Source organism: Trifolium pratense, linkage group LG5, assembly GCF_020283565.1.
Source record: "Trifolium pratense cultivar HEN17-A07 linkage group LG5, ARS_RC_1.1, whole genome shotgun sequence".
NCBI classification, from domain to species: domain Eukaryota; kingdom Viridiplantae; phylum Streptophyta; class Magnoliopsida; order Fabales; family Fabaceae; genus Trifolium; species Trifolium pratense.
The window spans coordinates 15,234,314-15,306,402 of NC_060063.1; the positions used below are offsets into that span (position 1 = coordinate 15,234,314).

General features: G+C 35.2%; 2 protein-coding genes across 2 annotated transcripts; both read left to right on the forward strand.

Annotated features, from left to right (window-relative positions):
• Window positions 1-27,612: 27,612 nt before the first annotated feature.
• Window positions 27,613-28,416, forward strand: LOC123885000 (auxin-binding protein ABP19b-like). The gene has a single exon (XM_045934234.1). The coding sequence runs from the start codon at window positions 27,659-27,661 to the stop codon at window positions 28,331-28,333; it is 675 nt and encodes a 224-aa protein (XP_045790190.1). The 5' UTR covers window positions 27,613-27,658; the 3' UTR covers window positions 28,334-28,416.
• A 29,633-nt stretch (window positions 28,417-58,049) lies between these two features.
• On the forward strand, window positions 58,050-58,680 carry LOC123886101 (secreted RxLR effector protein 161-like). Its single transcript, XM_045935441.1, has 2 exons — window positions 58,050-58,269; window positions 58,331-58,680. Exons 1-2 carry the CDS (start codon window positions 58,050-58,052, stop codon window positions 58,678-58,680), a joined length of 570 nt encoding a protein of 189 aa, XP_045791397.1.
• Window positions 58,681-72,089: the final 13,409 nt, after the last annotated feature.

Genomic DNA, 72,089 nt, shown 5'->3' on the forward strand with positions numbered 1-72,089 from the left:
AAACAATTACTAAGTTGCAAACTGAGAGAACTGACAATCTGTCAAGAATCTCTGAATTTAGTGCTAAATGGGAAGAAAGTTTAAAGATCATCGAGGAACAGAAGGAAACTATCATCAACTTAGAAGCAGACAAGATCAAACAACTGACAGAGATAGCCCATCTGAATGAAGAGGTAACTGAATTAAACTCTCATCTTGAGAATTTAAAGAAGCATGTTCTTAGGCTATTCAAAGGAAGTGATCTAGATGAAATCCTAGAAACATTACCTACTCCTAGTAGATCCAAAACAGGCATTGGTTATGAATACAAAAATGTTAATAGGATTATGGATTACAACAAAGAAGGGAAATATATGCCTGAGATAAGCAAACAACCTTCTCCAAAAATGCATGACAGGATGTCGCCACACCTGGCTCCTAGACAGCAGAGACAAGTGTTACCACATGTGGCACCACATCAGCAAAGATGGCAGAAACCTAGATTTATACCTAGACCCAGAAGCAGGTATCACTCATGGAGATGTCATCACTGTGGAAGAAAGGGGCACATAAGGCCCTACTACTACAAATTGTATGGGTATCCAAGTGAAATTCCTCAAGAGTCTGATCCATCCATTACTAAAACAAGGATGGAATGGAAGCAAAAGGATGATACAACCAATACCAAGGAGTATACAGCTGAAAGCAGTGGGAAAAGTTTGATTGCCCATACGTCTCTCAGAGCCTCATCAAAAGAAGATTGGTACTTTGATAGTGGTTGTTCCAGACACATGACTGGTGTTGAAAAGTATTTGAAGGAGGTAAAATCCTATGCCACAAGTTTTGTGACATTTGGAGATGGAGCAAAGGGGGAAATTAAAGGTATTGGAAGGCTGATTGACCATGGTCTGCCAAAACTTGAAAATGTTCTCCTTGTAAAAGGGCTAACTGCCAATCTAATCAGTATAAGCCAACTATGTGATCAAGGCATGAAAGTCAACTTTACAAAAAATGAATGTCTTGTCAGCAATAATGAAGGAGACATCCTTATGAGGGGTGTTAGATCAAAGGACAACTGCTACCTGTGGATCCCTCTTGAAGAAGCTAATGTATCTACATGTCTCTTAACTAAAAATGAAGAGGTTAAGCTGTGGCATCAAAAATTAGGACACCTTAACCTGAAGAGCATGAAGAGAGTCATATCTGAAGAAGCTATCAGAGGACTACCAAGTTTACAGATACAGGAAGGGAACATCTGTGGTGAATGTCAGATTGGGAAGCAAACCAAAGTGTCGCACCAGAAGTTGCAACACTTATCCACTTCTAGAGTTCTTGAGTTACTACATATGGATCTGATGGGGCCCATACAAGTTGAGAGTCTTGGAGGTAAGAAATATGTTCTTGTTGTTGTTGATGACTTCTCTAGATATACTTGGGTCAATTTCATTAGGGAAAAATCTGACACTTTTGAAGAATTCAAAAATCTTTGCTTACAACTTCAAAAAGAGAAAGATTGTGGTATTGTAAGAATCAGAAGTGACCATGGTAAGGAGTTTGAAAACTCTAAATTTGCTGATTTCAGTGCTGCTGAAGGAATAACTTATGAATTTTCTTCACCAATTACACCTCAACAAAATGGTGTGGTTGAAAGAAAGAACAGAACCTTACAAGAATCTGCTAGAGTGATGTTGCATGCCAAAAATGTTCCTTACAAGTTCTGGGCTGAAGCCATGAATACAGCATGTTACATTCACAATAGAGTAACATTAAGAAAAGGTACTGCTACAACACTGTATGAACTATGGAAGAATAGGAAGCCTACTGTGAAATATTTCCATGTGTTTGGGTCAAAATGTTACATTTTGGCAGATAGAGAACCTAGGAGAAAATTGGACCCCAAAAGTGATGAGGGGATATTTTTAGGCTACTCAACCAACAGCAAAGCCTACAGAGTTTTTAACTCCAGAACAAGAACTATGATGGAATCAATCAATGTTGTTGTTGATGATAGTGATACAACAAGTGCAGATCCAGCTGAAGAGACAGATGTCATCACACCTGTCCCAACACTAGATGATGATCAAACTGAACCTGAACCTGATCAACATTCTGAATCTACTACAGAGGCTCCTAGACCAAACAAGGGACCATCTACTAGAACACAGAAGAATCATCCTCTAGAACTTGTCATTGGAAATCCAAATCAAGGAATTGCAACAAGAAGATCAAAAGAAGCAGTCTCCAACTCATGCTTCATATCCAAGATTGAACCAAAGAATGTTAAAGAAGCTTTGACTGATGAATACTGGATCAATGCTATGCAGGAGGAACTAACTCAGTTCAAAAGAAGTGAGGTATGGGATATAGTACCTAGACCAGATGGTATAAATGTTATTGGTACAAAGTGGGTCTACAAGAACAAAACTGATGAAAATGGTGACATTACTAGAAATAAAGCCAGACTTGTAGCACAAGGATACACCCAAATAGAAGGAGTAGATTTTGATGAGACTTTTGCTCCAGTTGCTCGCTTGGAGTCCATAAGATTACTCTTAGATGTGGCATGCATCTTAAAATTCAAGTTATATCAAATGGATGTAAAGAGTGCATTCCTAAATGGCTATCTAAATGAAGAAGTATATGTTGAACAACCAAAAGGGTTTGTAGATCCAAGTTTTCCTAACCATGTCTACAAACTAAAGAAAGCTCTCTATGGATTGAAACAAGCCCCTAGAGCATGGTATGAAAGATTGACTGAATTCCTTGTCAGCCATGCATATAAGAAAGGTGGCAATGATAAAACCCTGTTTGTAAGAGAGGAGAAAGGGAAGCTATTGATAGCTCAGATATATGTGGATGATATTGTATTTGGAGGAATGTCGCGACAAATGGTGGAACATTTTGTGCATCAAATGCAATCTAAATTTGAAATGAGTCTTGTAGGTGAACTAACTTATTTTTTAGGTCTTCAAGTCAAACAAATGGAAGACACCATATTTATCTCTCAGGAAAAATATGCAAGAAACATTATGAAGAAATTTGGGATGGAAGGTGGTAGTCACAAAAGGACACCTGCACCTACACATTTGAAGCTTACCAAAGATGAGAAAGGGATTGATGTGGATCAAAGTCTCTACAGAAGTATGATTGGAAGCTTGCTATATCTCACAGCTAGCAGACCTGATATCATGTTTGCAGTAGGTGTTTGTGCTAGATATCAATCTGAGCCCAAGATGAGCCATCTGACTCAAGTAAAGAGAATCTTCAAATATGTCAATGGAACATGTGGGTATGGAATTTTATACTCTCATGGTAATGATTCTACACTAGTTGGCTATTGTGATGCAGATTGGGCAGGAAGTGCTGATGATAGAAAAAGCACCTCTGGTGCATGTTTCTTCTTGGGAAGCAATCTAGTATCTTGGTTTAGTAAGAAGCAGAATAGTGTGTCTCTATCCACAGCTGAGGCAGAGTATATAGCAGCTGGTAGTAGCTGCTCTCAATTGTTATGGATGAGACAAATGTTGAAGGAGTATTGTGTTGAGCAAGATGTCATGACACTCTACTGTGATAATCTGAGTGCTATAAATATCTCTAAAAATCCTATCCAGCATAGTAGGACCAAGCACATTGATATACGACATCATTTTATAAGAGAACTTGTGGAAGAAAAAATTGTTACACTTGAACACATTGCATCTGAAGAACAGTTGGCAGATATTTTTACAAAGGCTTTAGATGCGAATCAATTTGAAAATTTGAGAGGCAAACTTGGAATTTGCCTTTTTGAAGACAAATAGCAGTTACAGCATGTAATGCGTGTAACTACCTCCAATCCGCCTCTTCACTTAAAGTTCCACGCTAATCAAGGGAGTTTTCATTCAACTTCCCTCTATCAACCACAATCATTACTTTTCTTCCATTCTCTCTCTCACGCTCAAAATCTCTCCAACTTCCTCATCAACATTTCTCTAATCTTTACTTTTCTCAGAAAATTTTACTCAATAATCATGTCTGACTCTGCAAAATCTTCACCAACCAAGACCAATGATGTTCCATCGCTACAACAAATGGTGATAGATGCTATTCCTCTCAACACCATACCTCCCACAAGTCCAACGATGAGGAGAAAATCAACTGCAAAGAAGGATAAATCATCACGAACAAGTACAAATCCTTCATCTCCTGCTTCAATTAAAGGTTCAAAGCGTAAAAGCAAGAAAGCGAAAGATGAATCGAGTAAGGCGTTTACAATGTATGAGCTTCACATTGATCCACTTCCATCGAGTGGTGCTGCAACGCCTGTCGCTAATCCTACAGTTGAGAATGTTGATACATCTGGCAAGTTTTCGTTCGTGGGAGATGTGTTAAGTTCTCACCAACTGTGATCAACCAATATTTGCAAAGAAATTCTGATGAAGTGGCTGCTCTAAAAGTCACAGACAATGAGGTCTGCAAGGTCCTCACAGGTGGCAGGATTAAGGTATGGCCAAGCAAGGCAAAATTGGCTGCAACTTCTCTCTCTCCATTTTATGCTGTTTTGAATAGGATAGTTGCACACAATTGGGTCCCTACAACCCATTCAGGTGATGTAGCCAGAGGATTGGGAAAGTTCATTTATGCTGTGGGTACAAAAGCAAAATTTGATTATGGGTCATATTTCTTTCAAGAAACCTTAAGCCATGTCCTGACATATGCTGTTGAGAAGCCAGTTGCTCTTCCCACTCTGTTATGCAATATAATTCTTGAGCAACACCCAGATATTCTGAGAAGCACTGATGTTCCTTGTAAAAGGAAAGGGGTGTTGGTTATTGAGCAGAGGCTGCTGGATGGGACAAATGTTGCAGCAGGTGTTGGCACATCTGTCCAGGCTGGTGTACTCTCTAGGAAGCAGATGATTGCTGATTTGACTGAGGCTAGCAGAGCACTTCAGGCCAGAAAATCGAAAATAGATCGTGTGATTGACGCTCTCAAGGCCGAGGAAGCTGCTGATAACGCTGAGGGTGAGCTTGATGGACAAGGAGGTGTGGAAACCAGTGGCTCTGATGATAGCACTGAGGATTTGGTGGAGGACTCTGATGAAAGTTCTTCTATATGATCTCTGATGTTTTCTTATGTTTTTTTTCTGTTGTACTTTTGGTGTTTCTTTGATGTTACTTTTATGAGCAAGGCCCTGGATTTCTAGCACCTGTGTGTGCATTATGGTCTGTAATATGTGCACACTGATATTCTCTTGTCTGCTACCCTATGATTTCCTATGCATGGTGTTTGTCAAAATTATGGCTAAAAAGGGGGAGTAGTGTGTGTGTGTGACAAGTGTGTAGTGTGTGTGTGTGACAAGTGTGTGGACAGATGTTCTTACATCTGGTGACTGTTTCTGTGCTGATGATATATGCTCGTATTGAGGGGGAGTGTGAGTAATATGCATGTGTTGAGGGGGAGTAGTGAATATTCTTTCTCTATCTGATGTTTGTATGCATGAATATGCATGAATTCAGGGGGAGTGTGAGTGATAGTATCTCTTGATCGCCTGAATATATTTGATGACAAATGTTGTGCCAAGTGTTATGGCACCTGACTAATGAGTCCACTATCCACTATGACTGAGAATTTATTTTTCTCAGATGTTTATGGGAATTTATTTTTCCCAGTTGTTCTTATGATGAATGCGTGTTACACTATTAGGAGTTTATTTCTCCTGTGTTACACTATTAGGAGTTTATTTCTCCTACTTCTTAGCATCTACTATGGGAGTTTATTTCTCCCTTGTGTTGTTCCATGAGGCTAGTTGTGTTTTTATTCCGCTGTTGCATTACCTCTGATGCTACTTGACTATCTTGGAAGTAATTTTATTGTGTGTTACTTTCTTTCCTAGTTGTGTGATCATGTTGACTCGAAGGAAAGGTAATATTGTATCTCTCTATATACTGGTCTAATATTGTTTTAGCCAAAATTTGCCAAAGGGGGAGATTGTTGGGTTTTTGTATGTTGGCTACATTTTGCAAAAACATATTTGAGCCAAGTGTTGAGACATATGTGCTGACCCCAAGTGTTGTGACAAATGTTGGTACACTTTGGAACAACACCTGTCTCTGTATCTGTGCGCTCCAGCTAGCGGGTTTTTAATTTCTACTCAATCTTTTGAAGATCTGATTGAAGAATTGTTTCAAGGTTTCTTACAGAGGAAGGCGCACGTGTTTAATGTGTTTCAGGAGGCAGCCGAAACCCTAGTTATATTTTCTAAAGGAATTATATTTTTGGAAAATATATTTTTGTGTTTCAAAAATAGAACTATTATTTTCAAAAATATATCACTGCTGCCGCAATTCTAGAAGCCCTAATTTTGTCTTGAAGCCCAAGTCGTTCTACTACTATAAATACGAAGGCAAGCATATGGTTTCAAGCATCTAAAATCGTGTCTTACAAAGCGTGTGTTTTTAGGGATTTTAGAGTGTTAATTGTGAGCCTTTCTTGTGTCTCATCGATGCAAGCTTAGGACCTGAGTTTATTGAGTTGTAAGTGTGAACTTCTCCTAAGCTTTGAAGTACGGAGATTGTTCTATTGTGTTGTGTGGTTTGCTCGCAAGCTTTTAAGCAAGAGTGAATCCTAGTTTCTTAGGAGTGTGTCTCCACCGGTTGTAATCATTGAGGTTTATAACAACGCTGTCTGTGTTGTTAAGGTAGGAATTGGGACGGGGTCTCATATCTAGGAGTTCCTAGGTAGAAGTGTCATTGGGTAGTGATTAAGTGAGAAGTTATAAACGGGTGAGTTTAGCTTCGAAGTAATACTGCTGATAGTGGACTTCATTCCTGGATTGGTATCCCCCAGAGTAGGCTTTAGGCTGAACTGGGTTAACAACTCTTGTGTGTTATTTACTTTACTGTTTGTATTGTTTTATGTTATTTGCTCTGTTTATAGACAAGTGTTGGCGCACCGGTAACAACATCTGTCTACAACAGACAAGTGTTGATACACCTTGATCAACACCTGTCCACTGTGTGCCAGGAATTTCATGGACCGTTGGGGGTCCAGATTCACAGGTTTTGTGGTATCGATGTCGAGTCGTCGGTGAAGCTCCGCTCTGATTGTGACACGGGAAAAAGGGTGTACTTAGGGTATAGAGTCTTTATGACATTCTTGTATTTATTTGTAAAATTGTATCTTTCGATAAAGAGGATTATTTTGTATAAACAAGCATTTTTACTGATTAACTACATTAGTATTATTTTGGTTGAAGTGTGTAATGCTCGAACCATGACTTTTATAATAACAAACTTTGATTTTCTGCCGCGTATTTTGAAAAAGATTTATCATGGTGGAATTTTATTAAATAATGGGTTTGGGTGTTACAATTGGTAGAATTTTATTAAATAATGGGTTTATGTGTTAATCAGAGCAGGTCTGTGCAGTCAGACCAAGTGAGTATTGGGTGTCAGTCGCGTTTGTCTAACAATTTTGCTGTGTTTGTTTTGTGAAATCACTTATGCTGTTCATTTAGGAACTATAAGTGGTGCGAATTGGATTAATCGATCCATTCTTTTGTGAGTAATGGTGTGAGTGCTATACTTCTATGTTTATAATAGTTGTATATGCTTAGAGTTTAACCTTTGTGTAGTTTAAACTTGGTTGTTGATGTTTATTGCTGATTGTTGACGATCCGGCATGATATAAAAATGCATGTGACGATCCGGCATGATATAAAACTGCATGTGGTAATGATTTGAAATAATTTTAAAAGAAAAACTAATGTTATTTTCTTGATAATGAAGATTTTGGTGAAAATTAAATTTTCAAAATGGTGAGAAGATTAGGATATTAATGTGTCCTGGTATGTGTTTGTTATATGTTTGTTTATAACATGTGCTAGATGATTACTAGGAACTTGAATTGCTATGCGTTTTATGAGTAAAAACATGAAGATCTCATAATTCTATGTTGTGATTGTTGATGCATAATTCTAATTGTGCTTTCAAGTCTATAATGATGTTATATGCTTGAAGTTTTGGATTTTGTGGATCAGTGAGTCGAGAAAACGAGATTTTAGTGAGCGTAAATTCAGAACCGTAGCAGAGCACCCAGATTTTTGGATTTGCTCGCTAGGCGAAGGATGAACCTCGCTGAATCTCGCTAAGTCTTGCTAAATCCTGTGATAATTTCTGTCTTGTCTCGCCGGGAGCTCGCTAGCTTTTGCTAAACGAGGGAGCCATACAAGAATTTTATTTTGTTGGTGTCTTGTCCTAAGTTAATTGGATGTGAGATTCTTGTCTTCTTGTGTTTGTTAGGACTAGAATAAATGTGAATATGAATTAGTGCGTTGCAATGTTCATTTTTCTTGTGTTGTTTTGATTTCCTAACTTTGAGAGGTGAAGGAAGTATAGGTTACTTGGATGCTTGCATGATTTTGTGTAAGTGTTTAGGTATCGTGGGTTGGGTTTTGCCCCTGTATGCGACATGCGTGTAAACGATGTCGATACTAGTTTCTTCTTTTGGGAAGAATATGTTTAGAGACGATAGGACCGTTAGGTGTGAGCACCGGAAGTTCTAGTGGAAGAGTACGAGTGCGTTTGAGATAAGTGGGGGAGAAGGTTATATCCCTCCGAGATGTTTCGAACGTGAGAAGAATGTGATGAGTAGAGATGTTCTTGAAGTGGAATATTCAGGAATGGGTGACGTTGTTCGAAGTGGAATGAATGGGAGCAACAAGTTGTGAGAAACAACTAGAAGGGAAGTTGTCAGACCAAGTGTTTCGCCGTAGGGGCGTTAGTGAGATTGGTTAAGTGAGATGAAGAGTATTCGGAACGGTTGGAGATCGTGTGTTGAACTAAAAGTATGAAGGCGTCATTTTTGTGGACCAAAGTTGAAGTACCTGTTTGATCGGAAGGAGTCGAGTATGAGGAAGAGGAAGTGATTAAGATTCTTGAGAGGTGATAATTTTGAAGTAAGTTGTCATCCAAGTGGATCGGATGTTGTAGCGGATTCTTGAGTAAGAAGTTTTACGTGAGTCGTGCATATGATAAGAAGTTGAATTGGTTGAACAATTCGGAGTTCTAAGTCTAGTGTGTGAAGTGATTTCCAGAAGAGGTTTGAGAAGCTTGGAGAAAGAGATGTGAAGATTAGTGAACCGATGGTGTTAATTAATCGAGGAAAGGAAGTAGGTTTTAAAGTAGATGATAATGGAATTGAGAAATATCATAATAGGATTGGTATGCTTGTTGAATCGTTTGAAGTAAGGATTATATGAATAATCAAGTTTATTCGAAGATGGAAGTAGGATAACGATTCGAAGGATTTTGTGAGAGGCTTGTCGAAGAAACAGTAATTGGATTTGGATAATGACCGGACAATTGGTGTCACATGTTGAACGAGAACATAGAGTCTTAGAGGTTGAGATGAAGCTAAGTGAGTAGTAACGTCTTAGAATGATTAGAAATAAGAAAGTTAGCCGTTGAAGAACGTGCAGAGAATGAGTAATACGAGGTCATGTTGGAAGTGACTTGTGTTAGGTGAGAGTTTGCGAAAAGGATTACCGCACATGTGAGTAGATGTTGTGTTTGAGCACATATAGTAAGGAGTTGAAGGCGATGCCTAATGTAAGTGTCGGAGAACTTGTTGTATAATCCAAAAGATGAGAATGAGTAAGTATTTGCTAAGGAATTTGGATTTATGGAATAGGAAAGTCAGTGGAGACTAGTGTTGTTAGATGCATCGTGGATGTTGGTGTAGTATGGTCGTAATTGGTGATAATGAAGTAAAGGATTTTAAATTGTTTCGTCATGAATGATGGAACGGTAGTGATTTGGTGTATAACTTAAAATGTATTTTGGCGAGAATTTTGGAAATTTTCTAGAGATGTCATATTGGGAGTAGACAAGGAGTCATTAGTAAAAATACTAAGACAAAGGTAGATTAGAATTTAATGGATAGAATTAGATTGAATGACGAGTATTGGAGTTTTTAAGGATTAAATTCATGAGTTTGATTTTGGTATCGAATGTACTAAGGAAGAGTTTAAAGATAGCTATCCATAGAGAGATGATGATTGGTAGAGGTCGGAGGTGAATAAGAAACCGATGGGTGAATAAACAGAGAAGAGTACGCTTATTGCAATGCAAGATGATGGGGAACATGGATAGATGTCGTTTTGAAGATGTGGGCGAATTGAAGATGTCGTTTGGAATCAACGAGATGGAAGTTATCATTGTTTGGAGAACCAATTCTAGGCAGTGGCCTAATTTTGAAGTAGTGAATTACAAAAAGATTAAGGAGGAGTGATATTGGAAAATGTTGCGTTAAGGAATGCAAAGGTTGGCTAAGAGATTACTTGGGAAAAGAGTAGTCGTATTGGATTCGACTGAATGATTGGAGATATGTGAGAAAAGGAATTTGACGGTTAGAAACGATAATTTCTAGAATGTGTCGAGGAAGATTTGGAATAATGGTCATCAAGTGATTGTTGGAATTGCATTATCGAGTTATAAGTTGGAATAAGATCCGGATATTGTTGGAACAAAATTGATTTAAAAATGTTTGCCCCTAAATCTATAAAGGTTTTGATGATAACAAAGTATTAATAAACAATTGGAAGGACTAAAAATTTATTTTAAGTGCGCAGATATAAGCATCAGGTAAGCTCTGAGTGAACCTCAGAGGATGTGAATTCAGAAGTTCACAAGCGCTCAGAAGATGTTGGTCTTCAGAAGCTACAAACTTCAGATGATGAAGTCATCAGAAGTTCTTGTCTGATTAGAGCATCATCAACCTCTGAAGATCTTTTTGAAAGCTGTGAAGATTCCCTTTGCTAGTCAACTCTTCTACCAATGAAGAAAAGGACCTTTCAAGCCTGATCAGTTCAGCTACTCTCGTTTTGTCTGTCCTAACTTGAGAACGTGGGTCTTCAGTTTTGTTAGCTGAATAAGGAAAGTCCACTCTGCAGTAGTCAAAGTAACTGAAACTCTTTCTTAGTTTTGGATACAACCAAACTGCATCAAGACAGACTGCTTGAAGACAAAAGATTATCAACTCCAACGGTTCTTTTTGCAACGACTCTTTTCTGGTGGTATATATACTAGAAGAATCAGCTACAACATAAAAACAACATTATCAAGAATTGAACGTGCGCTGAACAAACTCTGAATTCTGTGTATACAAGCTCTGAACCTCTTATCAAGTGTTTTTGCACTTTAGTCAAATACTTTGGACTCTCTGTATTTGTTCTCTTTAGGTTCTTCTTAGAGCATCTGTATATTTTCATATACTTTACTATTACTTGAGGAAACTTAAGCTTGTGTGCTTAAGTGTGAAGTCTTAAGCTTGTGTGCTTGAGCATTGTTGAGAAGTCTCTTGCTTGTGTGCTTGAGCAGGTGTAATCTTGTGTGATTATAGTGAAATCCCTTGGAAGTGCAAGGGGACTGGACTACTCTCGTTTTGTGAGAGGAACCAGTATAAATTGCTTGTGTGATTTTTCTCTCTCTCTCTCTCGTGTTGTTATTTGTGTTATTTATCCGCTGCTAACTTAGTTGAGTTAAGAACTTGAAAAAGTTTTAACTTTGCTAAAACACAATTCAACCCCCCCCCCTTCTTGTGTTTTCACACCTTCAATTGGTATCAGAGCACCTGGTCTGTTACTTTCACTTAACCGTGAGAACACTATGTCTGGAGGAGATGATAGTAGTACTAGAACAACCGGTGAAGCCGGTGAGGCCAGTGGTGCTGGTGGTGGTCCTAGAAATGCTTTTGGTTTTGACTACTTAAGTAATGAATCACATGAACATAGTGGCAACAGAAAAGCCCCTATATTCAATGGTGATGCTTCATTATTTGAGTGGTGGAAAGAGAGATTGTATAGCAATATTACTGCTATTGATCATGAGTTGTGGGATTTGGTTGAGTTGGGAGTAACTTTTGAAAACTTAAATGAACATGGAAGGTTGTCCATTGAGCATAGAAAGTTACTCACACCAGCTAACTTAAAAACCTACACTAAGCATCATAGAGTAAAGGACATTGTTGTTGGTGCTATTAGACATGAGGATTATGTCAGAATAGAGAACAAGTCTACTGCTAAATCTATCTTTGATTCTATGTGTGCTACCTATGATGGTAATGAAAAGGTTCAAGAGGCTAAAGCTAGTCTTTTGATAAGGCAATATGAACTATTCACTATGCAACAAGATGAAAACATTGAGACTATGTTTACAAGGTTTCAAATCCTTGTATCTGGTCTTAAAGCTCTTAAGAGAAGTTATTCCACCTATGACCATGTTCAGAAGATTCTGAGAAGTCTTCCTATTGCTTGGAGACCCAAGGTCACTGCAATAGAGGAAGCTCAAAATCTCAAGACTCTGAGTCTTGAAGCTCTGATAAGCAATCTCAGAAGCCATGAGATGGTTCTGGATGCTGACTCAGAAACTAAGAAGAAGTCCAAGTCAGTGGCTTTACAGTCAACTAGGACTACTTCTAAGGCTCTTAAGACTCAGCTTCTTGATATTGAAGAAGAATCTTCTGCTGATGGTCAAGAGGATGAGATGAATGAGGATGAGTTTGCTTTATTCACCAAGTTTCAGCAATGGAACAGATTTAACAAAAGAAATTTCAGAGGTAACAGCTCCAGAAATTTTGTCAGCAAAAAGGATGATCAGAAGAACTGCTTCAACTGTAAGAAGCCAGGACACTTTATTGCTGATTGTCCAGAAATGTCTGCTAAAGACAAAAGCAAAAGATACAGCTCAAAGAAGCAACAATTCAAGAGTAAATTGAGAAAGAGTCTGATGGCTACCTTTGAAGAGCTATCATCTGAGGAAGAAGTTGAGGAAGAAGAAGAGGCAAATCTAGCCCTGATGGCTTCAACTGACTCAGATGCAGACTCAGACGATGAATCAGAATCAGATTCAGAAGTAACTGATGAGGTATTTTCTGACTGCTCTAAATCTCAACTTATAACTGCACTTAACAAGGTCATTGAGAAACATCTCAGAGTGTTAAGTAAACAAAAAGTTTTACAAGAAAAGCTCAACACTCTGACTGAACAAGCAGAACATTTTCAAGGTCTATATCAAGAAACTCTGAATAGAGTAAATGACTTTGAAAAGGGTTGTGCTGTTTGTCACAAACCTATTGATGAGCAGGAAATAGCTCTTCAACAGTTTGTGCATCTCAACCTTGGTAAGAGCAAAGCTGCTAATCTTGTTTATAATGTCATGAGACATAGAGGAGAGGGACTTGGCTATGAATATGGTAGAACATATTCAAAGCTGAAGACCTCTGCCAAAAAGGTTGGAAAATCTTGGGTTTATTATGTTGTTCCACAAAGTGAAGAGGGAAAGAATCCTGGTAGTGTTGAAAATGACAAAGATGATCTGAGTGACTTAGAAGCTGACAGCTCAGAGGAACCCAGTTCCTCAGGATCTGGAGAAAGATGTTCAGAAGATAGAAGTTGTTCAGAACCTGAGAACATCAGTTCAGAAGTTCTGAAAGCTTCAACATCTGAAACTTCAAATTCTGGATCCAAAGGAACTTCAGTACCTGAAGCTAGTCAATCTAAAAGATCAGAAGTTTTTAAAAGAAAAAATTCTAAATCTCAGATGGAGTACAGGACTCAGATTATTTATGATTCTAGAGTCAGTAGATATAATCAATCAGAACATGGGATTGGTGATAAATACAAACCCTGGAATCATAAACAATCCAAATCCTGGAATAATAACAGATTTCAAAAGAAAAGGTTTCAAAAAGGTCATTATTCCAAACCAAGATCTTTTTCTAACACTAGACAACATAATAAGCATGTATGGACTAACAAGCGTGGACCCAGAAGATGGGTACCAAAAGCTGAAATAATGTATCATTCAGATTTACCAACTAGGAAAGGATATGTCCTACCTAGAGTGTGGAAACAAGTCCTATGCAAAGGAAGAAGGGCTTATGTCCTAGACCAATGGCTGACAAGTTCTCAAGTTAACAATCAGAACTTGATAAATGAAGAGGAAGAATATTGGGATGACTTTATCATTAACCTTGATGAAGAGTTCTATCCCAATGATTAAAGTTGTTTCTCATACAGCCTGCCACTCAAAGAAATATCATGAAACACTCATGGTATCTGGATAGTGGATGTTCAAGGCATATGACTGGTGACAAACAACTATTTTCTAAGCTGATTATGAAAGAAGGAGGATCTGTTGGCTTTGGAGGAAATCAAAAAGGAAAGATAATAGGTACAGGTACAGTAGGTAATTCTTCCCTATCTATTAATGATGTTTGGTTAGTTGATGGACTCAAACATAACCTATTGAGCATAAGTCAATTTTACGACAATGGTTATGTAGTTGTCTTTAATAAGGAATCATGTACTGTGTCTAAACAATCTGATAACTCCATGGTATTCAAAGGTCTGAGAAAGAACAATGTTTATAAAGTTAATCTTTCTGATTTGAATGAACAAAAAGTGATGTGTCTTTTGACCTTGAGTGAGGAAAAATGGATCTGGCATAAGAGGTTAGGCCATGCTAACTGGAGGTTAATCTCCAAGCTTAGCAAGCTTGACCTTGTCAGAGGTTTACCTAAAATCAAATATCACTCAAACACACTTTGTGGTTCTTGTCAAAAAGGAAAAATTACAAAATCATCTTTTAAACCTAAGAACATTGTCTCTACCTCAAGACCATTGGAACTTCTTCACATTGATCTTTTTGGGCCAGTTCACACTGCCTCTATCAATGGAAAGAAGTATGGATTAGTAATTGTTGATGATTACAGTAGATGGACTTGGGTAAAATTCCTAAGAACAAAAGATGAAGCTTATGATGAGTTTAGCATCTTCTGCAAACAAATCCAAAATGAAAAAGGCTACACTATTTTAAAAGTTAAAAGTGATCATGGTGGAGAATTTGAAAATGAATCTTTTGAAAACTTTTGTGAAAAATATGGCATTCTGCATGAATTCTCTTCTCCTAGAACGCCTCAACAAAATGGGGTTGTAGAAAGGAAGAATAGAACTCTGCAAGAAATGGCCAGAACCATGATGCATGAAACAAATGTAGCAAAGTTTTTATGGGCAGAAGCTGTAAACACAGCATGTTATGTTCAAAATAGAATCTATATCAGATCTAAGTTGAACAAAACTGCTTATGAATTGTTCAAAGGAAGAAAACCTGACATTTCTTATTTTCATCAGTTTGGATGTACATGTTATATCTTAAACAACAAAGTCCATCTAAAGAAATTTGATGCTAGAGGTTATAAGGGTATCTTTATAGGATACTCTGAACGCTCAAAAGCATACAGACTGTATATTTCTGAAACACACACTGTGGAAGAAAGTATGCATGTCAAATTTGATGACAAAGAGCCTGACCAAGTGTCAGAGCTTGTGGAAGGTTTGTCTAGATTTCAGGTATCAGAGGATCAATATTCAGATATTCCAAACTACTCAGAACATCCATTCTCTGAAGAACCTCTGAATATAACAGTTCCTACAGACTCTAAACAACAAAGAACTGAAGCAACTGCTGAACCTGATGTTGATGAGTCTGAAGATGATGAGCCCCCAAGAAATACCTTCAAATACAAATCATCACATCCAGAGGAACTGATATTAGGCAACAAGGATAGTCCAAGGAAGACAAGATCTCAACTGAGAAATGAGGAATCATTAGTTGGTCTTATCTCAATGATGGAACCTTCAAAGATTGATGAAGCTCTGAAAGATGATGCTTGGATTGTAGCAATGCAAGAAGAGCTGAATCAATTTCAAAGGAATGATGTATGGACTCTAGTGCCTAAACCTTCACACAAGAACATTATTGGAACAAAATGGGTATTCAGAAACAAGCTGAATGAACAAGGTGAAGTGGTAAGAAACAAGGCTAGATTGGTTGCACAAGGTTATAGTCAACAAGAGGGGATTGACTATACTGAAACCTTTGCACCAGTTGCTAGACTTGAAGCAATCAGGTTACTTCTATCTTATGCTGTTAATCATGGAATAACCTTGTATCAGATGGATGTTAAAAGTGCCTTCTTAAATGGTTTTATTTCTGAAGAAGTGTATGTTAAGCAACCTCCTGGTTTTGAAGACGTCTCAAATCCAGAACATGTTTTTAAATTGAAGAAATCACTGTATGGTCTGAAACAAGCTCCAAGAGCTTGGTATGATAGACTCAGTAATTTTCTTCTTGAAAAGGGTTTTGAGAAAGGAAAGGTTGACTGCACACTCTTTAGAAAAACAACCAAAGAAGACATTTTAATCATTCAAATTTATGTTGATGATATTATTTTTGGTTCAACTAATGCTTCCTTGTGCAAGAATTTTTCTAAGATAATGCAGGATGAATTTGAAATGAGCATGATGGGAGAATTGAAATTCTTTCTTGGAATTCAAATAAATCAGAAGAAGGAAGGAACTTATGTTCATCAATCAAAGTACACCAAGGAACTTCTGAAGAAATTCAATCTAGATGACTGCAAGATAATGAACACTCCTATGCATTCAACTACCAACATGAGCAAGTCAGATGATGAAGGAAAAGTAGATCAAAAGGTCTACAGAGGTATGATTGGTTCCTTACTCTATCTGACAGCCTCTAGACCAGATATTTTATTCAGTGTATGCTTATGTGCAAGATTCCAGTCAGATCCTAGAGAATCTCATCTTACAGCTGTAAAGAGAATCTTTAGGTATCTGAAAGGAACAACTAATCTTGGACTTCTCTATAAGAAATCCAATGATTATGTGCTAAATGGATTCTGTGATGCTGACTATGCTGGAGATAAAATTGAAAGAAAATCCACAAGTGGCAATTGTCAATTTGTTGGTGAAAACCTTATCTCCTGGGCTAGTAAGAGACAAACTACTATAGCTTTGTCTACAGCAGAAGCAGAATACATTTCAGCAGCTAAGTGTTGCACACAACTACTCTGGCTAAAATATCAGTTAGAAGATTATCAGGTAAGCAGTAACAATATTCCTTTATATTGTGACAATACTGCAGCCATTCATTTATCTAAAAATCCTATCCTACACTCTAGAGCCAAACATATTGAAATTAAACACCATTTTATCAGAGATTATGTTCAGAGAGGCATTATAGATATTAAGTTTGTTGATACTGAAAATCAATGGGCTGACATATTTACTAAAGCCTTACCTGTTGAAAGATTTGATTTTATAAAGAAACATCTGAACATGTTTTCAATCTCTGAATGAAATTTTTTTTTTTTGGTTTTTAAAGTGTAAGAGGTTATGTATATCAGAACTTATGATTCAGATCATCTGAAACACAAGCTCTGAAGTACCTAACTCTGATAGAGAATTTTTAAATATCTCAGAGGCTCTGAACTATTTAAGTGGGAAACGTTTAGTATTCACTGCTGAACAGTTGTCCATTAAAATAGCAGTTACCGAGTAAATTTCTGCACGTGGTCTACGTGTGTCAGGTAGTGGGTGGTTAATGATGATTTTTGGTATTCAACTTTCTGTCAATTAGCGTAACTTCCCAAATTTGCTATTTTCGTGTTAACTGTGTGCATTTAAATAAAACTTACACAATACACTTGCACACTTCTCACTCTCACAACCTACACTTTCTTTTTCTCTCTAAACCTCCAACAAACTTTCTTTCTCTCTCGTTAGTTTTCAAACCCTACCCTAATCTCCAACAATGGCCGGACCTTCGTCATCTTCTTCAACAAAGATTCCACCGTTCATGTTCAAAAATCTTCAAATCGTTGGGAACGAGATGGAGTTTCCAGAATCTGAGCTCATATTTCTTTCTGAAAAGATGATCGACTTTGACAGTATTAAGGCAAATGGGTTTGATGTGAAACATTACTTCTCCGCTCAAGGTTGGGATAAGTACTTCAGCATGCTAAATGATCCTATTTACCCAGATCTCTTGAAGAAATTCTGGATGAAAGCTAAGGTCTTTGACAAGCATGAAGCTAAGGAAGAAGAACTTGCTGCTATTGAGAGAAATCCTAGTTTAAAAGGTAAATCTAGGAAAGAAATGGGTTTATTGGAATTCACTGGAAAACAAATTAGGTCTAACATCTGTGGTATGAACCTAGCTTTCTCACCTATTCATTTTATTGCGTTGCTTGGTCTAGATAACTCTGGGATAGAGTTGGATGTTTTTGAGAAGGACACAAGGTACAGAGATGATCTTCTGGCTCTGATGTGTACAGATTTGAAACTGAAGGGTAAAGTCAAGGGTTTGACTGACGTCTGCAGAGTGCTATTCAAGATTATACTAGCTGCTATCAGTCCAAGAGTTGGTGGTACTGATACAATTTCCTGGACTCATCGTCATCTGATCTACTTTCTTCTGAAAGAAATGAAGGTGAATCTGGGAGAATACTTCTTTGAGAGGATTTGTGAGGCAATCTTCTTAAGCAAATCTCAGAGGAAGACAGCTATAGCCTATCCAAGATTACTCTCAGACCTTCTATATCAAGGTCATGTTGTTGAGAATCTGAAGAAGTTCCATCCAGAACTTGTTGAAAAGAAATTCACTCCTGAGATTCTGAATGCCAGCTTTCTCACCAAGATGCGTCTCATCTCATCCAAAGTGGTTCCACCTCCACAAGAGTTTACAGCTAGTCTTGAAGATCGTCTGTATGTGGATGGATATCCAGTAATTTCTGAAATGGATGCTGAGCACATCATCCAAGACTATCTGGAAGTTCTGAGAAAAGAAGGATATACTGTTGATAGGAGTATGGTCCCTCCAGCTCCTGTAAACATGTATAATCCAAAAAGGAAACCTAAGAGGAAAGCTGAACAAGATAAACCAGATCTTCTGGCTCAGAAGAAGGTTAAGGTAGAAGAAGCTGTTGCTGAGCAAAGAACAAAGAGGAAACATGAAGCTTTGACTGGAAAAGCTGCTGCAACATCATCAAAGGAGCCTATCATTGTTGATGATGAAGAAGAAAGTGAAGAGAGTGAATCCTCTGAATCCGAAACTGAGTCTGACGAAGAAACTCTCAATACTAGGCTGCGTCAGAAACGTGTCCCTGATCCTAAAGGTACATCTACTAAGTTCATCTTTAATGAAGCTGAAATTGGAATAGGTTATACAAAACCACTTAGGACCATACTTCCTGAATCCACAATCATCTCACCTTCTGATAACCCACTTTCTGAACTAGAAAAACACCTCAGCCCTGACCCTCTCAATAATCAACCTCTTTCTCATGAAACCCACAAATCACCTCAACCTCAATCACAAAAACAGCCATCTGACATTCCACCATCTGAACCTCAACCAGATATTCCAACCCCTGAACAAATTGCTCCTGAACCAACCCCTGAACAAATTGCTCCTGAACCAACCCCTGAACAAATTGCTCCTGAACCAACCCCTGAACAAATTGCTCCTGAACCATCCCCTGAACACATTTATCCTGAATCAACCTCTGACATCTCATCATCTGAATCAACCCCTGAACCAAATCCTAACCCAAATGCTGAACACGCTTCTCCTGAGCGTATTCATACTTGTGCCCCCAAGCCTTCAGAGGCAGAAGTTGTTATTATTGACAACCCTGCTACTGAAACACCTAACCTCTCTACCATTCTCAATCCTTCACCCTCATCATCTAACCCTTTTAGTAATCTATCCACTCAGTTTCATGATGACTTGGTTAGATTATCTCTGTTAAAGGACAGGTTTTTAGTTTGTCCTTCTGATGTGACCTAGAAGTGTCAAGCATTAAGGCAAGGATTTGCACTGCTTTGGATGATGCTGCTGAAGAGATTAAGGCTGTAGTTGGTAAGAGAGATCTGGATGTTATAAACTTCATGAGGAAAAGTCTGGCTAGGGCTGAGTTGAAGAGGATTACAACTTTCAATCATGCTGAGTCTGAACGTGCTAAGCTGGATGCACTTGCTGCTGCTGAACAACGTCTGAACGCTTTCAAAGTCATCTGGATAGACTCCAAGCTGTTTCAGAGTCTTGAAGCTCAGAGGTCTGAGTCTGAAAGGTTAGAAGAAGCTGCTGCAAGAGTTGCCCAGTTGGCAAATGAGTTGCAACCAGAGGACATTTCAGAGGATGATGTGCTGGCTTCTCAGAATCAAGAGGATGTGCTGATGATTGACTATCCAGAGGAAGGTGAACCCTCTGATAAAGGCAAGGCACCTTTGGTTGAAGATCAAGCGCCTTTGATTCAAGATCAAGCTCCTGTGATGGTTAATCAGTTGCAGATCTTTCAAGAAGCCCTGAGGGAACAGCAGGAAGGTTTGGAAAGGCAAAGAGCTGCTCACCAAACATTGGAAACCAAGGTGGATGGTTTAGTTTCCAATGTGGGATCGCTGAATGACAAATTTGACCAACTCTTAGCTTTCCTTAAGAAACCCTAGGATTCTATGCACTTGTTTTAAGTTTTTTTTTTTTTTTTGTTTTCTTATTATCTTCTGAACAATTTTCTTTTATGCTATGTTTGTTTTTCTTGATTATGTGGTTTGTTATATTTTTGTTATATTTCTTGTTTGTTTGCTTGTGATAATTTTCTTTGATAAAAAAGACCATAAGAACACAAGATGTTTTTAAAACGAAAATTTTTATTATTGGTCTAACCATGTTGAGTACATTGGTAAAAAGAAAAAGAAAAAGACAACCTAATCCTAATCAGATGGATACTACTCAGAAGAAATCTCAGATTTCTCCTCAGCATCCTCTGATGAAATCTCTATGGGATCTGGGTTTTGCTCTTCTTCTTCTTGTTCTTCTTCTGGAACATAGCCAGCCAAGAACTCAACATAGTCAGCATCATCTTCATTCTCTTCAGCTTCAGAATCTGATGAGATGATTATTATCTCAGCATCTTGTGGTTTCTTGTTGTCTTCTTTATCGTTCTCATCTTTTTCGCGTTCTTCGTTTTCTTTCTTTCTCCTAAACTCTGCAATGCGTGTACTAAACCTTCTCATTATTCCTACTCTTTCTTGTTTTACCTGTTTATTCTTGTTTTTCCGTGAAGCAGGCATGTTCACTCGTTCACCTTTTATAACCCTTTAAGCGCGTTGGTTTTTCTGTTTTTGAAATTAATTCACCTTTGTAACAACCACTCTTCTTCTTTGACTGTCTTGGTTATATAAATTTTTTTTACTTTTTGATAATGACAAAAGGGGGAGTAGTTACGCATTAATTGATAAGTGATAAGTTCGAAAACCGAAACCACACTTTTATCTCGCTTTTATACGTTAAGTTAAAAGTTGTTACTTTTAAGTTGTTTTACGTATTTTAGTGCGGAGACTAAGTTAGTTGAAACTAAAATAAATTTCATAAGTAAGGATAAGTTAAGAGTGCAATTTTAACTTAGCCTTATGAGACTTAGGGGGAGAGCTTGCAAACCTCTCACTCTGAAGAAAGATATGAAACTTGTTTTATTTCAAATTATCTTAATCTTATACTAAATTAAAATATCATGGATATAAAACTTAAAGTTTTGGCTTTAAGGAGTATCAATCTTAGGGGGAGCTTGCAAACCTCATAAACCTAAGAGAAACATGATAAGTTAATTTAACAACAATTGTCAATTAATACTGATGTTTGTCATCATCAAAAAGGGGGAGATTGTTGGAACAAAATTGATTTAAAAATGTTTGCCCCTAAATCTATAAAGGTTTTGATGATAACAAAGTATTAATAAACAATTGGAAGGACTAAAAATTTATTTTAAGTGCGCAGATATAAGCATCAGGTAAGCTCTGAGTGAACCTCAGAGGATGTGAATTCAGAAGTTCACAAGCGCTCAGAAGATGTTGGTCTTCAGAAGCTACAAACTTCAGATGATGAAGTCATCAGAAGTTCTTGTCTGATTAGAGCATCATCAACCTCTGAAGATCTTTTTGAAAGCTGTGAAGATTCCCTTTGCTAGTCAACTCTTCTACCAATGAAGAAAAGGACCTTTCAAGCCTGATCAGTTCAGCTACTCTCGTTTTGTCTGTCCTAACTTGAGAACGTGGGTCTTCAGTTTTGTTAGCTGAATAAGGAAAGTCCACTCTGCAGTAGTCAAAGTAACTGAAACTCTTTCTTAGTTTTGGATACAACCAAACTGCATCAAGACAGACTGCTTGAAGACAAAAGATTATCAACTCCAACGGTTCTTTTTGCAACGACTCTTTTCTGGTGGTATATATACTAGAAGAATCAGCTACAACATAAAAACAACATTATCAAGAATTGAACGTGCGCTGAACAAACTCTGAATTCTGTGTATACAAGCTCTGAACCTCTTATCAAGTGTTTTTGCACTTTAGTCAAATACTTTGGACTCTCTGTATTTGTTCTCTTTAGGTTCTTCTTAGAGCATCTGTATATTTTCATATACTTTACTATTACTTGAGGAAACTTAAGCTTGTGTGCTTAAGTGTGAAGTCTTAAGCTTGTGTGCTTGAGCATTGTTGAGAAGTCTCTTGCTTGTGTGCTTGAGCAGGTGTAATCTTGTGTGATTATAGTGAAATCCCTTGGAAGTGCAAGGGGACTGGACTACTCTCGTTTTGTGAGAGGAACCAGTATAAATTGCTTGTGTGATTTTTCTCTCTCTCTCTCGTGTTGTTATTTGTGTTATTTATCCGCTGCTAACTTAGTTGAGTTAAGAACTTGAAAAAGTTTTAACTTTGCTTAAACACAATTCAACCCCCCCCTTCTTGTGTTTTCACACCTTCAGATATGAATAAGTGATGTAACACGGTTAAGTGATTCATGAGGTATGTAAAATCTTTCCAAATTTATTTTGTTACCTACACACTTTTTTTCAAAGTGTTCAGGTAACAAAAAAAAAATTAGAAAAATTTTACATACCTGAACACTATTTTCCAAAGTGTGTAGGTAACAAAATAAATTTGGAAAATTTTTACATACCTACACACTTTTTTTCAAAGTGTTCAGGTAACAAAAAAAAATTAGAAAAATTTTATATACCTGAACAGTTTTTTCAAAGTGTTCCGGTAACCAAAAAAAATTTACATATCAGAACACTTTTTTCCAAAGTGTTCCGGTAACCAAATTTTTTTCTTCAGGGTTTTAGTTTATATATGAGGGTAAATTCGTCCATTCAAAATTAATGTTGGGGTAGATTGACAATTCTTGGGGTAGAAAAAAAAATTTCTAAGAGATATAGTTATTCTGAATCCAATATAAACTAGTAATAGACCCGTGCTATCGCACATGTCGTAACGTTACAATATTTTTTCAAGTTATAGTTTGATAATCAAAATTAGAAGCAAATGTCTTTTAAAATTAGATGTAGTTAATAAGTATCTAGAATTTTGTTGGAAAAATGCAGACAAATATATTTTTTGCAAAGTGTTAATTATGAATTTTAATTAGTTTTAAAGGCAGACATATCTGAGCATTGGAAAATAAAGTTAGAACTTATCCCGCATAAAATAAGTTTTTAGAAATTTTTTTAATTTAGAACTTGTCTCACATATGATAATTATTTTGAAATTTTTATAAGTTAGAATTTGTCCCGTATATAATAATTAATTTTAAATTTATATAAGTTCGAAATTATCCCCTATAAAGTAGTTTTTTTTTTTTTAAAATAAAAATATAATTAACTTGTCTCACGTTAATAAAATATTTCTCAATTTTTATCAGTTAGAATTTGTCCTGCACATATAGTTAATTTGGAATTTATATATATAAGTTAGAACTTATCCCGTATAAAATAAGTTTTTTGACATTTTTATAGTTTAGAACTTGTCTCACATATGATAATTATTTTGAAATCATTATAAGTTAGAACTTATCCCGTGTAGAATAGTTTTTTATTTTTTTTTGAAATTTTTATAATTTAGAACATGTCTCATATTTGATAATTATTTTGAAATTTTTATCAGTTAGAAATTGTGTCGTATATGATAGTTATTTGAAATTTATATAAGTTAGAACTTATCCCGTATAAGTTTTTTTTTTTAAATTGTAATTGGTTATAACTTTCTCACATTTGATAATTATTTTAAAATTTTTATTAATTACAGTTTGTCCCATATATTATAGTTAGTTTGAAATTTATATAAGTTAGAACTTATCTCGTATAAAATAGTTTTTTTGAAATTTTTATTACTCGTAACTTGTGTCACATGTGATAATCATTTTGAATTTTTTATCAGTGATAATTTATACCGTATACGATAGTTAAACAAAAAAGAAGAAGATGAATGCTATAAAAAATGCAAATTAGAAAGAAACAAATGTGACAGAAAGAAGAGAGAAGTGAAAGATACGGAAATGAATGAAGATATATAGTATTTTGAATAAGTGATGAGGGGGAAACAATTTGAATTTGAAATTTGGTGAGACATTGAAAGAAGTGAAAAGATGTCACATGTGTTTGTGACTTAGATGACTTAGCTAGAAAAAAATCGTTTCCACTCAAAATAAGACAAATGGCTCATGTGGCTTGGTTAGAATGTAAATGTTGGTTTGATATAGCACTTTTCCACTCACAATGCATCAAATGGCTCATATGACTTGGTTGGATTAGAATTTTAGAAATGATATGTACTTTTAGTTCAGTTATCAAATTTTTGGACATCAATTATCCTTATTTGGAACACATGACATCAGCTTAAGTAAGGGTATTTTAGACTTATTCACAACAATTAACTTTGTTATATATAGATTAGATTATCCATAACACAATCACAAGAAAATATTAGCATTAATGCAAATTCGTGTTGCTAACACAAACACTAATGCCACAGTGACATATACGGATAGGGATGGCAATTTGACCCATACCCAGAGGGTACCCGCAAAAATTACCCACAACGGGTAGGGTAAAAACCCGCATTTTGGGTACGGGCACGGGTATGGGTAATTACCCGCAAAAATGAACGGGTATGGGTGCGGGTATGGGTACCTTAGTACCCACCCCGCCCCATACCCGCATAATATATATTTATTTATTTTATTTATATTATTATATTATAATATATATAAATCAATTTAAAACAATACAACTCTACTAAACTATTACTTATTTTTAATAAAAATGTCTATTTATAACAAAATATAAAAATAATGTGAATATTTAACATAAATATGAACTTTAACATAAGGTTAGTAATAATTTTGTTTATAATTTTTATTAGTCAATATTAAAATCTTTGAAATTTTTTTAATTCTATTAAAATTATATGATATTTTATAATTGATCAATTTATTTTTAGTAAAAATGCGGGTAACGGGTACGGGTATGGGTACCTAGGTACCCATAGGGTATGGGGACGGGGACAAAAGTTATTACCCACGCGGGTATGGGGATGGGTACGGGTATTTTTTCAATCTGCGGGTATGGGGATGAGTACTATAGTACCCTACCCATACCCTACCCATTGTCATCCCTATATACGGAATGAATAGCCTGTACTGATTGGCAACCGACAAAATTGTTGCAGTTGGAGAATCCAATCCAATTTTAGTATGCTTAAGAATAGGGAGTTAGCATGATAGCTCGGTAGGAACCAATAATGATTAATGAGAAACTATAATTTTTTTATACTCCAAATAAACATTTAAGGTTAATTAGTACTAGGTGGTGTTTCAATTCAAGGAAAAATAACGTTCGTTATCACCGAAATAGGTTTTTTTAGATTTTTAACTTGTTGCACCGATATTTTTCTAGTTATTATCTTTTACAAAAAGTTATTGTACTATTAATTTTCAATTTAATTTCTTTCGACATGTGTTTTCTTATCAAAATATTTTCCATGGTATAGACGGAATAGTAACGGTGCAACAAGTTAAACATTCAAAGAACTTATTTGTTCCCTAAAAATCTTAAAGGACTATCTAAAACACTTAAAGCTTCTAACTATAACAAAGCGAAATTTAAAACACCCTTGAATGCTCAAAAAACTATGTGGTTGATTTTTTGTAGAAAAAAAAACTCTGTGGTTGTTCTTATTTTAATTAAGGCAGCCATATTTTGAATTAACTAGTATCCAGACTCGTGCCAAGCACGGGTAGAAATGCGTTTTGTAGAAATGATTTTGAATTAACCACATGATTGACACTACTCCGATCCTTTATATCCTTTGTATTGAACTATTTTTTTATTAATGGTATGAATTAAATTTGCTAGGATTAAAAAAGTCGTCACATAACCATTTTTCATGGGTTATTAGTTTTTTTTTGGTAAATCATGGTATCGTTTTATTTGGTTTTCACCACCCATTTAATCATTCTATCGTTTGTGCACAACTTTTATAACTAACTAGTTTAAAGACTCGTGCATTCGCACGAGCCTATTGACTTTTATTCGATATTTTAGTTTGTCACTATATTAATGTACAAAATTTATTTAAAATTAAATATTTAAAAATTTGTTATATAATATTGTTAAAATATAAGTGGCCTTATTGTGTTAATTATTTCTTGTAAACTTATTTATTCAATTTTTTATGTTTCAATGACAAATAATGGTCCCGTATATATTTTTAATAAAAAAATAAAAATTTTAATATAAATATTTAGGATAATTTAATAAGTTTTTTTTTAAGAAAAATGGTAATTTAGTAAGTTTGATACTAATTAACTTTATTATATTATTATTAATGGTTAGTAGTAAAATTTGTAGTAATATTATAAAAAAAAATATGTTTCTTTTTTTTTTTATGAAAAATATTGTTTATGTTTCTTTTTTTATAGAGTTTTTTTTTATTTCTATTTTTATGCGGTTTTTTTATTTTTATTTCTATAATTTTTTTATTGACTAAATTTTCTATAATTTTTTTTATTGTTTTTTTTCCCTATTTTTATGTATAGATTGACATTGTTATGTTTTTTTCCTATCTATAATCTGTTTTGTTCATATTTTTAAGCATATCATCTTTCTATATTTTTTTATATTTTTTTTAGTGAAATTACAATGAAGATATAAAACTTGAAGCGTTGTTAAAAGTAATAAGGATAAATTAATAACTTTAGTGGTAATTGATTTTATATATTAGTAATAAATAGATAATTTTTCGAAGTAACCAAAAAAACTATTAATGGGTTTGAGCCCTTCCAATATTTTTTTTTTTGTAGATAGACAAAATAACAAGTCATTAGAAACACACAAAGTGGAGAGATAAGATTCCAACCCCAATCATAACGTCCGATTTAACAATTTTGACATTTGCGGGAACTAAGTTCTATGAATTATATATATTGATATTTTCTTGTGTAGGTTTATTACTAACAATAATCTTTATTTACATCATTCATTAATTAGCATAATTATTAAATGATGACTTCAAATTAAATTATCCAATAACAATAGGCTTAATTAATAAAATGGTCCTTTAAAGACATTTTTGGTTTCATATTGGTCCCTTAAAGAAAAAAAGGTCTAAATAGGCCCCTTAAAGAAAAAAAAGTCTGAATAGGTCCTTTAAAGACATAACTGTTAATCAGTTTTGTCCTATTTAGACCTCTTTTTATGGACCAAACTGCTTAACGGAGATGTCTTTAAAGGACCTATTCGGACTTTTTTTCTTTAAGTGACCTATTTGGACCTTTTTTTCTTTAAGGGACCAATCTGAAACCAAAAATGTCTTTAAGGGACCATTTTATTAATTAAGCCATAACAATATTAGTAAAACCAAATTTCCTATATATATAATAGAACCAATGATCACAAAATCACACACAACACAACCCTTACAAATCAATAACAACAAAAATTGAATATGATTCCAACTATCTTCTTCATTTTTACTCTTCTTTCTCTTTCTCATGCATCATCATTAGTAGTAGATTTCTGCGTAGCAGATTACACTGCACCAAGCGGCCCAACCGGATATTCTTGCAAATCACCGAAAGATGTAACCGTGGACGACTTTGTCTACCACGGCCTAAACACAAGTGGAAAAACCAATATTTTCAATACCTCTGTTGCCTTTGGATTCGACACGCAATTTCCCGGTTTGAATGGACTCGGAATTACCATCGGACGTTTAGATTTTGGTGTAGGCGGAGTTATTCCGCTTCACACACACCCCCGTGCATCACAACTGATTGTTGTTATTGAAGGAACAATCCTTGCTGGATTTGTTTCAACTGACAATGTTGCTTACATTAAAACTCTTCACAAATATGATCTTATGGTTTTTCCACAAGGTTTATTGCATTTTCAAATTAATGTTGGTGATTCAAATGCACTTGCTTTTGTTAGCTTAGGTAGTGCTAATCCCGGCATACAAACATTGGATTTCGCTTTGTTTCAAAGCAACATTTCGACTTCGATAATCACTGCAACTACTTTACTTGATGCTGATACCGTGGAAAAGCTTAAAGACGTTTTTGGAGGTAGTGATTTAAAATTTGTTGTTGATCATGAGAGTGTGAGGAATATGCAGTATTAGTGAGTTCTCTTATCTTTGATGGATGTGAACTTTGGAAATTTGTGATATGATATGAATAAATGAATGTGTGGTATTTTCTTGTTTGTGCACGCTCGTCACATTTATTAAAGTGTTTTATATCAATATATATATATATATATATATATATATATATACTTATAATTTGCCATTTAAAAAAAAATTGTTTTAAACCACTAGATTTTGTTCATCGGTGGGGGATTTGGGTACTGTGCTAGAGCTTTTGAGTTTGATCATCAGTTTCATCGGAAAAAAAAAAAGTGTTTTATATCAAGTAAGGATATATCAAAGTTTTAAATTGCGGTTCGCATCCGCAATTTCGGCCGCAATATTGCTGATGCGGTAGTCACCGCATCGCACCGCAATTGCGGTGTGATCTTAATTAATTCAGGTGTACGACCGCATCGTAACCGCATCACAACTGCATCGGAAGCCGCATCGGATGTTTTCGGCGATGTTCGTTCAAATTTTCTCACAAAAAAATAAAATTTATGAACTTCAAATCCTAATTTGTTTCAAAATAATAGAATTGCATATTTAAATCAACCAATGTAATTGCTACTATTTTATTTTAAAATAAACTAGTCGCACACCCGTGCGATGCACAGGTATTATGCGGTATTTTATATTGTAATGTTGAAAAATTATTCGTATAAATTGAAAAAATAAATATTATGAAAATTATAATAATAACATCAACAACAACAAAATAATAATAATAAAAAAGTGATGTAAATATAAGATAGATATTAAAGATGTGTTTATACATTTCGAAAAGATTACAATGGATCCTATTGCATCTACCAAAATAAGTTGGTAATCCATAAATTGTCATGTCGCTATAAAAATGGTTTGTGGTCATACTCATACACTGTGCATTTGATTCTTAATTGGACACTATAATTCAATATATAGTATAAAAGATTAATTAGTGCGTATAATTTAGTAAAACCTATTATTATTAGTTGAGTGGGTGTATAATGAAAAGTCATAGGTATATAAATGTAGGCATATGAAAAAGTGTATAGAGATGACAATGATGTAAGTAGAAGTAATGTGACATTATTGAGTGGTTTAATTGGAAATAAGTGACTGACGTGGATTAGGGTTAGATTAGTGGTTACACAACTATCTAGGAATTATATATATAGATGTTTATACATTTAAAAAACTTATTTATACATCACATTTGAAGTTACTTTGGTATCTTTTTCATTAACATTGATTAGCAATATCTTTAACTCATTCTTCAAAATAACTATGGAAATGATAACATATAATTGACCATGGAAAACAATCGATGTTGAAACATAAGTTTTTATTTATATTATAAATCTCATTGGAGGATTCTGAGTTGGATAAACTACTTCATTATCTCTTACCAAAAAACTACTGTATTATCGAATTTGACATTTATATTAATTTGAAACTTATTGGAGCAAAGATAAAGCAACTTAACTCATACTCAAATATCGAATATGATAAAAATCATATAGAGCATAACAACCATTAGTAAAATTTATTTTATCTATTTTTTTTACTAACATTAGAAAGTAGTCCTGACAATCGACCAACTCCTTATATTTATAAAGATTGGACAAAAGATTATTAGCAAAAACATTAACTTTTTTGAAAAAAAAGACAATAAAATACACAAAAAAATAAAATGAACAAAAAAATTTAAAATGAATAATAACCCAAAATAATAATAATAATAATAATAATAATAATAATAATTACAATTAGTACCCCACATTAAATGGATGTAAGTGGATGATGTGGCTAAATGAAAGATTTTCATTGGTTTGTGAATTAGGGTTTAGATAGGCAATTCCACAACTATCTAGGATTTATATATATATATATATATATTTGTTTCTATTTTTTAAGGCTTGAAATAGAAGTTGTTATATGCATAAAAAAAAATTGAGAGAGAGAACGAGAGCGAGAGCATGTGAGTGAGCAAATAGAAAAGCAGAGCGATAGAGACAATGATTATGAAGAATAAAAAAGAACATAACACTACGTACTCTCCACACACTCTCTCTCACGTCTTAGCTACCTCTTAATTAGCAATTTTTCTTCTCTCAAAAACCAAACCCAGCTCAACCGTCAATCCATCGTGGATCTCTTGGATGCATTCTATCTTTCTTCTAAGAGGTAACAATTTAAGCCTTTAATTTGTTCTTCATCTCTCCCCTTCTCACTCATGCAGCCCTTAATCCCCCTTTTTGTCTAGAGAAACTATGGAATTTTACCCACTATAAAAATTGGAACTTTACATGCAAGCTCTATGGAAATTGACTATAAACCTTAAAATCAGCAGAAAAATTTAAAATCGACCGAAAACTCAAAAATCAACCGTAAAAAAATCGGCCAAAAACCTTAAAATCGATCGTAAACCCTAAAATCGGTTGAAAACCCAAAAAATCGGACGAAAAATCTAAAATTGTCCCTAAACCCAAAAAACTCAGCCGAAAACCAAAAATCAACCCAAAATCCTAAAATCGGCTATAAACCCCAAAATCGGCCGAAAAACAAAAAATTGACCGAAAACCCAAAAATCGACTATAAACCCAGTTTTCGGCCGATTTTAGCGTTTATAGTCGATTTTTGGATTTTCGGTCGATTTTTCATTTTTCGGTCAATTTTAGGGTTTATTGTCGTTTTTTGGGTTTTCGGCCGATTTTAGATTTTTCGGCCGATTTTTTGGGTTTAGGGTCGATTTTTGGCTTTTCGACTGATTTTTTGGGTTTTCGGCCGATTTTAGAGTTTTCAGTCGATTTTAGGTATTTCGGCCGATTTTTTGTGTTTACGGTCGATTTTAGATTTTGGGCCGATTTTTTGGGTTTTTGGCCGATTTTTCGAGTTTCAGGTTGATTTTGGGTTTACAACTAATTTTAGGTTTTCGGCCGTTTTTTTTTGGGTTTAGGGTCAATTTTATTAAGATAAATAAAATTGAGTGAAAAAAATTTAATTACATTAGCCAAACAAAGAATTTTACAATTGATGGAATTTCAACACTTTATCCAAACAATGAAATTTGAAAATCAAGGAAATTCAATTGAATCAATTGAATTGGCTAGTAATTAAAATCCCTTGAATTTCTAGAATCCCTTATCCAAACACACGGTAATGGAATTTCAAGCATTGGGGTTTTTAAGGAGTAAAGATAAGAAAAACATGATTTCCTGTTGAGTATTGTTGTTGGGTATTATGGATATTGAGCTTTTGTGTGTTAACTTGTGTTAGGCCCAATATACATTTGTATTGTACTCTTTGGCTATATAAGGCTTTGTTAATGAATGAATAGTAACGTACGGGACCTCACTTACACCAACAATTAACATTAGTGGAGCTCGTATACTTTTTTTTCTAAGAGTCAAAAACAGCAGTTTTTTGTTCTAATGGTCACAACAGTTTTTTCATTTGTTTCTTTGCGTTCTTGCGTCATCTTCTCTAGCGAGTTGTCCACATTTTTCGATGGCTGAATCTTTAAACTTTCCACACTTACCATATTTGAAGGATGTAGAAGGTAAATGTGCAGATTGCTTGTCTGACAAGTAACACAAAGACAGTATTCCCAAAAAAGTTGTTTGGAGAGCCTAAAAAAAGCTTGAAACTTGAGCACACAGAACGTTCTCCTCGAATGTAAGTGCAATATAGTGATTAGTGTGAGTTAGTGTTTGCACAAATAAAAGAGTAAGGGAAGAGAGAATCACACAAAGAATTTATCCTGGTTCACCCCTTGATAGTATGGGCTACTCCAGTCCCCACTTGCGTGAGATTATCCACTATAATCTAGACCAAGATTACAGAAACTTCCCTTTGATCTAAGCCCAGATCAAAGACCCTTTGTGATCTAAAACCAAGATCACAAAGTATCCAGCTATAACCAGCTGATCTACCTTTACAAGGTAACCTCAATCAATTATACCCAATTGACTTGAGAGAATCCTAATGATTTTTCAATGATTTCTTTTGGATCTAAGCTTATACACCTAACCAGTTGTGAAGCTTACAAATTGATACACTCAAAGTACTCTACAAAATATGATCCTAGATTTCTAGAGAGCTTTAGAGTAAGAGTGAAAAGAAGAGCTTGATTGCTTGAGATGGAATGTATTAGATTGCTTTGTGTGCTTTAAGTTCTTGCTCTTCCAACCAAATCAACGTGCTATTTATAGATGGAGATGCTCCCTTGTTGCTTGGACATCACACATATACGTTGTGAGTGAAGAACTAGCCGTTGTGAGAGAAACAAAACAGCCTATGTGATTTTGTCTTTGAGATGCTCCAGTAGATCATTCTTCTAATGGTCTCTGACTGTCACACTGTACTTGTTGGTCAGAAATATTCTTTAACTAACTGTCAATGAGTTGTCTCAGAGTGTATATCCGTTGCAAATGTATTTCCCATGTGAGGAAATAAGATTTGAATGCCTTTGGATAAGATTGCCACCTAAGTGCAAAAACCTGGGAGATTGATAACACTGAAAAATATAGTATTTATTTTATAATATTAGTTTAATATTTTATTATTTTCTTTGCATTTTAGTAGTATTATTATCATTTTTTATTGTGTATTACAGGTATTTCCGGAACTTCTCGAAATAAAAAAAGGGTCACAAAATTAATGTCAAAGTGGATAAAAAAGACATTGGATCAGATGGAAGAGAGGCCCAAAAGAAATTGGACGAACAAGCCAAGCCCACATGCACAAGGCATGTGCCATGCACATGTGGTGCAAACAAACACATGGCGTTGGGCATGCTTGTGGCACTCGCCACACAACAAGCCATGGCGCCGGCCATGTGCCTTGTGGCACCTGCCACAGACTTTGTATACATGGCGCCCGCCATGTGCTTTATGGCACCCGCCACGTAGTGTTTGTTTCCTATTTTCACGGGCACGTTTCACACCGCTTTATCCTCAACTGCTCCTCAGATTTCGGTGAAAGTAACTACGATTGGGACGCACGTTTCTTATAACGGAACAACGAATTCGAAGGAGATATTTTTATCTCATAAAGCCTATAAATAGAGAACACTAGTCAGTGTTTTTCCAACTTTTTCTACGCAGACTTAGATTTTTAAGAGAAAAATTCAGTTTAAAATTTAGTTGTTAAGTGTTTTAGTTTACGGAGCAAAAATGTGTGGTGTTGCTGCTTACACTTCCAGTTCCAGTTTCAATCAGTTTGTCTTTGATTTCCTTCGTTCCTGTGTACCTGTACTAGTTTCACTAGTATTTGTAAGTTTTAATACAGTACTTTTATTCAGTTTCAATATTCAGATTTATGCTTTAATATAATTACAGATTCAAGTTTATGCTTTGATACTCGTACCGTTTATTCATATGCTCTGTTTAATTTATGATTACTCTGTTTAAATGTTTCGTTTAACTAATAATTATTTAATCAGTATCTTGTCAAATAAAATCATGCGCAGCTAAATCTATTTAACTGGAATGTGAACTAGGAAGCTAATCTGGATTTGGTAATTAATCTGTGACTTACGTTTTTTTCAATCTAGTTTTCTGTTCAGTTTTTAATAATTAAATTAATAATTTTGCACGAGAGTGAAAATTAACTAAGGTATAAATTAATAGCACGAGAGTGTGAGATTTGTACCGGATAGTAAAAACTGAACATTAATTTTAAACACCGCGACAGCTCTTTAAAATCAATTAAACTATATTAGTTTTCAAAAAGTATTTTATAAATAGATGTGAGAGCGAGAGTGAAGCATTCATTTATATAATATAGTATCAGTTCAATAGCGCGACGGCGTGAGACTATATTTTTAAACTAATGTTGTTTTGAGAAAACTAGATCTTTTTAATTAAATTGAATTGATTTTCAAAAAGTATTTTTATAAGTAAGTGCGAGAGCGAAAGTGAAACATTTATTTTATATCTATACGATATTACTCAATAGCGCGAGAGTGTGAGACGCGTATCTTTTAATCAATTTCAGTTTGTTAAAAAGTAACATTATTTCAAAACGCAGTTTAATTACCGAATCCATTGAAGCGACTAAAATCACATTCCGGTTTAGTTTTATCCCTTTTAAAAGAAAGTCAAATTTATTTTAGTTATTAATTAGAATTCCTCTTTTGATTAAAGCCTTGACCTTACGATTTATTAAAAACAAGCGAATTATTGAGAAAATAGTCCCAGTGGGATCGATATCTTTTAAAACTACACGATAGATCTGTGCACTTGCAGAGTTTTCACATCAGAGATCATTCTCCAGGATGTTGGAGACCATTCTCTGAAATGGTGTGGATAAGGTCCAACGAAAATAGAGTTGTTGCAAGTTGTAATACAGCTGTAAACACTTCATCAAGGGCATAGAGTAGCAATTGTTCACTTGTCCTTCAAAGGACACATGAATAGTGAAATGAGTACTCTTTTATGGGAGAATGTAGCCACCCATGTCATAAACTTGTACTTGAATCAGATGTGAAGCTTCCTTGCAAGCTGTTAGTACTTGTTGTTGAGTTCTCATTGGTCTAGATTTATCTTCTTTAATGATGTTCTTGTAGAACATAGAGCCTTGTTGCAAGATGTGAAATTATTATTCCCTAAAGAAGCTTATTCGAGTAAGTCCAATAACCAAAATCAATTCCTTGCCTTAAATGACTTGTTTGCACTGTTATGATCCTTTAATAAGTCCAACTTAAAAGTTCATTCTTGTCTTGTACCAAGTTGACTTGAATAAGTGCTTATGCTTTTGAACACGTGAGTCTGGAGACCAATCTGAGATCATTCTCTGAGGCAGATTTGTCTAAAACGTGTTTGATTCTTTTCTTATGAGTGAAACAAGGTTAATTTAATCCATTGCATCTGTTCTTAAATTAAATCACTCAAGAGCACTTGTTAGATCACAAAATGATCAGAATCAAATTAAAATTTAATTAAGGGTTGTTATCTTTAAAACATCAAAATAGGATTTTGTCTCAAGAGAAGTATCCCCTTATGGAGCAGTTGAGTTAACTGATTTAGGAGCATCAAGAACATTCAAGGTTAACGGTCAAAGACTCAAACCATACAAGGGAGGTGAGATTCCTACTGAAAGGATCTCTCTTGTTCTGACTGACAGCTAAACTCAGCAAGATGAGTCAAGCTTGAGACGTTAAACACGCGCTTGATGGGAGGCAACCCATCATTATTTAATTTTCCGCAAATTTTAAATTTTCACAATTAGTATGTCATCTGCTGACAGCCCCCTGATGTCTAACTAATGGTTTGCTTGTTTATTATTGAGTGCATGTTAAAAGTTATAGGCAAAGTTTCAGTGAAGTAACAATTCGACTTCTATGATGTGAATTCCACGCCTTAATACAATGAACACTAAAGGTGATTGCTCATGAAAGCGTGAAAGTTCAAGAGACAGAAAGATGAGTGAGGAAGATAATGTCCACGAGATAAATGTTCGACTTTCAGATACCGAAGCCAAGTGAGGATTTGAGCCAAATATTTCCACGGTATTACCAATTTCTTTCAATACACTTATGTGAGTATCCGTGTACTTGTTTATTTTTTAGGACTTGCGATTATTCTCTGCTGACCGATTGGTTTAACTTATACTCATTGAGGCAATTTATTCATTTAACTCTGAGCCTTTTTCAAGCCACCCATATATAATATTATCCTTTGCTAACCACTTTGATCCGTAAAACAATATCCCTTTTCTTTCGGTGACAAACCATATTATAAGCCTAAGACCTGAAAAACAAAGTTTTTACCCTCTTTGGAGTTAGGTAGAGATCTAGTTCTCTTGTCTTGGCAACATTATAAGTATGGGGTGGTATACAAGAAAACTATCACAAAGAAAAAACAATTAAATGAAAAAAGAGATGGAACACATAAAAAATTCCATAAAAATCTAGTCCCTTAAAAAAAATTATAAAAAGAAAAAGAAAATAGTGATAGATCAAGGATCACACAAAGACACATCCGATCCTCAAAAGAAAAGAAATTTCTCTTGTACTTCATCAAAAAGGTACTAAAGGTAACATGTTGCACCTAAATAAGGACAAGTAGTCATACTTAACTCCAATTCTAAGCCTACTTTCCCAAAAATATCCTACATTTATCTAAGCCACGTTACAACCCATAAAGACCTCCAATAATGCGTATCTGTTTTAACGTTGATTGAGAGACACCCTTTCAATATTGAGCGAAAATGTGTGAGAGAGAGAGAGAGAGATAAAAAGTTGAACAAGGACTCTTGCGGACATCGGTTGTACTTGCTAATATTGACGTCTCTTGGGACAAGTGTTGATTGAGCATTATCGCTACAGTGAAAATCGGTGGTACCATTACCGACAATTAATAAAGGTTGTGAATTTCCTGTCATCTAAGTTATTTGTTGTTCCACTAACGATTTTGTTTGACAGACACGTTACTCGAGGACGAGTAACAGTTTAAGTGTGGAGTTGTGATGACAGGAATTTATATGATGATTTTAGTAGTATTTTAGGTTAGTTTTTAGTTATTTTAGTAGTCTTTTGATAGACAAAGCATGAAAAATACCTAAGGAATGAAGTTACTTGATCAAGAAACAAGAGTTGAAGAAATTGCATAAAAAAGGGCAAAAAAGGAAGAAATACGCTCAATATACAACATTGTAGCAACAATGCTATAATTGGAGCTACGAGTATCGGATCGAGGCCCGTGACCATGCGTTGGAAAGCTAAGACAAAGAGCTACAACTTTCATTTTGAAGCGAAAATCCAATTCTGAGGTCATCATCGTGCCACGATGGATTACATCGTACCACGATGTAACTTGGAGCCAAAGTCCAAAAAAGTTATAAATAGAGTTCTTCTCCTTCACAATTATTCATTAAAAAGTTCAGAGAACTATAAGCCTCTAAGGAGCAAAGGAGGAGGAGCAAGGAGGGATTAGGAGCTCTTAAGGGAAGGCGACTATCCCCCACCATAGGGAGACGGAACTTCCTCCGCAAGGCAGTGAGGTTACTTTTTATGCATGTTTTTACTCTATTGTTTTACCATGCCTATGAGTAACTAATTTCCTAAGGTTAGGATTAGTAGATGAACTTCCCTAGAACTACTTGATCCTGTAATCGGTTATTATATTATTGAAATTCAGTCTTTACTAATCATTTAATTATCGTCTATGTTTAATGCTTTTCATTAGTATACGTATTAGTGAAATTGATCTAGATATCGATTTTTTTCGGGAAATTCTTTTGATATTCGAATTGATGATAATTATTCAATAGTTTTATTGTAGGGATACGTAACTTGCGGCTATTGTAGGGATACATAGTTTGCAGTTGTGACTTTTGAATTAACGGGCATCATTAACGCTTTCATAATTTACTACTCACCTAAGGGATTAGGGAGCTTGTTATTAGTGAATAGGGTAATAAGACACGAGAGTGGTTATTACTATTTAAGAGTTAATTCGTCATGAAGAACTAGACTTAATTTAAATTTTGAAATATAATAACAGGTTACCAAGTAGGAAAAGGGAAGGGATTCGAAACAACCTAACTATTCTTCTCATCTTAAAAACAAGACTCTATCTTTTATTGTTTCTTTTATGCTCTTGATACAAACAAACTTGAAAAACCCCCCAAATTATTGCTTTGATCCTAATTTAGTGAAAATTGAATTGTTGCACACGCAATCCTTGTGGAGACGATCTTAATTCCTACTTTATTACTTGAACGATTTTGTACACTTGCAAAAGAGTCATCAGGATGCCTATTGCAGGTTGAACCCGTTAAGGGTAAGGAAAATAAATAACGAAGGCTAAACCTAGTTTAATTGATTCAACCTAAGCATATTACAATAGAAGTAAGAATAGTTCTACTAGGCTTACTTTCATAGAAATTAATCTCCATATAATACTTCAATAGTAAGTAGATATAGGGCCAGTTACTAAGCAGGAATAGGGGAGGAATTCAAAAGTACTTAACCACTAGTTCTCATCTGAAACTTAACTCTTCATTACAACTGCTCTTTACTTCAATTGCTATTTATTGTTATTTGTCAAAACCCCCACTCAATCAAATAAAGCGAATGCAAAGTCTTTTACTTTAATTTACTTTTATTGCATAAAGTTCCTAATCAAAACTAGTAACTTTGGCACAATCCCTGTGCAGAACCACCGTCATGTTTTTGGCGCCGTTGCCGGAGATTGTGTTTACAAAGTAATTAGTTAGTTTAGGAATTCTATCTTTTAATTTTTGTCTTTAATTTTTGCACCTATAAAAAAAAGGGTAAACGTTCTTGCAAAAAGTAAGTTGTCAGAAGGTTTTGGCTAGGCAAAGTTTGGTACTTAAGCGATCCTAGAGATCCACCTCCCTTACCTGGGAACCCCTGCAGTTAAACACTTGTTGTAAAAAGAACACCAAAAATAAGTAACAGTACTACTAAGGTATTTGCCAGAAATGTTATGGGCAATTACCTTAAAATAATTGATCCTGAAGAAGTAACAGAGGGATTTCAGCCAGCAAATCCAGCTACCCCAGAGGTCACAAAGATGGTAATGAAGGAACTAAAGTGTAATCAGTTCAAGGGAGATGATTCCCAAGACCCTTGGGAACACCTGATAAACTTTAAGGAAACATGTGCACTCCATAAACGACCAGGAAATGTCACAGATGACCAAAAGAAATTATTTCTTTTCTCATACTCACTAACGAGATACACAAAAGATTGGTTGTATTGTTTACCAGTTCGAACTATCGAAACGTGGAAGGATCTTGAGGAGAAATTTCTAGAAAAATATTTCACCAAGAGCCGGTATGACGAAAGAAAGGCAGAGCTTTTGGGATTCAAACAAGAACGGAAGGAAAGTCTCTCACAAAGTTACGAGAGATTCAAACTGCTCAAGCGCATATGTCCAAATCATCGAATATGCACAACAGAACTCATGTGTCTCTTCATCAATGGCATTAAACAAAAACAAAGGATGTTCTTAGATGCATCAGCAGGTGGTTCTATCCTACAAAAAAACTCCTGTTGAAGTGGAAGAATTAATCCAAAATATGTGCCAAAATCAATACAATAAGATTGACGATGATGAGGAAGATCGTGTAGAGCAACTGGAAGTCTTAAAACAAAAAGAGCATCTTGGAAGAGTAAAAAGACTCAGGAGAAGGAAGAATCTGAATCAATAGAAGAAATTGCTCAAGCAACCAAACTCGAAGTAATGATGATTCAGTTCACAACAACTATGGGAGAACACATGACGTCTTCAAGGAACGAAATTCAACGTGATCGCGTGTTTATCAACTTAACTGCAAGCATACAGTTGTGTCGCATAGTTTTAAAAGATTATCGAACCCAAAGGTCCAATAATCGACCTACCGTTATCTAGTGTTGCTTTGTAAATCTAAGGCTAATGATTTAAAAGGGTTTTGAATAATTGAATAATTAAAATAAGAGAAATATATATTTTTTAGATTTTTAATATATAAATAAAATATTGCTAGGACATGCTATTAGTTGCTTCATAGGGTTCAATATTTAATTCGTGCTAAACAAACTGTTAAATTTCTGAAACTATATTGATTTAAAAATACTAATCTCAGCTGTCGCAAATCTTAATCAGCATGATATAATATAAAGGTGATGCTTAACTCTCGTTCTCACATCCGCTAATAAAATACTCTTTGAAAAGCAATATAATTTAATTAACTCTAATCCCAACTGTCGTTGCGAATTAGAACTAATCACTACTAGAAAACTCGCCTTTAGCGACCGATTTAGAGACCGATTTTGATGAAAATCGGTCTCTAAAACCATTAGCGACCGATTTAGCGACCATATAAAATCAGCATCAACGACCCTGGTCGCTGATCCGTTGTGACCAACCCAGCGACCGATTTTGTAGCGACCATGTTAGCGACTAATTTTAGAGACCAAAATAGTGACCGAACGTAGAGACTGGCTTAGAGACTGAATTTGCGACAATCGTTGCGACGCATTCTACGACGCTATAGCGACTGATTTGTGACTGATTTTAGCGACTGATTTAAAATTAATTTCTCTGTTTGTTGCGACCAATGTTCCGACGCTTTATGAGAAATCAAGATGTAGCATTCAAAATATCACTTTTTTCACAGATTTCTACCAAAACAAACATGAAAATAGTATTGAGAGAGAGAGAGTTTCATACGCTTTCCCGTGGACAGAACGAACTGGCTTCTGATGCTAAATTACGATGCTACGATTGAAAGTTGAATCGTGAGATTATGGTTCGTCGCGGTCTCTCGATTAGAAGCGGAATGTTAGATTAGGGATTAGAGGCAGCAATTGAGTGTCAAAATCAAAGGGATTAGGGCAATTGTTGAACTCCAAGGTATGTGGACATGAATTGGACAAGATTTGAGGCAATTGTTGAAATCAGAACTTAGACGTGACAAAGTTTGCAGAAAAAAAGGTTTCGTGGAGAGCTCAAGCACTGCGGAGATTTGGTGGATAACTCAGTCATGATAGGAGAGGGTATGGAGAAGAAAGGATCTGCTAAAGAAGAAAGGGTTTGGCGTGAAATTTGTTTCTTTTCTTCTTGTGTTTTTCAATTTGTTCAGTGCTTTCTATTTCTAGTCATTCAAAAGATAAATAAATTGGAAATCACAAGATAAATAAATTGGAAATCACAAGATAAATAAATTGGATTTTTTTTTTTTTAAAATAACTTAGCATCATAACATAGATTTTTATTATTAAATAAATTTTTACTTTTTGTTGTAACAATATTTTTGCGTCAGATCTGTTGTCGCTAATAATAATCGGTCTCCAATTCAGTCTCTATAATCACTTAGCGACCGATTTAGCGACCGAATAGTTTTTGACTTTGAAGGTCAAAATTTTGGTCTCTAATTCGGTCTCTAACAGCGAATGAAATATTGGTCGCTAAATATTGGTCTCTAATTTGGTCTCTAAATCCATTAGCGACCGATTATTTTTTTAACTTTGACACTCGAAATTTGGTCTCTATTTCGGTCTCTATAGCGACCGAATTATTTCGGTCGCTAAATCGGTCTCTAAAAGCGAATTTTCTAGAAGTGAATGTTCAGTTTTTACTATCTAGTAGAAATCTCACGCTGTCGCTTTATTGATTTTTACTTTAATTAATCCTCACTCTCGTGACGAATTATAATCAACGTTTAATTAAAAACTGCTTAAGAAAATAAAACAGTCGTCAGTTTTCAAGAATTATATTTGATTTAAAAACACTAATCTCAACTGTCGCAAATCTTGACTAGCGTTATACTTAGATAAAATAAATGTTCTGCTCTCACGCGCTCACTTACCTATATAAGTACCTTTGAAAACCAATATAAAACTCATCAATCCTAAATAGTTGTCGCGGACTTTAGAACTAACGGTCAGTTTTAACTATCCGGCCTAAACCTCAACTGTCGTAATGTTGGTTTATTGCATTTAAAACAATTCTCACTGTCGTGACAAATTATTTGAAAACGTATTATTTAAAACTGGTGGTTGAAAACTACTCGCACGAATCAACTACCGAACCCTTATTAGCTACTAACTACACATCCTAGCAATGCTAAATTTAGCTAGACATAACTAAAAATAAAGGCATAAAATAAATAAATAAAAATAAAGACATTAAATAAAAACAGAAAAATAAAATAAAAATAAAAATAAATAAAATAAAATAAAATAAAGAACCTGAATTAATAAAAGAAATCTTGAGTACGGACACCGACAGCGCAACAGCAGGAAATAAAAATTTAAACTAAGAGAAGAAACTAGAATAAATCTAAGTCTCAATTCTCTTCCTCAACTGTTACAAGTTGGTGTGTCTTCTAAAGTGTAAGAAAGGACACATATTTATACTAGTAGCTAGGAGACAAAACAATTGAAACAACCGATGTGGGACTAAAATTAGTGTGGCGAGCGCCACACGATTGAACTTTGATTGGACGGCTGAGATGGGAGTGTGGCGACCGCCACTGGGCTGCAAGTGGCGAGCGGCATTGTGCCCTTGCTGGCGTGCGCCATTTGGTTGGCTTGGGCTGCTTGATGGGCTGCACATGTGTGGCCCAATTGGCTGCACATGTGTGGCCTTTTTGTCCATTTTTGCTCCTTTTCAGTCCATTTTCGCTCCTATCTTCAACTCTTACACTTTTTATCTGTTTATTTAAAATACGAGGAATAAGTAACTATTTATATAGTAAAACTTCAAAATCGAAATAAAAACATATAAAATATAATAATAATTTAACTAAATAAATAGCACATTTTTAGGTGTATCACAACGCCTAATAGAAGAAATGTCCTGGATTAAGGAACAATGCCAAGCGATCGAGCTGCGCAATTGGAGAATAAATAAGGTAGAAAGACCAACGCAATGCAGAGATTCAGAAGCAATCGAGACTCATGATTCACAAACATAAGGAATACAGGAGGACATCGAGGAATCTTTTATATTATAAGCTTGTATACACAAGCAAACTCTAAACCCTAATTTGTTTTCTCTGTTTTCCCTCCATTTTATCTTGCAATTTTTATTAAAAAAATAATACAATTTTGTCTTGACTAGGATTCGAACCCGCAACCCTTCAATGCAAGACAATATTTCCAACCATTATGGCAAGTATACCAATTGTGATTAAAATTATGTGCAATAATTGATAAGCACCATCAATTTTAAAAGTATATCGTATCAAAATTATTGTTGACTATATTATTCATCACGAAATATTTTTATGTCTTTCCTGATCAATGATTTTTTTTCTACCGGATCATAAATTTAGAGAATAATTATCATGTAAGATTTGGAAAGTTATTATCACGTGTAATTTGGAAAGTTATTATCACACTCAATTCTGCTAAATCAATTTTTTTTGCAATACAACCAAACACAACAATAATCATGTCACTAATCACATTCATTATTTTGTTTTTAATATTGCAGATTTAATATTAACCGATGATCAATTTATATAATATGCACTAGCAGACCAATTGTAATTTAAATTATGTCCACAATGTGTTAAGCTCCATCAACTTTCATAGGAAATATTTCATACGTCAATTAAGCACCATCAATTTTCATTGCACAATTTAAACAATTAAAAACCGATAATCTCTTATATTATAATCTTGCTAACATAAGCTAACCCTAAACCAAATTTTTTTCCCCTCTCATTTTCTCTTTCTTTTTATTGCAGCTTTATATTAAAAATATACAGATTTGTCATCGAACCTGCATCCCTTACTTACAATAAAACCTTTCAACCGCTAAAACATGTGCTTCAATTATGAAAGAATTTAGGAATCCTAATATGTTAACCCTATTTTCAATAAATTTGAACGGCGGAATTAATCACAATTTTTATTTATTTATTTATGGATGTCTACTTAAGTTTATGTTCTTGATTATGTCTTTAATTTTTTTTTTAACCTTTAATTATCATCAATTTTTTAACTTTTAGTTATCAGCAATTTTTTTTAATAAGTAAACAAAACGATGGGTTTCCAAAATTATTTAAAAAATATATAAAATATAAAATAAGCACATAAGCAAATATAGAATAATTAGTCCATGAAGTTCCCTATAGGCTATACTACTCTTATTGAAAATGCTCTTAGAATTTTGTATTTTATTTTTTATTATTACATATTACATCTAATTAGACCCATGCACCGCATGGGTCAAAGTTCTAGTTTGATGAAAGAGAGGAACCTATAGAAGAAAGTGAACCAATAATTCAGGAAAACCCTCAACCAACTCAAAATCCTCCTGCACAAACAATTCCAAGATCGCCTGTATTTGTTCAACCATACCCATCAAAGAACGAAAAGAAAGAGATTCAAAAAGAGATTGACAAAAACATTGACGGGTATCCGAACAAAACAGAGATCAATATGCCGTTAAAAGATAAATTTTCAGAGAAAGGAACCGTCATGCTCACCGAAGAATACAGTGCCCTGTTTCAAAAGAAGCTTCCACAAAAATGCAAAGATCCAGGCAGCATTACTGTACCATGCTCAATCGGGGGAGTTGAAGTAGGACAGGCCCTTTGTGATTTAGGGGCTAGCGTGAATCTAATGTCGCTATCAATTATGAGAAAACTGAACTGCGGAGAAGTAAAACCAACAAGAATGACACTCATTCTAGCTAACCGAACTAAGATAGTCGCATGTTCGAATACCTTGTTAGATCCTTTTGAACTCATGTTCAATAAGCTAAGCATTCACCTGGAAATATGGTATAGATTATAGGAAAGATACACATGAGGGTCACTGCGTCACTGGTATTTTGTAACATTTTTTTTTTTTTGAAAATGTCAAAAAAGTTTTATTAACATGCCAAAATGGTACAAGTCGTACCAAGGAAATTATCAGTATATGAGTTGTAATTGTCTCACAGCACCGTCACACTGTGCACAAGATTCACGACACCGATTGTTGGTACTTGGTCGTGTATTATGCCGTGCAATCTATGCTCCATGTATCCAGAATTTTAGTTCCAACTTCACTTTTTCATGCTGCCACATCCTAACACATCGTCAGATTTTAAATCATCAAGAAACACCGCTCTATCCATACCAGCAGTATCGATAGAAGGTGGCTATATTTTCTGCCAACATAATCACAGCAGCCGTAAACATAATTTCTCCTTCGTATATTGTAACATTTTGTGCCAATATTATCTGGTTTCACACTAATGTAATTTGATAATCATATTAATTTATTGTATCTGATGCTAAGTGTAATTCTTTTCTTTTCTAGTTGTTGGGCTAGCACTAAGAGGCGACATAAATTTTGAGATATTGGAAGGGGCAGAAAGATATAATGAGGGAAAAATAGCCAATGAGAGAAATGTTATTAAATCAGAAGTCGGAGTTGTTGCAGCTGATGATGCTCGCTGTTCTGCAGTTGGTGTTTATGCCGTGCTTAAGCTCGGTGGACATGCGGTTAATGCTACAGTGGCTTCCGCATTATGCGCTGGTGTTGTTTTTCAAGCTTCAAGTGGCTTAGGATGCGGTTCTTTCATGGCTGTGAAATCTTCTTCCTGCTTGTTGTGAATTCGGATTGAATCACACCAATAAAATAATTGATGTGTGGAGCAAATAACGATTAAGCAATCAAATAATGAGATCGGCAATAATAATCACAAATCAAAAGATAAACGATAAAACTGTAAAGAACACGAAGCAAATGTTTACCCAGTTCAGTCAAAACCGACCTACTCTGGGGGAGAGAGCCACTCTCCGTTCCACTATCAATGAAAAGCTTGATTACAAAGTTTCATTACAAGAGTTGCAAGAATTTAGCCTTGATCCTAAATTCTACCCTTTTCCCGAATCTCTCCCCGTGACCAAGAGATTCAATCAATAAGTGTTTACAAGGTGATGAATGAATCCCCAACCCTAGTGTATGCCCAAGAGAAGTTCTCTAATAAACCCTAGTCTTTTGTTGGCTTTAGAAACCCTAAAATCACCTTAAAAAAGTCAGAAAACGCATAACATATATATAGGCCCGCAGACACTACGCCTGGGCGCAGCCTCCCAAGCCTGGGCGTGAGCAGGCAGTGTTCAGCCCAGTTTTTCACGCCTGGGCGCTAGCTCCCACGCCTGGGCGTGAGCAGGCAGAATCTACCAAAACATGATTTTCTGATTTTTACATTATTTCAAGGCAATATTCAACAATTCTCCACCTTGCCTTTAAATCAATGGTGATGCCGACTTCTCATCAACCATCGTGCTGCTCTCTCCAAGTTTACACCACCCTATTCGGCCCCCGGAGTCTACCTCTCCGTACTCCCGAAAAATGCTTGCCTCCAATTGCCCTTGGATTTTTAGGACAACCCACAAGCTACACCGTACCATCTTCAAACCCCCGGATTGTATCTTTCCGTACTCTTGAAGATTTGCTTGCCTCCAACCAACCTTGGAATTTTTAGGTGGTTTCACAAGCTGCAACGTCAAAATCTCCTTGTGTCCAACTACCTCCCGCAGTCTAACAAGTTACCAAGCTTGATCACCGTTGCTTCCACACAAGGTCTCCATAGCCATACCACTTTGATGTACCTCCACCTCAAACCGAGTTTCCTCCACCAAAGCCTCAAACCGGTATATCCACTATGTCCTCCACCTTGTAACGTAACACTTTTCAACTACTCCGAAACAAACATCAAGTCATTGTTAGTCTCCAACACTTCCCGGTTTAGTTCCACCACCTAGTAAACTTCATTTCACTAGTACAACTAAAACCAACCAATGTCACTAACAACCAACCGAAGTTTCACAACTTATCCACACCATGAGAATCACAACTAGTAACAAAGTTCAAGAACAATACCTCGCATTGTGTGAAAGAAATTCAACCATACCTTGAACCTTATAAGCTTTCCCGTCACCAAGATGAACAAACTCCACCTTCAACTAGCTCTAGGGCTTCAAAGTAATCCTTCCTCAAAACACATGTGATCAGAGCATCCAAAGTCCATGACTTCAACTCCATTGATTCCCAACTTCACCACACTAGCACATCCGCATTCTCACAATAATAAAGTTGTTGTTTCAAACGTAATCCCGAGTATTATATTCCACCGCCTCTCCAGGATGATGTTGAGTATTATTATCACTGCCTCTCCAGGCTGATGTTGAGTATTATTACCACTGCCTCTCCAGGCTGATCAACAAACTATGGGTGTCAACTGGTGACTATGAGTGCTCCCGCACTCTCATAGCCTTCCTCCTCATCAACGGCAACATGAACTGACGAACTACCACTGCCCCTTCTCTGAGGACAGTCCTTCTTGATGTGACCCGGTTCTTGACAATGGAAGCATTTGAACTTGCCACCACTATCACCCTTTGGCCTAGACATGGAACCATATTTCTTCCCCTTTCCTCTACCGTCGTTCTCACTTCTATCCCTCATCACATTTAACCCTTCTGCACTATCATCAACCCTCAAGTCTCTCAACTTTGTCAACTCCTTGGTCCTCAAAGCCGATTGAACTTCATCCAATGTGATAGTACCTTCTTTGCCATAAAGCAACGCATCCTTGAGATTTTCAAGTGACTTGGGTAAAGCACACAACAAATGAAAGGCCTTGTCCTCGTCTTCCAAATTCACGTCAATGTTCGCCAAGTCGTCAATGATCTTGTTGAACTCCGAAAGTTGCTCCACCACAGGCTTGTTCTCCACCATTCGAAAGAAAAACAACCGTTCTTTCAAACACTGCTTATGTGCCAAAGACTTCGTCATATACAACGCATCCAGCTTGGTCCACATAGCCGCCCAGTTTTTTCTTTAGCTACTTCCCTCAACACATTATCCGCGAGGCACAAGATAATGACACTCAAAGCCTTATCATTCATCTCGCTCTTTTCTGCGTTCGAGAGAGTATTTGGCATATTCGATATGCCAAACAACGCTTCAACACACTTTTGTTGTGTTAATATTGCCCGTACCTTCACCTTCCACAAACCGAAGTCATTTTTACCGGTGAACTTCTCAATCTCCCATTTAGAACCCATGATACTTAATTCGTTTGATCCGTTGCCCCACGGTGGGCGCCAATTGTTGTGAATTCGGATTGAATCACACCAATAAAATAATTGATGTGTGGAGCAAATAACGATTAAGCAATCAAATAATGAGATCGGCAATAATAATCACAAATCAAAAGATAAACGATAAAACTGTAAAGAACACGAAGCAAATGTTTACCCAGTTCAGTTAAAACCGACCTACTCTGGGGGAGAGAGCCACTCTCCGTTCCACTATCAATGAAAAGCTTGATTACAAAGATTCAATACAAGAGTTGCAAGAATTTAGCCTTGATCCTAAATTCTACCCTTTTCCCGAATCTATCCCCGTGACCAAGAGATTCAATCAATAAGTGTTTACAAGGTGATGAATCAATCCCCAACCCTAGTGTATGCCCAAGAGAAGTTCTCTAATAAACCCTAGTCTTTTGTTGGCTTTAGAAACCCTAAAATCACCTTAAAAAAGTCAGAAAACACATAACATATATATAGGCCCGCAGACACTACGCCTGGGCGCAGCCTCCCACGCCTGGGCGTGAGCAGGCAGTGTTCAGCCCAGTTTTTCACGCCTGGGCGCCAGCTCCCACGCCTGGGCGTGAGCAGGCAGAATCTACCAAAATATGATTTTCTGATTTTTCCATTATTTCAAGGCAATATTCAACACTGCTCCTTTAGCTGCTTCATAGGTTTGAGTTTTACTCTTTTTGCTAAACCATTGAAGTGGTTGATACTCATGATTGAAATTGCTGAATTGAACCAAATTACATTTTGATCATTTTCCTTATTAAAAATCTGCAAAAATGATTAAAATATTGAAAGCTAGTAAATAATATATCATTCTGATAATTTTCCTTTGCAGAAATCTGCAAAAGTGCAACTTACATTTGTGTAAAATTAGTGGCTCGATTTAATAGCAGAATATGTATCAAATCGATCCCGATGCTAAGTTCTACTACTAACATCACCCAGATCAAGTTTTCTGAGAACATTTATGTTCTCTTCGTTGGATCTTGCAATGGCGTCCTCTGTCTTGCTGATAAAATTAGAAGATTTGTGAGATAACCGATTATCTCAAAAGCATAAACTGTTAGGATATGGCCACATTAATAGTTTTATTTTATTTCTAACACGCCCGTATTTGGGCTTAAAGCGTGGATAATGCATAGGCCCACCTACCATATGCTTAAATTCCCCTTTTTAATTAGAAAGTGATGGGAGCGGGGATCGAACTCTAGACCACTTAGTCATAGAGACTCTGATACCATGTCAGATAACCAATTATCCCAAAAGCTTAAGTTGTTAGGATATGGCCACATTAATGGTTTTATATTATTTCTAACAAGATTCAAGGAATTGCCCTCTCTTGGTGAGCGGCGAGGCTGTATGTGAATGTGTTAGTTAATGTGATGATTTGATTTTATGTTAGTGGAATATGATAAAGTAGTGGAAATTATCTAATGTAAATGAAAAGTTACATGAGTGAATTGTCATTGTTATTAGTGAAAGCACTTAGTGCTTAGTGGAGTGTTTAATCATTGATTAAGCACCTAGTAGTGGTGACCCTTTGATAGTTGTAACCATCACTACTCATGCTATATATATTCATGTGTATGAGATGCATTTGACATAAGAAAAATACATGAATAATTCAGCCTCAAAAACAATATTTTCTTATTCTATATTCTGCAACAATATAGTTTATAATATACCACCTCTAGAATCAGTGGCGGAGCTAGCCCGAAAAATTGGGGCGGGCCGCTACAAATATAAATCGAATATGCAAAAGAAATTACTAAAAAAAAAAGACATATCATATTGAGAGTCTGTCTAGTATGAATATCTCAAAAATAGTTAAAAGGTGGACCATTAACATGTTTATTAAATAAATTTTAAAAATATATTATGAAATATATTTTATGTCAAATGTGTAAACTTCATACTTTTTAATTAGTTTTTGTATTTATGTTTATAATATTATATGCATCTCTCTAACAAAAATTTAAATTTTTTTAACAAAAGATTGATGAAACATGAATTTTTATGCACAAACTCTATTTTAAATAAAAAATTTGAGTACTTTTTTCTCCAAAAAAATATACTTGAATACTTCGACAAAATAAATTACACATTTTAAGACATCTATAAATTATTAAACAATAAAACATTAGAAGGGATGCTTAAAAAAATAAATTAAAAAGTATATTTGAATCATTTGAATTCTGGGACGTACAAATAGCGGGGGTTAAAAACCCCCGCAAAATGAAAACCTGTTAAAGAATCCTGGATTTTATGGTTTGAAACCCCCGCAAAACAAAATACAACAAACTACACAGACTATTAAGCGGGGGGTTACAACTGCTGCTAAATAGTATACCTATGAAAAAAAAAAAAAATATTCTGGGGCGGGCCATGGCCCTGTCCAGCCCATGAAGGGCTCCGCCCCTGTCTAGAATACCACCAACAGATTCTAAACTTTAAGCTAAAGGCTACTGTGATAGTGATTGGGCTGGATGTGTTGATGATATGAAGAGCACTTCAGGTTATGTATTCAACCTTGGTTCAGGTGTGATCTCTTGGTGCTCGAAGAAGCAAGATATTGTGGCGCAATCTTCAACTGAAGCTGAGTATTTAGCAGCTGGTTTGGCTACACAACAATCATTTTGGTTGAGAAGAATATTGGAAGACATTGGAGAGAAGCAAGAGGGAAGTCTCCAGCTTCATTGTGACAACAAATCAGCTATTACCATGGCAATGAATCCCGTTTTTCATAGCCGGACCAGACACATTAATATAAAGCATCACTTCATTCGAAGTGTGATTGAAGAAGGAGATGTGCAGTTGATTTTCTGCAGTTCACAAGAGCAGCTTGCAGACATCTTTACTAAAGCACTACCAAGAGGAAGATTTCGGCAACTTGGAGAAGCAATGGGAGTTAAAGAGGAGCACATTAAGGGGGAGTATGTTAGTTAATGTGCTGATTTGATTTTATGTTGGTGGAATATGATAAAGTAGTGGAAATTATCTAATGTAAGTGAAGAGTTACATGAGTGAATTGTCATTGTTATTAGTGAAAGCACTTAGTGGAGTGTTTAATCATTGATTAAGCACCTAGTAGTGGTGACTCTTTGATAGTTGTAACTATCACTACTCATGCTATATATATTCATGTGTATGAGATGCATTTGATATAAGAAAAATACATAAATATTCAGCCCCAAAAACAATATTTTCTTACTCTATATTCTGCAACAATATAGTTTATAATATACCACCTCTAGAATACCACCAACAGAATGCATGGATTCGGATATGATAATTACAAGGTTGTGATTGTTTATAAAGTATATAAGGAGAACAATTGTACTTTTCTTCATACTCTAGGTACCAATTCATGGAAAAGCCTTCCTGTCTTTTTTGATATTGTCATTGTTGAGGAATTGGGGCAATGTGTGAGTGGAACGATTAATTGGTTGGCTTATAAAGGCCATTGGAAAAGTCCTTTTATTGCTTCTATTGATTTGGGGCAATGTGTGAGTGACGAAGATGTTTGGATTATGAAGGGTCTTAACAATCAAGACATTGTTAATTACCATAGTTGGTAAGTTATCACACATGCAATATTCCAAAGTCATTTATCATATTAATATATTATATGGATTGTAATTACATGATTTTCTTATTAGTTATGGATTGTAATGTATGAATTATGAGTTATATCATTATTCTTAATATAAATGTATGATTTTGGAGTGATTTTGATTTTTGTATAGCAGCAGCAAAAAAATGATTCTTTTTTTAAAAAAGTAATATATTTCACGTCAGTTAAAACGAACAACAGTTGTGAAATATAGACATTCCACGTCGAGTGTATCACGTAACCGACGTGGAATACCCCATTTGTTATTAATAAAAGAAATTTATATTTATATTTGACTTCGGTTATAAATGAAACCGACGTGAAATGTGTAAACTTACCACAACGTGCCAAACCGACGTGAAAACTCATTTCCGACAGAGGTTAAAACTCTTTTTTGTACTAGTGTTGGATTTATTTCTTAAGAAAAATCTCAAGCATTTGATATTTTCAAAAAATTCAAATCCCTAGTTGAGAAAGAATCAAATTGTGCCATTCAATGTCTTAGAAGTGATAGGGGAGGAGAATTCACATAAGTCTCTTTTAATGAACTTTGTAGCTCGCAAGGTATAAAGATACAATCTTCTTATTCTCCACAAAAAAATGGAGTATCCGAAAAAAAAATAGAACTTGATGACGGATCGTCACACTCTCTAATCCATGCTTATTTGAGGGACATTACACTCATTTTAGAGGGTTTTAAGTCAGTGACTAAGTCAGTGAGCAAGTCTTCTCAGGTCAGAGTTTCACGCCGCGCGTGGACAGTCCCCACGCTGCGCGTGATCAAAGCTGGTTTTTGGTCTCTCTGTGATAAGCATCACGCTGTGCGTGATGGACCACGCCCCAGCGTAGTGCAAAACTCTATTTTTCTGCATAATTTCCTGCTTTCTTGTATTCCAAGTAACCTTGCTTCCGAGTTGATTTCTCTTGATTTTATTGCTTAAAACCCTCTAAAATGAGTCTAATGTCCCTCAAATAAGCATGGATTAGAGAGTGTGACGATCCGTCATCACAACCCCAAACTTAAACCTTTCTTTGTCCTCAAGGAAACAACTTTTACCTCAAGCTTTTGTGTCAAGACTTTGGCATTCTCCTTAGATTCACTCGAATCATACATACGTGAGAATCACCTGATGATCAATGATCCACCTGCAAACAATGCTCAATTGCACAATCGTTCCCGCAAGGCATTTTCAAGTAATTCACACTTTTCAACCAAGGCTCTATGATTTCATCACAATACTCACATACACTCTTCAATTATGGTAATTCACTCAAATCAACATATCAATGCAAGTCAACAATAATTTTGCAAGTAGTCTAAGAATTCATTCGGTTCACTTTGTGCACACACTTTAGAGGTCTTTTAGGGTTATAACGTGGCTTGGCTAGGGTGGATGGTGACTTTTTGGGATAAGTAGTAGGAAAACTTGGAGTTAGATCCCCCTAAGGTCAAAATTTTCATAAACCAAACCCCTTTTTCTTTTGAACTATAGTGGACTAGAGAACTTTTTTCAATTCATCAAATAAAGTTTTGTAATTCTTTTGAATTCAAGGCTATCACTTCTTTTTGTACTTCTTTTCTATATATATTTTTTCATTCATCTTTTTTTTTTTTTTTTTTTTTTCTTCTTTCTTTCTCATGACTAAAGCCTTGCAATTTTTGAAATTTTTCAATCAAAACTTTTTATATGTTCTCTAGTACCCTCACCCCAAACTTTATTTGTTGCTAATTCCAAAGAGCAACTCCAAACTTAGTGGTGAGCAATGCGCATCAACCACTAATTAGGTGTCTAACCTCCAAGAAAGTCATTCCTTTTTTACATCACAAATTTCTTAAGGTTTTTGCAAAATAACGTTTTCTTTTTCAGCTCAAATTGGGTAAGCAAAAGATATATATATATATATATATATATATATATATATATATATATATATATATATATATATATATATATATATATATATATATATATATATATATATATATATATATATATATATGTAAGGGTGGATAGAAAAGCTCAAAGGTACCAAGGAACATGCCTCGTGTGTGCTACAAAAGTACCAATCAAATAAAAAGACGACAAGCAAAATCGAGAGACAATACATGAGTGGATATCACACATAGAAGAATGAGAAGTGTTTGGCTCAATACCTCACGGTTGGGCCGAATCAAAGAGCCGGTCAAAAAGTGTTTCTGGTCGCTCAATTGGACCTGTTCTCTGCATGCACAAGGATACAAACAAGTAGAACGCTCTCGACAGAAAAATGTAAAAACAGAAAAATCAAAGAAAACACAGAAAATATAAACACTATTGCCTTGTCGAATCAATCACAATCCCCGGCAACGGCGCCAAAAACTTGATGATAATTTTTCGCAAGTGAACGAAATACCACGTAGTAATAAAAATATCGATCCACAGGGATTGTATGATTAAACGAGTCTAACAGTGTTCATAAACATCATGCAATAATAAAACATAATTTGGGGGTTTGTTTGAGTGATTAATTGGTAGAAAAACGTGCTTTGTAATAAGTGAAAAAGCGAGGTAGAATCATCGGAATCACCTAGTCTATAGCTAAATCACATGCAATCTACCGTATCATACGAATTTACTCAAGTGTTCACAACTAGATCAACAAATTAGTGAATCACAATCTCTTGTCAAAATCCACTCTATTCGTTGTCGATACTCCCCCGATCTCTCGGGTGGAAGCTACCTACAACGAATGATATGAAAGCGCGTCGATCGTTCGCTACACTCTATGTTTCAATCTCTCGACCGGAAACACTCGAGTGCTCAATGCAATTCAGTTCAGACATTAAATCAATATTCTCAACCGTGAAACACTTTTTGACCGGCTCTTTGATTCGGCCCAACCGTGAGGTATTGAGCCAAACACTTCTCATTCTTCTATGTGTGATATCCACTCATGTATTGTCTCTCGATTTTGCTTGTCGTCTTTTTATTTGATTGGTACTTTTGTAGCACACACGAGGCATGTTCCTTGGTACCTTTGAGCTTTTCTATCCACCCTTACATATATATATATATATATATATATATATATATATATATATATATATATATATATATATATATGGGGAGGGATCAAATTACACCGGTGTAACATTTGAGTAATGTTACACCGCTCAATAACGCTGTAACGAATACAAATTTTACAAAATTCACCGTTGGATTGAAAGCTATTATCGTATAGATCATCCATGTTAAATTTTACAAAAATCTAAAATCGTTTGATATGTTATTGAGACCGATGAAGATTAATGGTTTATGTGTTTTTATTGAATATCGTTAATCTTGATCTATCTCAAAAACATATCAAACGATTTTAGATTTTTATACAATTCAACATAGATGATCTATACGATATAAGTTGTCAATCCAACGGTGGATTTTGTAAAATTTGTATTCGTTAAAGCGTTATTGAGCGGTGTAACATTACTAAAATGTTACACCGGTGTAATTTGATCCCTCCCCTATATATATATATATATATATATATATATATATATATATATATATATATATATATATATATATATATATATATATATATATATATCTTTTGCTTACCCAATTTGAGCTGAAAAAGAAAATGTTATTTTGCAAAAACTTTAAGAAATTTGTGATGTAAAAAAGGAATGACTTTCTTGGAGGTTAGGCACCTAATTAGTGGTTGATGCGCATTGCTCACCACTAAGTTTGGGGTTGCTCTTTGGAATTAGCAACAAATAAAGTTTGGGGTGAGGGTACTAGAGAACATATAAAAAGTTTTGATTGAAAAATTTCAAAAATTGCAAGGCTTTAGTCATGAGAAAGAAAGAAGAAAAAAAAAAAAAAAAAAGATGAATGAAAAAATATATATAGAAAAGAAGTACAAAAAGAAGTGATAGCCTTGAATTCAAAAGAATTACAAAACTTTATTTGATGAATTGAAAAAAGTTCTCTAGTCCACTATAGTTCAAAAGAAAAAGGGGTTTGGTTTATGAAAATTTTGACCTTAGGGGGATCTAACTCCAAGTTTTCCTACTACTTATCCCAAAAAGTCACCATCCACCCTAGCCAAGCCACGTTATAACCCTAAAAGACCTCTAAAGTGTGTGCACAAAGTGACCGAATGAATTCTTAGACTACTTGCAAAATTATTGTCGACTTGCATTGATGTGTTGATTTGAGTGAATTACCATAATTGAAGAGTGTATGTGAGTATTGTGATGAAATCATAGAGCCTTGGTTGAAAAGTGTGAATTACTTGAAAATGCCTTGCGGGAACGATTGTGCAATTGAGCATTGTTTGCAGGTGGATCATTGATCATCAGGTGATTCTCACGTATGTATGATTCGAGTGAATCTAAGGAGAATGCCAAAGTCTTGACACAAAAGCTTGAGGTAAAAGTTGTTTCCTTGAGGACAAGGAAAGGTTTAAGTTTGGGGTTGTGATGACGGATCGTCACACTCTCTAATCCATGCTTATTTGAGGGACATTAGACTCATTTTAGAGTGTTTTAAGCAATAAAATCAAGAGAAATCAACTCGGAAGTATGGTTACTTGGAATACAAGAAAGCAGGAAATTATGCAGAAAAATACAGTTTTGCACTACGCTGGGGGCGTGGTCCATCACGCGCAGCGTGATGCTTATCACAGAGAGACCAAAAACCAGCTTTGATCACGCGCAGCGTGGGGACTGTCCACGCGCGGCGTGAAACTCTGACCTGAGAAGACTTGCTCACTGACTTAGTCACGCGGGGCGTGAGATCTATCACGCGCGACGTGAAGGAGAAAATTGCACTACGCTGGGGGCGTAGCCCATCTCACGCGCAGCATAGGGTTAATTTCAGCAACCACGCGCAGCGTGGTAGATCTGACGCGCAGCGTGGTTGCAATCAGTATATATAGAAAAGTCAGTTTTCTGGATCTGGGTTGGAAAATCTGCTACATTTCATCTACTTTCTGGTTTTGGAGCTTTCACAGTTGGATCCAGATCGACCTTCATAGGATAGCTTTCAAGCTCCTCAATAGCATGGATTCTCAAGCCATGAAGTTGAAGCTAGGACGCGATCGAAGCAACATGAGGAGCTAAACTCCTTGTGGAGGTAGGATCTAGGATAGCTTAGGATGTAGATGGATCTAATGTAATCTGCTCTATTGTAAGAATTTACTCTATTTCATAGTGTTTACTTAATGCAATTCTTCACTTAATGTTTTATAATCCTTCATTAGTGTTATAATGATTTTGAGTTAAGTCACGTATGAGAATATTGGTTTAATTTCTGAACTGAATTGCATTGAGCACTCGAGTGTTTCCGGTCGAGAGATTGAAACATAGAGTGTAGCGAACGATCGACGCGCTTTCATATCATTCGTTGTAGGTAGCTTCCACCCGAGAGATCGGGGGAGTATCGACAACAAATAGAGTGGATTTTGACAAGAGATTGCGATTCACTAATTTGTTGATCCAGTTGTGAACACTTGAGTAAATTCATATGATACGGTAGATTGCATGTGATTTAGCTATAGACTAGGTGATTCCGATGATTCTACCTCGCTTTTCCACTTATTACAAAGCACGTTTTTCTACCAATTAATCACTCAAACAAACCCCCAATTTATGTTTTATTATTGCATGATGTTTATGAACACTATTAGACTCGTTTAGTCACACAATCCCTGTGGATCGATATTTTTATTACTACGTGGCGAATTCGTACACTTGCGAATAGTCCATCAGAACTATACCGAAGAAGTTGAAAAAGATTTAAGTGAAGACTTAGATAATGATAATGACAGTACTGATGAGCTACCGCCTAGAACAAGGCAACCACTTGACTGTCTTAAAGATTATGTCACTAATATTGAAGAAGAACCTGATATGATGTAGCACTTTTCCCCATTTAGCTCTAATGAAAACCCTGATTCCTATGATGAAGCTATCAAGCATGGTATGTGGAGGAAAGCAATGGAGTCAAAAATTGAGTCAATAAAAAAGAATGATACTTGGGAATTAACTTATCTTCCAAAAGGGGTAAAACCCATTAGAGTGAAATGAATTTTTAAGACAAAGTACAATGAAAAAGGCAAAATTGAAAAGCACAAAGTCAGGCTTGTTGCAAAGGGATATGCGCATAGCCATGGTGTTGATTTTAGTGAAGTGTTTGCTCATATGGCTAGGTGGGACACTATAAGGACCACCCTGTCACTAGCTGCATCAAAGAGTGTTTTCCAATTAGATGTCAAGAGTGCTTTTCTACATGGAGAATTGCTTGAAAATGTGTATGTGAATCAGCCATTGGGATTTGAAGTAGGAGATAAAAACTAGGTTTACAAACATAATAAGGCTTTATATGGTTGAAGCAAGCACCATGGGCTTGGTAAGAAAGAGTCTTATTTTGATGTTGAAAAGTTCATGAAGTGCTCTTATGAACACACACTATTTGTCACGTATGGAGAAAAGGACAAATTCTTATTGTAAGTTTGTATGTAGATGATCTCATCTACACTGGAATTGATAGTCAAATGATGGGAGAATTTGAAAGTTCTATGAAGGAGAAATTTGCCATGATTGATCTAGGCAAAATGAAGGACTTCTTGGGTGTTGAGGTGAATCAAACTCAACAAGGGATTTTCATACATCAACAGAAATATGCATATGAAATCCTCAGCATGTTTGGTATGGGAGATTGCAATGAAGTTTGCAGTCCAATTGTGCCAGGGTGCAAGCTTGTGAAGGATGAAAGAGGTAAGGTTGTTGATGCTACTGGCTACAAACAAATGATTAGATGGTTTGATTTATTTGTTAGCAACTAGACCTAATATGACATTTTCTATGTGCCTTGCTGCAAGGTATATGGACAGACCAACAGAAATGCATATTGATGCGGTCAAGAGAGTTCTGAGATACTTGAAGTGCACAATGAGTTATGGAGTCTTGTATAAAAATAATAGTGAAAAAAAATTGAATTTAGTAGGTTGGACATATTCTAATTATGCTGGAGACTATGATGACAGGAAGAGCACATCTGGCTATGTTTTCACCATGGGTACTGGGTTATTTCTTAGTCCTCGAAGAAACAACCTATTGTCACTCTGTCAACCACTAAGCCAGAGTTTGTGGCCGCTGCATCATGTGCGTGTCAAGGAATGTGTCTGAGAAGCATATTGAAATAACTGAAGCAAGATCAAATTGGTTGTACTACTATCTATACTGTGATAACAATTATGCTGTCAAAAAATCCGATTATGCACGGAAGATCAAAGCATATAGATGTGGGATATCACTTTCTTAGAGACTTGAACAAAGATGGTGTGATAGATCTCAAACATTATGACTAAAGCTTTAAAGCTTGAAACTTTCTGCAAATTAAGGGAGGGGTTAGGTGTGTGTAATCTCAACTGTATTAGTTTTTTTTTTTGATAAGCAAAGAATATTATTATAAGGGAGTACATGGGGTACTCAAACCCTTACAATTGGCATCAAAAAGTCAAGAACTTTGAAAACAAGACACCGGGTAAAAACACCAACTAGGAAATGGAATACAAGTATTACGGTCATAACGACGAGAAAACCGTACCAAGAAAAAAACTTAATATCCTCTAATAGCGACGACGCATCCGGAATGGCTCCTTTGAAGATAGTATTATTTGATATCTTGTGTGATAATCAACTTAAGGGAGGGTTTGTTGTTGGGCCCAATATACATTTGTATTGTATTCCTTGCCTATATAAGGCTTTGTTAATGAATGAATGAATGAATGAATGAATAGTAACATGACCTCACTTACACCAACATTTCCCTCCCATTAATTATTTGGCCGTCCCATTCTTTTCAATTAGGGATTTCACAAAATTCTTTCATTCCTATTTTGTACTTGCATGTGAGGTGTAATGGAGTAAAAGATTTTGGGTATATGAGTAGTGGCTGATAAAACAAGAAGTTGAACAAAGAAAACTTTCTGCATAATTCTTATGGACACACCTTCATAAGTTAGTCGTATCTTTTACCTGTAACTCTGATTTGAGTGATTGTTGAAGTTTTGGAATATGGACGAAATTTCCATCGTTTAACTACCAACTTTGTAATTTTTGGATTAATAATGAAATTTGGGGACGTGTTTGAATCTAGGGTACTGATCTTGAAATTATGCAGAAAAATCTGGACACAGGTCTGAAGCATTTTCGTAGCAAATTCTGCCTTTCTACGAGTTCCGGAGATGTCGGTGGCGCCGTTTGAGAGGTATTGCATGAACAAGTTGGGAATTGAAAGAATGGTTCAAATTTTGTGTAAAGCTTCAATTTCACGTGAATTTGTTTAAGTAGAGACATGGGCAACCATAAGACCAAAGCATAGGATTTTTATAAATTTTGTTATGAATTTAAGGGAATATTGGTGTATATATGTGTGAATTAAATCCCAAAATTCACACTTAGAATTAATGCATGTTAAGATTATGAATTTTTTAGTATAAATGGATTAGTGTTGTAGGTGGACAAATGTGAAATATTTTACTTATGCAGAGAAAACTTTGTATGTAAGCCGTGGTGAGGTGAGATCTAATTAAATAAAACCCTCAAAAGAATCTATATTAAGTTTTATGCTTTCCAAAGAATAGCACCCTTCAAGATCAATATCGATCAATGTAGGTTTTGCCAACGTAAAGTGCATTGTCTATATTGATAAGTTGCGGCGATGTAACCAGTTTACCCGATTGCTATTCATTGGGTCTAACTTAACTAAAAGAAATATAATATGATTATATGATTTTAGAAGCAAGTGTTGGGTTACTCCATACGATGGATTAGAATAAGTGTTATTCACCCAACGGAAAGGATATGAGAGTTGTATGAGATACAATTGGAAAGGAGTTTCCTACCTAAAATAACTATGTTTTGTGTAATCAGTCCAACGCTGACTTAGAACATGGTAAAATATGGATCTCATTCCCACTAGAAAATCTTCCAACGGGATTTTCCGAATCAAATGTCGAGGGTCATTTGTTTTGAGTAAAATAGTGGGAGGCGTATGTTTAATTAAAGGCCTAATTAAATATGACTTAAAATTATTTAATACTTATATCTTCACTTTCTTATAATGTAGATCACCATGACAAACAACAACACATCAAACAGTATTATGCGAAGCATTCTTGACAAAGAGAAATTGTCTGGGACAAATTTTCTCGATTGGCATCGTAACTTGAGGATAGTCCTCATGCACGAGAAAAGGCTGTATGCTATAGAGGAACCTCAGTGTAAGACCCGAGAAATTTATTTTAATATTTAGATAACTATCAAAATGCTTTAACTTCGTCTTTTATAACAAGTGGCTTTATCACGCTTGATTTTATGAGAGAAATTTAAGTTAATCTTTTATTTTCTAGTTTCGAGGACGAAACTCTTTTAAGGGGGTAATAATGTAACGCCCCAATATTTTATAAATGCACTTTATTGATTTATTATTTGATAAATAAATTCTATAGTAATATCGATATTAATTATTTTGTATTCTTTAATTATTTTAGTATTTTAGTGTTGAATTATGAAATAATCAAATCAACTTTGGCTACCTTAAGGGAATAGTCCACGCTAGCTAGTCTTCAAGATTGAAAGTCTTGCCTTACATAGTATTCAAAATATGTCACACGTAGATCCAATGTATCAGTTATGGAATATTGGCCAACCATGATCATTCATTAGCACCTTAATTACTTTCTTAAGTTGTGAATACTAATTATTACGTCATTATGCTGCCAGTAACCATTCTCCTACTCTCTTGATGAGACCAAATTCATACCTTTTTATTTTCCATTCCTTATATAAGGTCAAGGCAATTAAGCTATAGTAATTTCTCTTAACTACCATTATTCTATTTAATCTAGACCATTCTATTAGTTCATGGCTCAGCCACATATATTGAGGAAAATATCAAAAATCTCTATTAGAAGCCTCACGCAAATTTTGAGACTCTCACATCATTCTCTTGATTTTTCAAGTCTCACGATCATCGTCTATAGTCCATTGAAAATATTTTAAGTCTCTCAAGTATCTATATACCATCTATTTTCTTCTATATTTCATGTAAGTCTTTCTATACATCCTTCTCTATTTTATCCCTTGTTTCACCTTGTGAATCCTAATTCTATGTCATTTTCATTTTCCCTTGGGTTGTCTCCGTTAACCGTCGGATCGTCGAATCGAACCTTTGGAGCGTGAGATATCGTATATGCACTGTAGCTGCGAATTTAAGATAGTATAGTGATTGGAAGAAAGCACTTGAGGTAAGGGCTTTTTCCCCATAAACTCATGCTACGTAGGATTATGTTGTGAAATAATATTAGAACTTTTGCCACTTAAAATGAACCAATGGAATCAGCCTTATAAAAAGTAAATAAATAATTTCGTGCGTCGGTTGTACATATAAGCTTGTGATAATTGAATTGATGGATATGTGCTTATGTTTGCAAATTAATCTTCGGTTCATGCCATGTGTATTGTGTTTGGTAGTTGCTAATTATACAATTACTTGTTGAAATTAAGAATTGGAATATATATATAATTACGTAGTTACAAATCAGAGTGATTTATTGTTGTTTCGGTGAAATCGGCCTTGCTAAGAAAGTGGAGTATCATGCATCATATAGGATGTGTATAGCAGAGTATATTTAGGTAGCCTGTGTGGCTGGTTTTACTTTTAGCCTGTGTGGCTTGAGCCTGTGTGGCTGGTTTACTTTTAGCCTGTGTGGCTGGTTTTACTTTTAGCCTGTGTGGCTTGAACCTGTGTGGCTGGTTCTCTCATTGGTATGAGATTTATTATCCGGATCATTAGTATATCATATAGGATGGTCTTAGTTACATTTCATTTCATGTAGAGATGGAACAATTAACAATAGTAGTAAGTGATGATCTTGGTCACAGAAGAATCAACAAAAAAAAAAGATTAAAGAAAAAGTATAGTTAGTCCAGGGTAAAGCAGTGATCGTTACCTTCTCCTCTTTCATTTGATTTTGTCGTGCAATTTGTAATATGTGTAATATTGCCTTGTTTATTACTGTCGTTGAACAATAAGATGCTACCTATGTTTGTATATGTGTACTTTTATCACCCAAAAGTTTTTATAATAAACTAATAATTATATTTTCTATAAGGTGAAGTGCTTTGTTATTATTTTATAACATTTTCTTGTGGTGAGTATGATTCAATATGGATCCGGAAATTGACCCTTACAACCAACATTTTAGGTACTCAAGGAGAAAGCTTTGATTGAATGTGATGTGATGCTTGAAGCGCGTACGAACGGGGAAAAAAAATGGGTTTTATAATTTGTGAATTTTATGTAATAAATAGTTCTTTGTTGTATTTTCTTCCGCCGGAAATTTTAAACTATTACTCATTTTAATTAAGTTTATATTTTAATTGAATTTCAATTCAGATTTTATTATACTATTTCATTTGATAAAAAAAAAATAGCGGCACATTTTCTAACTAAATATGGTTTTTAGAAATATCTTGGATAAAAATCCGGGATGTTACATTTGGTATAATGTAACGCCCCAATATTTTATAAATGCACTTTATTGATTTATTATTTGATAAATAAATTCTATAGTAATATCGATATTAATTATTTTGTATTCTTTAATTATTTTAGTATTTTAGTGTTGAATTATGAAATAATCAAATCAACTTTGGCTACCTTAAGGGAATAGTCCACGCTAGCTAGTCTTCAAGATTGAAAGTCTTGCCTTACATAGTATTCAAAATATGTCACACGTAGATCCAATGTATCAGTTATGGAATATTGGCCAACCATGATCATTCATTAGCACCTTAATTACTTTCTTAAGTTGTGAATACTAATTATTACGTCATTATGCTGCCAGTAACCATTCTCCTACTCTCTTGATGAGACCAAATTCATACCTTTTTATTTTCCATTCCTTATATAAGGTCAAGGCAATTAAGCTATAGTAATTTCTCTTAACTACCATTATTCTATTTAATCTAGACCATTCTATTAGTTCATGGCTCAGCCACATATATTGAGGAAAATATCAAAAATCTCTATTAGAAGCCTCACGCAAATTTTGAGACTCTCACATCATTCTCTTGATTTTTCAAGTCTCACGATCATCATCTATAGTCCATTGAAAATATTTTAAGTCTCTCAAGTATCTATATACCATCTATTTTCTTCTATATTTCATGTAAGTCTTTCTATACATCCTTCTCTATTTTATCCCTTGTTTCACCTTGTGAATCCTAATTCTATGTCATTTTCATTTTCCCTTGGGTTGTCTCCGTTAACCGTCGGATCGTCGAATCGAACCTTTGGAGCGTGAGATATCGTATATGCACTGTAGCTGCGAATTTAAGATAGTATAGTGATTGGAAGAAAGCACTTGAGGTAAGGGCTTTTTCCCCATAAACTCATGCTACGTAGGATTATGTTGTGAAATAATATTAGAACTTTTGCCACTTAAAATGAACCAATGGAATCAGCCTTATAAAAAGTAAATAAATAATTTCGTGCGTCGGTTGTACATATAAGCTTGTGATAATTGAATTGATGGATATGTGCTTATGTTTGCAAATTAATCTTCGGTTCATGCCATGTGTATTGTGTTTGGTAGTTGCTAATTATACAATTACTTGTTGAAATTAAGAATTGGAATATATATATAATTACGTAGTTACAAATCAGAGTGATTTATTGTTGTTTCGGTGAAATCGGCCTTGCTAAGAAAGTGGAGTATCATGCATCATATAGGATGTGTATAGCAGAGTATATTTAGGTAGCCTGTGTGGCTGGTTTTACTTTTAGCCTGTGTGGCTTGAGCCTGTGTGGCTGGTTTACTTTTAGCCTGTGTGGCTGGTTTTACTTTTAGCCTGTGTGGCTTGAACCTGTGTGGCTGGTTCTCTCATTGGTATGAGATTTATTATCCGGATCATTAGTATATCATATAGGATGGTCTTAGTTACATTTCATTTCATGTAGAGATGGAACAATTAACAATAGTAGTAAGTGATGATCTTGGTCACAGAAGAATCAACAAAAAAAAAAGATTAAAGAAAAAGTATAGTTAGTCCAGGGTAAAGCAGTGATCGTTACCTTCTCCTCTTTCATTTGATTTTGTCGTGCAATTTGTAATATGTGTAATATTGCCTTGTTTATTACTGTCGTTGAACAATAAGATGCTACCTATGTTTGTATATGTGTACTTTTATCACCCAAAAGTTTTTATAATAAACTAATAATTATATTTTCTATAAGGTGAAGTGTTTTGTTATTATTTTATAACATTTTCTTGTGGTGAGTATGATTCAATATGGATCCGGAAATTGACCCTTACAACCAACATTTTAGGTACTCAAGGAGAAAGCTTTGATTGAATGTGATGTGATGCTTGAAGCGCGTACGAACGGGGAAAAAAAATGGGTTTTATAATTTGTGAATTTTATGTAATAAATAGTTCTTTGTTGTATTTTCTTCCGCCGGAAATTTTAAACTATTACTCATTTTAATTAAGTTTATATTTTAATTGAATTTCAATTCAGATTTTATTATACTATTTCATTTGATAAAAAAAAAATAGCGGCACATTTTCTAACTAAATATGGTTTTTAGAAATATCTTGGATAAAAATCCGGGATGTTACATTTGGTATCAGAGCAATAATCCTCGGACAAATATTTTTGGGGTGGGAGCGATTGTGTATGACGAATGCCTTGATTTATGTGTGATTTTGTGGTCGTGCTTAATTTTTATGATGGATGCTTTCTTGTGTGATTCTTGTAAGGTGATTGTATGAAAATGATTGTATGATTTCTCTCGTTTAAAGGAAATGATTTTGTGATTGTTAGAAGCTATGTTTGCTTTTATGAATTTTCTATTGAATAGTCTTTATACTATTTTAATTGAAAGGAATGAATTTTTAGGATGACTATATGTTATCAGGCATTTTTATGAGTGAAATATTTTTGAATAATTTTGTGGTCTTTAGTTGTGAACAATTTTTTTTTTCCTACGATGATTTTAAGATAAGTAAATTCTTAGAGAATATCTATGAAGAAATATGATTTTTTTTGAAAAATGCTTTTACCATATTTTGAATTAGAGATTAGAGGTTTTTCTTAAAGCTGCAAAAATACTTTTACCTTTGCAATTTTTCTTGCTAGTTATGTTATTGGCTTTTATTTAGCATCAGAGTGCGCAGCAGAAATACGACATTTAATATATTTTATGTCTCACCTTATTCTTAAACTTTCTTATCTTGTCAAAATTTATTTAAAGAAGTTCTTTACATAAAGAGTTTTTGAAAATTATACTTCAAAATTTTTTGTCTAGTTTCGGGGACGAAACTAAATATTTGGTGGGTAGAATGTAAGACCCGAGAAATTTATTTTAATATTTAGATAACTATCAAAATGCTTTAACTTCGTCTTTTATAACAAGTGGCTTTATCACGCTTGATTTTATGAGAGAAATTTAAGTTAATCTTTTATTTTCTAGTTTCGAGGACGAAACTCTTTTAAGGGGGTAATAATGTAACGCCCCAATATTTTATAAATGCACTTTATTGATTTATTATTTGATAAATAAATTCTATAGTAATATCGATATTAATTATTTTGTATTCTTTAATTATTTTAGTATTTTAGTGTTGAATTATGAAATAATCAAATCAACTTTGGCTACCTTAAGGGAATAGTCCACGCTAGCTAGTCTTCAAGATTGAAAGTCTTGCCTTACATAGTATTCAAAATATGTCACACGTAGATCCAATGTATCAGTTATGGAATATTGGCCAACCATGATCATTCATTAGCACCTTAATTACTTTCTTAAGTTGTGAATACTAATTATTACGTCATTATGCTGCCAGTAACCATTCTCCTACTCTCTTGATGAGACCAAATTCATACCTTTTTATTTTCCATTCCTTATATAAGGTCAAGGCAATTAAGCTATAGTAATTTCTCTTAACTACCATTATTCTATTTAATCTAGACCATTCTATTAGTTCATGGCTCAGCCACATATATTGAGGAAAATATCAAAAATCTCTATTAGAAGCCTCACGCAAATTTTGAGACTCTCACATCATTCTCTTGATTTTTCAAGTCTCACGATCATCATCTATAGTCCATTGAAAATATTTTAAGTCTCTCAAGTATCTATATACCATCTATTTTCTTCTATATTTCATGTAAGTCTTTCTATACATCCTTCTCTATTTTATCCCTTGTTTCACCTTGTGAATCCTAATTCTATGTCATTTTCATTTTCCCTTGGGTTGTCTCCGTTAACCGTCGGATCGTCGAATCGAACCTTTGGAGCGTGAGATATCGTATATGCACTGTAGCTGCGAATTTAAGATAGTATAGTGATTGGAAGAAAGCACTTGAGGTAAGGGCTTTTTCCCCATAAACTCATGCTACGTAGGATTATGTTGTGAAATAATATTAGAACTTTTGCCACTTAAAATGAACCAATGGAATCAGCCTTATAAAAAGTAAATAAATAATTTCGTGCGTCGGTTGTACATATAAGCTTGTGATAATTGAATTGATGGATATGTGCTTATGTTTGCAAATTAATCTTCGGTTCATGCCATGTGTATTGTGTTTGGTAGTTGCTAATTATACAATTACTTGTTGAAATTAAGAATTGGAATATATATATAATTACGTAGTTACAAATCAGAGTGATTTATTGTTGTTTCGGTGAAATCGGCCTTGCTAAGAAAGTGGAGTATCATGCATCATATAGGATGTGTATAGCAGAGTATATTTAGGTAGCCTGTGTGGCTGGTTTTACTTTTAGCCTGTGTGGCTTGAGCCTGTGTGGCTGGTTTACTTTTAGCCTGTGTGGCTGGTTTTACTTTTAGCCTGTGTGGCTTGAACCTGTGTGGCTGGTTCTCTCATTGGTATGAGATTTATTATCCGGATCATTAGTATATCATATAGGATGGTCTTAGTTACATTTCATTTCATGTAGAGATGGAACAATTAACAATAGTAGTAAGTGATGATCTTGGTCACAGAAGAATCAACAAAAAAAAAAGATTAAAGAAAAAGTATAGTTAGTCCAGGGTAAAGCAGTGATCGTTACCTTCTCCTCTTTCATTTGATTTTGTCGTGCAATTTGTAATATGTGTAATATTGCCTTGTTTATTACTGTCGTTGAACAATAAGATGCTACCTATGTTTGTATATGTGTACTTTTATCACCCAAAAGTTTTTATAATAAACTAATAATTATATTTTCTATAAGGTGAAGTGTTTTGTTATTATTTTATAACATTTTCTTGTGGTGAGTATGATTCAATATGGATCCGGAAATTGACCCTTACAACCAACATTTTAGGTACTCAAGGAGAAAGCTTTGATTGAATGTGATGTGATGCTTGAAGCGCGTACGAACGGGGAAAAAAAATGGGTTTTATAATTTGTGAATTTTATGTAATAAATAGTTCTTTGTTGTATTTTCTTCCGCCGGAAATTTTAAACTATTACTCATTTTAATTAAGTTTATATTTTAATTGAATTTCAATTCAGATTTTATTATACTATTTCATTTGATAAAAAAAAAATAGCGGCACATTTTCTAACTAAATATGGTTTTTAGAAATATCTTGGATAAAAATCCGGGATGTTACACTCAGCCTGACCCTGAGGAGGAACCTGCTGCCAATGCTCCTAAGGCTCAAAGGGACGCTTATCAGAAGCGTGTTGATGATGCCTTGGATGCAAAATGTCTCATGCTGGCTACCATGACCTCAGAGCTTCAGAAGCAACATGAGGAAATGAATGCGTTCGATATGATCGAACACTTGAAAACGCTTTACCAAGAGCAAGCCAGAATTGAGAGGTTTGAGGTTTCCAAAGCCCTTTTTCAAGCTAAGCTAGCTGAAGGATCTCCTGTAAGTCCACGCGTGCTCAAGATGATTGGGTACGTGGGGAACTTGGCAAGATTGGGATTTCCACTCGGTAATGAGCTTGCAACTGATCTCATCCTGTAATCTTTGTCGGAGAGCTTTAATCAGTTTGTGCTGAACTTCACCATGTCAGACATGGAGAAAACTCTACCACAACTATTAAACATGTTGAGACAAGCTGAACAAAACATGAGATCAAAAGGGAAGTCGAATCAAGTTCTAATGATCGGCAATGGGAATCACAAGAAGGGCAACAAAGGAAAGGGCGGAAAAGGGAAGGGCAAGGAAGTTGCCAAACCCAAACCTAACCCTAAAGCTTTGAAACCTACTGGTGGCATTGCAAAGGAGGGTAAGTGCTTCCACTGTAACAAGACTGGACATTGGAAGAGGAACTGCCCAAAATACCTGGAGGACTAGAAGAATGGAATAGAGAGTTCCAACTCAGCAGGTATCTTTGTTATTGAAATTAATTTATCTACTTCTTCTACATGGGTATTAGATACCGGATGTGGTTCTCACATTTGTACTAATGTAGGGGCTGCAGAGGAGTAGAGATTTGGCTAAAGGAGAAGTCGAACTACGAGTGGGAAATAGAGCAAGAGTTGCCGCATTAGTTGTAGGAGTTTTTAATTTGACTTTACCTTCTGGTTTAATAATACAGTTAGAGAACTGTTTTTATGTACCTGCCATTAGCAGGAATATTATTTTTGTTTCTTGTTTGGATAAACTTGGCTTTTCATTTATAATAAAGAACAATTGTTGCTCCATTTATTTAAATGATATCTTTTATGCCACAACACAAATGAGTAATGGATTATATATTCTTGATCTTGAAATGCCAATTTATAACATTGATACAAAAAGGATTAAACCTAATGAGTTAAATCCTACATACCTTTGGCACTGTCGTTTAGGCCATATAAATGAGAAACGCATTTCCAAGCTCCATAAAGATGGACTCTTGGATTCATTTGATTATGAATCTTTTGAAACATGCAGATCTTGCATATTGGGAAAAATGACAAAGACCCCATTCACTGGTAAAGGTGAAAGGGCAAGTGATCTCTTGGCTCTCATACATACTGATGTATGTGGACCATTGAACACACATGCTAGAGGAGGTTTTCAATACTTCATCACATTTACTGATGACTACAGTAGATATGGATATGTGTATCTAATGAAGCATAAATCCGAATCCTTTGAAAAGTTCAAAGAATTTAAAAATGAAGTACAAAACCAACTAGGAAAGACAATCAAAACCCTTCGATCAGATCGAGGAGGTGAGTATTTAAGCCTAAAGTTTCATGACCATCTAAAAGAGTGTGGGATCCTATCCCAACTCACTCCTCCTGGAACACCACAATGGAATGGTGTATCTGAGAGAAGAAACCGAACCCTTTTGGACATGGTACGGTCAATGATGAGTCACGCTGATCTTCCAAACTCCTTTTGGGGACATGCTCTATTAACAACAGCTTATACACTTAACCGTGTTCCTTCTAAAACGGTTGAAAAGACACCATATGAGATATGGAGTGGCAAGAAACCACATATGTCTTACTTAAAGATTTGGGGTTGCGAAGTTTATGTAAAACGTCAAATTTCTACTAAACTTGAACCTAAATCTGACAAGTGATTCTTTGTGGGATATCCAAAAGAGACGAAAGGATATCACTTCTACAATCCTTTTGAGGGCAAAGTTTTTGTCGCTCGAACAGGAGTATTCCTAGAAAAGGACTTTGTTTCCAAAGGAATCAGTGGGAGGAAAGTAGATCTTGAAGAAATTCACGATCCACAAAGTAATGATACACCAATGGAGGAACAAGAGCAGGATGCACAAGATGTTGTGATAGAGAATTCTGCTCATGTAACACAAGAACCACGTAGGTCCAACAGGATACGTCAAGAACCTGAAAGATATGGATATCTCATATCAGAACAAGGTGATGTATTACTCATGGATCAAGATGAGCCTGTGACTTACCAAGAGGCCATTACTGGCCCTGAATCTGAGAAGTGGCTTGAAGCCATGAAATCTGAAATGGATTCCATGTACACAAACCAAGTTTGGAACTTGGTGGAAGCTCCTGATGGGGTCAAGCCCATAGGATGCAAATGGGTCTTCAAGAAGAAGACGGACATGGATGGAAAGGTACAGACCTATAAAGCGCGATTGGTTGCTAAAGGTTTCAAACAAATTCATGGCGTAGACTATGATGAAACCTTTTCACCAGTTGCGATGATTAAATCCATTCGGATCTTACTTGCCATCGCCGCATACTATGATTATGAAATTTGGCAGATGGATGTAAAAACTGACTTCCTTAATGGGAGTCTCCTTGAGGATGTGTACATGACACAACATGAAGGTTTTTGCATTCCAGGTGAAGCCAAAAAGATATGCAAATTACAGCGATCAATCTACGGATTGAAGCAAGCTTCCAGAAGTTGGAATCTTCGTTTTGATGAAACTGTGAAACAGTTTGGATTCATCAAGAATGAAGATGAACCTTGTGTTTACAAGAAGGTTAGTGGGAGCATAGTCGTGTTCCTAGTATTGTATGTAGATGACATATTACTTATAGGAAACAACATCCCTACATTGCAACAAGTTAAAACTTGGTTAGGGAATTGCTTTTCTATGAAAGATCTGGGTGAAGCAGCCTATATATTAGGAATAAGAATCTATAGAGATAGATCTCAGAAACTGCTTGGCTTAAGTCAGAGTACATACATAGATAAAGTGCTGAGACGCTTTAATATGCATGATTCCAAGAAAGGATTCATTCCTATGCAGCATGGCTTGTGTCTTTCGAAAACACAATCCCCTTCGTCTAAGGAAGAAAGGGATCGCATGAGTAAGATTCCTTATGCATCAGCTATAGGATCTATCATGTATGCCATGATATGTACTCGTCCAGATGTTTTATATGCCTTAAGCGCAACGAGCCGATATTAGTCTGATCCTGGTGAGGCTCATTGGGTAGCTGTCAAGAATATCCTTAAGTACTTAAGAAGGACTAAGGATTCATTCCTAATGTATGGAGGTCAAGAAGAGCTAAATGTAATTGGTTACACTGATGCTAGCTTCTAGACATATAGGGATGATTTTAGATCGCAGTCTGGCTTTGTGTTTTGCATAAATGGTGGCGCTGTAAGCTGGAAGAGTTCAAAGCAAGATACAGTTGCTGATTCTACAACGGAAGCTGAGTACATTGCCGCATCAAATGCAGCAAAGGAAGTTGTTTGGATAAAGAAGTTCATTACTGAACTTGGCATATTCCCTAGCATTGTGGATCTCATTGATCTGTTTTGTGATAACAATGGCGCAATCGCACAAGTTAAGGAACCTAGATCTCACCAAAAGTCCAAACATATACTCAGGCGCTATCATCTTATTCGAGAAATAATTGATAGAGGAGATGTGAATATATGCAGAGTACCAACACTCGACAATGCTGCTGACCCACTTACAAAACCTCTTGCTCAGCCGAAGCATGAGGGCCATACTAGGAGCATAGGTATTAGGAGTATGCCTGATTGGCTCTAGTGCTAGTGGGAGATTGTTGGTGTAATCCCTAGAGGCAAATTATTTATGATTGCATGATACTTGTATTGAAT

Bases quoted from the DNA above. Each gene is read 5' to 3' on its own strand.
- LOC123885000 (XM_045934234.1), top strand. From the start codon at position 27,659: ATGATTCCAACTATCTTCTTCATTTTTACTCTTCTTTCTCTTTCTCAT.
- LOC123886101 (XM_045935441.1), top strand. From the start codon at position 58,050: ATGGGAGAATTTGAAAGTTCTATGAAGGAGAAATTTGCCATGATTGAT. The intron at 58,270-58,330 runs GTAAGGTTGTTG...TTTATTTGTTAG, and splicing joins GCTTGTGAAGGATGAAAGAG to CAACTAGACCTAATATGACA.